The sequence below is a fragment of the Nicotiana tabacum genome, chromosome 20, assembly GCF_000715075.1.
Source record: "Nicotiana tabacum cultivar K326 chromosome 20, ASM71507v2, whole genome shotgun sequence".
NCBI classification, from domain to species: Eukaryota; Viridiplantae; Streptophyta; class Magnoliopsida; order Solanales; family Solanaceae; genus Nicotiana; species Nicotiana tabacum.
Genome location: NC_134099.1, coordinates 42,559,100 through 42,631,188, shown reverse-complemented (window position 1 = coordinate 42,631,188; position 72,089 = coordinate 42,559,100). Strand labels below are relative to the sequence as shown.

Below are 72,089 nucleotides of genomic sequence, written 5' to 3'. Positions count from 1 at the left end.
AAGGCACATAAGACAATTGTTACTCTAACTTTAGAATGTAGACAAATGATTAGAAATTATACAAAAAATGATAATAGAAAATCTCAATTGATGATTATTTCGTTTTACTATAATAATAATAATAAGCAAAAAATATTTTGACCTTCTTTATGATTAAAATAGAGAGACTAATTGTTGGATATTTGGGTATGGATCATGGGTCGCCCACGTGGACGGACCCGACCCATTTAAACGAGGTAAGTTGCGAAGTAGGATAGTTATCAAGGAAGTTACTACACAATGTTATAACTTCATCTAACACTATTATATACACGTGAAGGTGTATGGAATTAGCAAAAATAACTTGCTGAAACTACTTCTAAAAGAGCGTTCCTCTTTCTTCCTCCTTGAATTAGAGAATAACTTTCTCTAATTCTTCCAAAAACACACGAGTGAAATGATATGTAGTTCGTGAACATAATTTCTTTTTTAAGAGACACGAAGTCGACTTGGGGCAATTTCTGGTGGTAAGTTCAACAATCTCTGCTGCATTTTAAAAGGTACACAATTCGTTGTTCTCACTTCTCATTTTATTTTTACATTGACATCAAAGCTTGTAGCGTGTAATTTAGTTTGAATACATGGTTGAATTATATATTCTTCTGAAGGTATTTCCCTGTTTCTGTTTTTATGGTATATTAGTTCCTGTCTATGGGTTATTATCTCTTTTCAATATTGTGGTGTCTAAGCCATGTTCTAAAATACAGTAGAAATTTTTGTCTACTTTTGGTGTAAATAGATCACATTTTTATGGAAATTGGGGCCTAAAACAGGGGGAAAACTGATATTTTCTACTTTTTCAAGTGTTGGAGAAGAAAAGAAAGAAGAAATAGTAAGAGACATTTATCTATTAATAATACCGATTTGTATACGTCTGATGGTTACTTTTGTCTCATATCTTCTTGATCCCTTCTAGTATGCGGCGTAAAATTCAAAGACTACACTTTAATATATAAAAGGATTTCCAGCTCCAATGTAAATGGTGCTTTTTAGAAAACATACTAGTCTACTATAATATATTGAGAATTGGCTAGTATTTAAATGATTAAGCTAAGTCTTAGTAATTTCTTTACTGATCTATTAGTGGTCCTATAAGGGTTGATATTTATAAAATGTGACCCGTGATCCTAATTTCTCTTCTATGAGTTATTGTGCTTTAAGTTGTCACATAGAATGGTTATGACAAATCGATCTAATTGGTTCCTTGTAACGACCTAGCTGGTCGTTTTGAGAGTTAGAGACCCGATTCCCTATTAACTGTTTTTCCCGTATCTATTTTTGATATTATGACTTACTGAGAGGTTTCATTTTGGTTTGTGGAACTGTTTGGGTCACTTAGTCCCTAAATGGAGGTTTAAGTCTTAAGATTTGAACCGTAGTAAGAACTGTGTGAAGACGATTCCAGAATGAAATTTTGTCGATTCCATTAGCTCTGTTGGGTGATTTTGGGCGTAGGAGCATGTCAGGATTGTGTTTTGGAGGTCCGTAGCTCGTTTAGGCTTGAAATGTATTTTGGATATCAGGGTCAGATTTTGATTCCGGAAGTTGGAGTAGGTCCGTAGTATGGATTATGACTTCTGCACAAAATTTGAGGTCAATCGGGCGTAGTTTGGTTGGTTTCAGCATCGGTTGTCGAATTTGGAAGTTTCAAGTTCATTAAGTTTTGATTGGAGGGTGATTTGTGTTTTTAGCATTGTTTGATGTGGTTTGAGGGCTCGACTAATTTCATATGGTGTTTTAGGACTTGTTGGTTTTTTTGGTTGAGGTCCCGGGGGCCACGGGTTTATTTAGGGAGGTCGAGGGACCTTTGGACTTAAGAAGAAGATCACAAAAATTGCTAAAGTCTCCAGCTCAGGTTTCCTTCTCCGCGTTCGCGAAAAGGAGCTGGGATAGGAAGGAGAATTGTTCTTCGCTTTCGGGATTATGGGGACGTGTTCACGAAGGTTTGGCCATCAGTGTATAGCGAACGCGTGAAGGACATCACGTTCGCGTAGAGGAAGTGATGTAGCTGGGGCCCCCAAGGAGTTGTTCTACGCGTTCGTGTAGAGGAGACCACGTTCGCAAAGGGTCTGGCAAGTGAAGCTATGCGTTCACAAGAGGATACTCACATTCGCGAAAGGGGAATTTTTGATCAGTGAAATTTTTTTCTATGCGAACGCGAGGAGTTGGCTGCCTTCGCGAAGAAGGGCGTGCCTGGGCAGAATTTTAAGTTCAAAAATGAGGGTTTGGAGTTCATATAAAAAAATTTGATTGAGAGCTCGGTAGAAGGCGAAATTTGAAAAGATCTTCAGAGGAAGTTATTGGGTACTGATTCCTAACTTCTTTATGATTATATCCCACTATTCTATGCTTGATTTCATCATTTAATTTCGGATTTGGGGTAAAATTTGAGAAAAGTTCTTAGGCAGAATATTGGGGTTTAATCGACATTATGGTATCAGTTTTGAGTGAATTTGGTATGGTTAGACTCGTGAGTGAATGAGTGTTCATAATTTGTGAGTTTTATCTGATTCCGATATGTGGGTCCGGGGAGGCTTTATGGGTGTTTTTGTATTTTCTTGCCTTAGCTTTGATTTCATTAGCTAGATTAGTTGCTTGTAGCAATATTTATGTTATATAATTGATTTGGACCATCCGGAGACAGATATTCGTGGAAGGAGCATTCTTTCAGATTAAATTGAGCTTGGTTCGAGGTAAGTGGCTTGCCTAACCTTATGTGGAGGAACTCCCCTTAGGATCTAGTATTGTTTTGATATGTAGGCGTCGTGTACGTGAGGTGGCGAGTACATACACAGGCTATTTGTTGTAAAACTCAATTTTCACTAGGTCCTAACTTGTTTTCGTCGTATTTGAACTACACTAGTATATGTAACTATCCTCCTTAGTTAGAATAGAATGCCTACGTATTTTAACTGCCTATTTGAACTATGTGCGGCATGTTCAGTGAAATTACCTGTTTTCTTTTACTTGAACTTAGTCTAAACCGTAGGGTTCCTTGATGTAACTATTATTTCTATTGGTTGAGCTGCATATTTACTTTGGGACTAGGGAACAGTATTCCAGAAGATCCCCCTGCACCGTATATTTACTTTGGGACTATGGAATGGTATTTCGGGAACTCCCCCTATTCTGCATGTTTACTTGGACTACAGAACGGTATTCCGAGAGATTCCCCTGCACATTTATGTTTGGGACTACGAGACAGTATCTCAGGAGATACCTTGTTGTTGCCACTATGTTATGAGCTGTTTTCTTTCAATTATTCTATCTCTGTTAGATTCCAGTATCTATCTTTTCTGCGATATTTCGGTCTGTCTTATTTCATTATATTTATACCAGTAAGGCTCGGACCTGACCTCGTCACTACTCGACCAAGGTTAGTCTTGGAACTTGGTACCATTGTGGAGTACTTACGCCCTTTCCTGCATCTGTTTTTCGTGTGCAGATTGATCAAGGCTAAAAATACACTACTACAAAGTAGCAAGAGTGATCGAAGCAGCTTTTACCCGAGAAGGTCGGGATCGATTTTCACAGGGATCTAGATAATAGAATTGAGTGTCTATCTAAATTGGAGTTGCACAGTTGTTCCTAATTGCACTTCTAACATTGTTGGTTTTGATATTACTTCTAAATTTATACTACTAAGATGCTAAATTAGGCTAAGTGAAGCTAAGAGTAAACTATTGAAGGTTGTCTAAATGGTTAAAAGGCACTATGGAAATGACTTTCTCCTAGGTGGATACTTGATGGGTTCTCGAGTCTAAGGCTAGGTTGTCATGTTTGGGGATTACGATATAACCATTGCACGATACTTCTCACTTTATACCTCTCGGTAGTTTGAGTGATTTTGCCCTAATTTACTTCCTCAAGACCAATTGGGTATGATAATTTGTGCAAGCAATAGAGGTTCAAGTCGTGGTATTACTATCTCTAGGTTTAACCATTTAATTGGGGCTATCAATCTCTTGAATATGCCCCAATTCCTTGTTGGACCAATTGCATAGACTTAGGCTCTCTTCCTCAAGAAGAGCCATATTCAACTAGGCATAAACTAGTGTTTGCAACTACTAATTCAACATTTAAATCATAAATTAGTCCAAATATCAAACATCCATAGACATTCAAGCCTTAAAACACAAGACCCATCAATTACCCACACTAGGGTTGAGCCACAACCCTAGCCAATGGGTCTAGCTACTCATGATTATAGAAGAAAACAAAGAAATAGATGAAGAAAAACCCATAATATTTAATTACTAGATAAAACTTGAAGATTCAATGATGAAACTATTGTAAAATTACTCAAAATGGTAAAAGAAAAATATTCACGAGCACAACTGCTGTCCAGAATACAACTGATGACCTAAAAATAGGAAAAGAAACTATTTATACTAAGCCAAAAATTCTGGACAAAACTACCCCGGCGAAACTAGTGCGGACCGCACAAAATTGAGTGCGGCCTCACTAAGGCTCTTGGCTGAAACATCTGCTCTCTGAACTTGGCCACTGCGGGCCACACAAAATGTACTGCAGCCGCGGTGGCTTCTATTGCGGTCCGCACAAAATGGACCGCGGACCGCATTGGAAATATTCCTCCAGCTTGGCAACTCTCTGAACTTGGGCTTTACGGACCGCACAAAGTCAAGGGTTGACGCAATTAAGTCAATGGGGTTTGCGTGAAATGCTTTGCAGCCACATTGCTTGGCTGCCTGAAATGAGCACTCTTCGAACCTCCTTTTTGCGGAACGCACAGAATGAAGTGCGGCCACAGTGGTCCTGTTATACTGAGCTTGGACTTGTTCTTGGTACTTGTGCATGTTTCACTCCTTTTTGATCTGGTTTTGACGAATTGTCACCTTGTTGACCAAACCCTGCAATCAAGTACAACATGTGAGCCTTTGGGACTATTTTGTACACATTTCCATTCAAAACTTAAGTAAGAAGGAGTGTAAAATGCATCATAATCCATAGTTATCAACTCCCCCAAACTTAAGCTTTTGCTTGTCCTCAAGATAACAAATAAGACCCACCCCTTAAGAGTAAATCCAAGAAAATTCAGCTGACCTAAAGTGACCTCATTTAGTATCAATTGGGACTAACAATTGCCCTCAATTCAAATAAATCATTAATAACATTCACTCTTTTCAACACCATGGATTAGTGCGACACACGAGCATCAAGAGTTGATTCAACACATCAAATAAACTCTTTCTATTACTTTGGTCATTGTGGAACACAAACTCACACACCCTTGACTCTCTCTAAGCTAACCTCACCTTTAGGATAGTAGCACTCAGAACGAGGTTAATGGAAATACGCTCATCTCTCTCAAGGAAAAGTCACAAGTCCGGCTCTAAGTACCATATGCTTGCCCCTTATGTGAGTCACCACTAATGTAAGCTTCATTCAACTCAAGATCATATAGGGCTTTTGTGGAAACATAGTAAGGCTTTTGGTTAGGGTAGGACTGTTTGGTCTAAGTCGGTTCCATCTTCCCTTTAGAACTTCTTTTTCTTTATTTTGGCACACATTCACTTGACTTTTTAAGTCATTTCACTTCTTTCTAAGGGGTTAGAGAGACACAATGTCACTCTTTCTTGTTCATTTCAAATCTTTTCTCCTTTCTCAACTTTCCACACCTTTCATTCTTTGCTTTATTGAATCCCATCATTACCCTTTTTTTATATTGAATATTCTTTTTGTCTTTTTCATTTTCTTTCTTTTTCATTGCCTTTCCTTTTCTTCATTTTGTACCTTTTACCACTTTGTTTCAATCCTCGTCTCTCCCCCCAAACTTATACTTTTGTCATATGCTAAGGAAAGATCGGCTGCCAAGAGAGGGTATCTTTAGAACGGGTAAAGGCTTGTACCATGGTTCTTGAAAGAAAAAGGTCTAAGGCTTAAAAGGGCTGACTAGGGATTTTATCATTGGTAGGATATGGAAGTGTTCAAGATATCATTCGGATCAAGGAGAGCCTATAATCACGTCTCAAGTCAAATTACACTTAGGATTTCGCCTAGACAAACATTCAGGGCAAGTTCTAGACCAATGACTCGGGACTTGGACTTGCAATTCAAATTCTCACCACACAAGCCATGGGATTTCTAAAGATATAGAGTTAGGGGCCCACAATAACCTTAGATAAGATTTGAGCACACAATGGTCCCGAAAAACCACTTGATGATTATCGGCCAACACAAGAGTCTCAAGATCACAACTTTCACCAACCTATACACAACGATTTGTTTTTTACCATAGGATCAAAGGCAAATATGTTAGGCCCAAGTGAAGCTTTGCATGAGGAACCCTTACCAACTAACTACTAAAAAGCAAAAAGAGAACAGACTCAAACCCTTAAGAAGGTTCTCATGTCATGCATCATTAGGAAGAGCCACCCGGTTCACACATATTTTACCTTTCGAAAGAACCGTGGCATTAAGAAAACCAAAGACTTATTGCAAAAACTCAAAACAAGAAGCTACGAACATAAAATAAGAAGCTAAGAAAGGAAAAATGCGGAAATTAAAATGAATATCTACAAGAGGAGATTTAATCGAATATACAATAGGGGGAATGAATATATACATAAAAACGTAACTTTTATATACATACCCAAAGTAAAAAGTACGAAAAGTGCAATGAAATGCTAAAATTATATACATACCAAAGTTATAAAGGAAATAAAGCATAAAATATTGTCATATGTACAGTCATCCAAATATCCAAATAGGGCTAACCCCTTAAATGAAAGTGGGCATTGTCCTCAATGCCAACCAACCAAAATAAGCAGAAAAATCGAGAAGAGAGGAAAAAGAAACTCCCTATGGGCCCTCCATCTGCATGGGATCCTGAGTCTGGGTCCCTGGGTCCTCTGTTTGCTCGGGAACCTGTGACTGGCTCCCTGTGATCTGTGGCTCTGTTGGGACTTGGGCCAGGACCTGGATTGAGTCTTGGGCTGAATCCTGGGGCTAGCTAGAGGAACCTCATTATGGGTCCTCCAACTGTATAACTGCATCATCAGACTAGGGAATCACCCTCTTCCTCTTGGGTGGCCTCTCGGACTCCTGCTCTGGCTGGGGTTGGGTTGTTGGTGTTGGGTCATGCAATATCAAATCTAAAGGCAGGTGATCCGCCTTCAACCTCTCAACCTCGACCCGTAGCTCCTTTACCTACTCTTTTGAAGCCCGAGTCTTCCTCAATTTCTTGTCCTCCCTAGCAAGCTCCTTAAGTGCCTTTCCATATGAATCAACAGTGTACGTAAGTAATTCTGGTTCACTAGGATCTTCTTTTAGTTTTCCAGAAGATCCTTAAGAGTGTCCTCAATAGACTGTGGGACCTATGGAGGAGGAGGTGTTGACTGAGAAACCATAATGGTAGATAGTACAGAGAGCTTAGAAGTAGTTGTCTGCATCCAATTGTTGATGCTGGCGAGGGCTTGGCTCAATCGGTGGGCGGTCAATAGGTATGCAGTGGAGGAAGGTATCTCTAGAACTGTAAAAATGAAAGGACCAAGGGCCATGTCTGCTAAGGTAGAAGGAGGCTGAGTAGGAGCCACTACCACTACTGGCTCTTTAGACTGGCCAGTCGAAATAGTGGCTTTGCCTTTGAAGTGCTTTCCCTTAGGGTTATCATCACCCTATAGGCTATACCATGAGAAAGGTGCCTTCGCCTTCACTTTATATCAAACTTCCGCTTTTCCACATCTAAGTCCTCTAGGTACATGGTCAGGAAGTTGGGGAAGGGATAAGATCTGTCACCTTCATTCACTACCCGTGTAATAATCCGGGACATCAAATTCTCGACGTTAATCGGGTACCCCGCCATGATAGATGGTACCAAAATCGCCCAGTGAATATGGAGTGAGTTGTCGTGGGTGGTGGGGTCTAGCCTGCTGCACACAAATGTCTTCCACCCCTTAGCCTCAAAGTTCAAAGTTCTCGTCAAGATATTCACTCACGCAGTCAACCAATATGGGGTGGTACCTGAGATTGCCATGTACTCCGCCAACCAAGGACGAGCTTCCTCACCCAATGCCATCTTCTCCAAGTATAAGGATTAATCCTCCTCCAAGAAGCCCAGGTAATCATTTATGGTCTTGCTATGAAATTTCACCTTCAGGTTCCGCACTTTGGTGATTGTGGTGCCCTTTTTGATGTGGGCCACATTTGTGTAGAACTCCTTCACTAAATGCTCATTGGCGTCCTCCATATGGCCTATGAAGTAGTCCCAGCTAGCTCTCTCTCTCTGAATTGTCTCAACACATTGGAGTTGTAAGGCAAAAGATCCCGAGTGATAAATTTACGCTCAGGTATCAATTTCCTCTCGGGCCACCACTCTTGGAAATTGTGGTAGGCAACCTCACTTACAAACTGGTCCTGGCATGCCTTCGGATTTTTAGTCCTCTATACCCAACTTACTTGCGCTCACCCGCTTCTACTTTCCCATTTCTTCTGCTACGAGTCCCTCTCCGGATAATGAAATTGTAGGAGAGGTGGAATATCCATTTCCATTGCCGGCAGCTGAGCCCTCAAATGACTCAGAAGATATACGCAGTGATGCTTGGGCAGTGGGAGAGCCTGGAGGTGTATCCCTCAACCTGTTCCTCTCCGGCCAGTCAGAAACATACTCTGGCACAGAGCCTGAAGATGCCTCCCGGGAAGGCTCATACTCACTCCCCGACTAGTCAATAGCTCTGTCTGCAGCTCTTATGATCCTCTTTGTGTTCTTTATGTTTTGTCGGACTTGTAGGGTCAATCTTAAAATTCCTTGTCCCCTACTCCAGCAAGACTCTCCTCTTCCTGATTGTTTACCACCTTTGCCTCGTGATTTCACTATTGTCTGCAATCAACATTTAGTTTTGCTTTGTTAGTATCAGTAGAAACAATGAAACCCACAATTGCAGGAAAAATAGTGCATACAGTTAAAAGTTGCAGACTGCGGACCGCACAAAATGAGGTGCGACCGCAGAGATGCTACCGCGGACCGCACAAAATCCATTGTGGGCCGCACAGAGGTAGGGTTCATGCTACCTACTCTCTGAATCTATGCACCGCGGACCGCACAAAATAGCATTACGGTCCGCATTGTGGCACCGCGGTCCACACAAAATTTGTTGTGGACGCGGTCCACAAATGTCTGTATTCAGAACCTAGTCCACTGCAGTCCACACAAAATGGCATTGCGGACTGCGTAGGGGCACCGCGGACCACACAAATTACACTGCGGTCCGCACTGAGTGCCCAGCATCAGCACAAACATAGGGTTCAAGCTTAGTCCATTTTTATTCCAAATTTTTACCTATTGATGATACCCTAGGTGTTGCCTCGGTGTTTTAACTAATTAGTCCTAAGTAAAACGGAAATTAACTAACGTATGCTACAAGACTGAAAGAAAAACAGGATGGGAAGGAAGAAGAACTGAGAAAAACAAAAATTCATAGAAAACAACAAAATTAATTGTTGATAAGGGATTAATGTTACCAGAAATGAGATTTACTTAAGATTGATGAGTTTTAGTAGTTAATTTCGTGCAATGAGAGTGATGAACGATACTTTTTTAGGCTTTGAGAGTAAAAAAATCGAAAAGTTTGTAATGAGGGCCTCAAGTCCTATTTATAGAAAAAGGTCCTGGGCCCAGCTCACCTACCCACCGTGGACCGCACAAAAATGGCACCGCGGTCCGCAGTGCTCAGAAACATGAAGCAATAAGAGATTGGCCAATGTGGATCACAAGAAATCCAGTGCGCCTCAATGGACCACCGCGGACCACACAAAATGCAATACAGCCGCGGTGGAAAACTTCAGAGACTCCCTAATTTTGTCAAATCACTTTTGCGGTCCACATTGATTTCTTGCCCCCGCACAAAATGAGTGTTGTCCGCACTACAAACTTCAGAGAGTGATCATTTTTCAACTTGTTCCTGCACTGCATCAACACAATCTTACAGCATCTCACAACCAGTTAGTCCAAAAATAAATCCTACACTACAATGAAAACCAAAGAAAAAAAGGAAGAAATACACATGGGTTGCCTCCTAAGAAGCGCCTGATTTAACGTCGCGGCATGACGCAGGTTACCATCAAATCACTTGAGATGAAGAAGTGCCACCACGTGGCTATCATCAATCTTGCCCAGGTAGTGCTTGACCCTATGCCCATTCACTCTAAAAACCTCACCATTTTTTTCAAATCAAGTGCACCAAACGGAGTCACAAACACCACTTCAAAAGGTCCACTCCATTTTGACTTAAGCTTTCCCGGAAACAGATTTCACCGAGAATTGAACAAGAGAACCAAAACACCCACTTTGAACTCCTTGCCACGAGCATATTTATCATGAAGGTACTCCATCTTGTCCTGGTACAAGGACGATTTAGAGTAGGCATGGAATCAGAATTCATCAAGTTTATTAAGCTGCTCCACACGAAGATTTGCTGCCACGTCCCATTCAAGATTTAGTTTCCTCAAAGCCCACATGGCCTTGTGCTCTAACTCAACCGATATAGAGACGTACCAATCGGAGTTTTGGAAGCATTCCTATAAGCGCATAGAGCATCATCCAACTTCTTTGACCAATCGATCCTATTTGCATTAACCGTCTATGATAATATATTTTATTGATTTCCATGTTTGAGACTTCAACTTGGCCACTCGCTTGAGGATGATAATGAGAGAAACTTTGTGGTTAACGCCATACTTTGCAAGCAAAGTGTCAAAAGCTCTATTACAAAAATGAGACCCCCCCCCCCCCACTTATGATTGCACGAGGAGTGCCAAACCTTGTAAAAATGTTCTTCTTGAGAAATGCAACAACACTTAGGGCCTCATTGTTGGGTAAATCTACGGCTTCAACCCACTATGAAACATAGTCAACAGTCACAAGAATGTATGTGTTCCCACACGAGCTAACAAATAGGCCAATAAAATCAATGCCACATACATCAAAAATGTCAACTTCATGAATGGCATTGAGAGGCATCTCATCTTTCTTTGAAATTCCCCCCAATCTTTGACATTCGTCACACCTCTTAAAAAGTTCACTTGTATCTTTCTACAAAGTTGACCAATAAAACCCACAACTAAGAACTTTGGAAGCCGTCCTCGCTCCGCCATGATGGCCACCATAGGGAGAGGAATGACAAGCCTCCAGTATACTCAATTGCTCTTCCTCCGGGACATACCTTCGAATCACACCATCCATGCAAATCTTGAACAAGTACAGCTCATCCCAATGGAAATCCAAACTATCCCATTTGAGCTTTTTCCTTTGGTTAGAACAGAGCTCACACGGGATTATACCAGTCACAAGGAAATTAGAAACGTCTGCAAACCATGGCATACCATTCATCGACACCGAAAGGAGTTGTTCATCGAGAAATGAATCATAGATCTCTATGCCATCACATGGCCTCCTCACCTTCTCCAAGCAGGACAAGTGGTCCGCCACTTGGTTTTCACTACCCTTCCGGTCCACAATCTCCAAATCAAACTCTTGAAGTAACAAAACCCATCGCATTAGTCTAGCTTTGGAGTCCATCTTCGTCATCAAGTACCGGAGTGCGGCACGATCAGTATGGACTATGACCTTGGTACCCATATTATACGGCTGAAATTTGTCCATTGCAATCACAATAGCCAAAAGTTCTTTCTCGGTCACCGTGTAGTTCACTTAAGCATCATTCATTGTCTTTCTCAGATAGTACACCGAATAAAACATTTTGTTCACTCTTTGACCCAAAACCGCCCCAACCGCAACATCATTAACATCACATATGAGCTCAAAGGGTAAGATCCAATTAGGTGCGGTAATGATAGGAGTGTTGGTCAACTTGTGCTTGAGAAATTCAAAGGCTTGCATACATCTCTCATAGAACACAAACTTGACATCTTTTTCCAATAGCTTGCATAAGGGGTTCACAACCTTCGAAAAGTATTTGATGAATCTCCGATAGAACCCCGCATGCCCAAGAAAACTACTCACTCCCTTGACAGAGGTAGGGGTAGGGAGCCTTGAAATCACATCAATTTTTATTTTTTCTACCTCAATACCATGCTTTGAAATTTTATGCCCAAGAACTATGCCCTCTTCCACCATGAAGTCGCATTTCTCCCAATTAAGAACAAGATTGGTTTCTTCACAACGGGCCAACACTCTATCAAGATTTTTCAACACTTATCAATTGAATCACCCACAACACTAATGTATCCCATGAACACCTCGAAAATATCTTCCACCATATCGGTGAAAAAGGCCATCATACACCGCTGAAATATAGCCGGTGCATTACACAACCCAAAAGGCATCCTAGAAAAGGCAAAGGTGCCATATGGACAAGTGAATATGGTCTTCTCCTGATCTTCCGAAGCAATTAAGATTTGGTTGTATCTAGAATACCCATCCAAGAAACAGTAGAAGGAACGCCCAGCAAGTCGGTCTAACATCTGATCAAGAAAAGGCAATGGAAAGTGATCCTTGCAGATCACATTATTCAACTTGCGGTAGTCCATGCATACCCTCCAAGCGGTGACGGTTCTGGTAGGAATCAACTCATTTTATGAATTTGCAACCACGGTCATGCCACCCTTCTTCGGTACATATTTTACCAGCGAAGTCCAAGAGCTATCAGAAATAGGGTACACAACCCTGGCATCCAACCACTTGATCACCTCCTTTTTCATAACTTATTGCATTGCCTCGTTGAACCTCCTTTGATGTTCCAAGAGGCTTTGCATTATCTTCCAAAATAATCTTGTGCTTACAGAATGCGGGGCTTATCCCCCGAATATCAGCTAAAGTCCATCCATTTGCCTTTTCCGCTTTTGGAGCACCGCCAATATGGCATCAACCTGCATGTTAGTAAGACAAGAGGAAAGAATAACTGGCAAAGTAGAACTAGGACCTAAGAACTCATACCTAAGGTGTGGAGGTAGCAGATTCAACTCCAACACTGGAGGTTCCTCAATTGAAGGTTTTGTTGGTGGAGTCTTCCTATTCTCAAGGTCCAAAGATAGTTTCCTAGGCTCATAAGAGTAAGAGTTCATCCCATGTAAAGCATTCACACACTTCACTCAGCCTTCATCATCATTGACATCAAGATTTAACAATACGGCCTCTAGAGGGCCTTCACATTGATCATTGCACTAGTACCATCAACTATCACTGCCGTGACAAGGTCCACAAAATAGCACACCTCAGAACTATTGTGGTGCTTCATTGACTTGCACACATAAAAGACCACTTTTTCATCACCCACCCGGAAAGTTAGTTCCCCTGCTTCCACAACAATTAAGGCCTTCCTAGTAGCAAGGAAAGGTCTCCCCAATATGATTGGAACTTCATAATCCACCTCACAATTCAAGATCACAAAATTAGCTGGCAAGATAAATTTGTCCACCCGGACAAGCACATCATCAATAATACCCAATGGTCTCTTCATCGTTCTATCCGCCATTTGCAATATCATGGAAGTCGGTCTTGGTTGCCCAATACCCAAAGTTTTGAAAACTAAGTAGGCATCAAGTTGATACTTTCCCCCAAATCACATAGGGCCTTGGCAAATTTTGCACTCCCAATGGTGCAAGGAATGGTGAAAGAACCAGGATCTTCAAGCTTCGGGGCCATTGAATGCACTACTGCACTAACTTGGTGGGTAATCTTTATAGTTTCACAATCCATCGATCATTTCATTGTCACCAAGTCCTTCATAAATTTAGCATAGCCCAGTATTTGTTCAAGAGCCTCCACCAAAGGCACATTGATGGATAAGCTCTTCATCATATCAATAAACGTTTTAAACTGATTCTCATTTTCCTGCTTCGCGAGCCTTTGAGGATAAGGTGGAGGTGGCCTTGGCAAAGTAGCCTTGACTTTAGGCACAACCAGCTCTGGCTTGTCTATTACATGTTCTCTAGATGGGTTCACATCATTCTGAGTTTTCACCTCGGCATCTTGAATATCAATCCTCACTTCTTTATTTACATTGTCATCAATCACATTTTCAACTATCAAAGGAACTTCATCTTCTAGCAACTCAACTTCATCACTCAAAATTTGCTTTTGTTTGGAGGCATTCACATCACCGCCTCGTTCACTCCTTATAGTTACTGCCATAACATAATTTTTCCCACCGTTCGAGTTTACTACCGTATCACTTGGTAGAGCACTTTTATGGCGAGTATTCAAGGACTGTGAGATTTGGCCTAATTGAACCTCCAAACTTCTGATTGAGGTATTCTGGGAAGCCAACTGAGCATCAGAGTCCACATTCTCTTTCATCATCTGTTCAAACATCATCTCAATTATCCCTATTTCATTGTTAGAGGAACTCAGACCTTGGGATGGAAATGGGGGCGGATTGTTCGGTTGTTGGTACATTGGGGACCTTTGAAAGCCTTGCCCCTGATTTTCTTGATTGCCCTTATTCTAACCACCCTGATTGTTGTTACCACCAAGTTGTTGTTGTTGTTGCCATTCTAATTACCCTGATTGTTATGATTATTGTTCTGATTGCCCCAACTGGAATTTTGGTTGTTGTTCCCCCAATTACCATTGCCTTGTTATTGTTGATTGCCCTAATTGCCTTGGGGTCTCCATTGTTGTTGGTTGGAAGAATTGCCCCTTTGGCCTTGATAGTTGTTCACATACTGTACCTCTTTATTATGTCTATCATAACCATCATCTTGGACTCCACCACAATTATTGTCAAATGGCTCCGAATTCCCTTGGTTCTGTTGACCTCTTTGTCTTCTTTTGTTCACGAGTATGTTGACACCCTCCATAGCATTCACTTGGCATGGATTTTGAACTTGTTGCAACTGTGCCTTTGCTAGTTGATTCATTGTAGTTGTCAGCTCAGCTATAGCCAATCGATGGTCATGTAGCTCTTTGTGCAAATGAGTGACCGTGTGGTCACCCTGGGGCTCATTGGCTCAACATTGCCAAGCGGAGGAAGTGTCAGCCATCTCATCAAGAATGTCACAAGACTTATCATAAGTCAGCTTCATGAAGTTTCCCCCAGCAAATTGGTTCACTATGCACCGGTTTGTTGTGTTAATGTCCCGGTAGAAAGTCTGTTGGATCATCGCCTCAATCATATCATTGTTGGGGCATTCCTTTACCATTGTTCTATAGTGCCCCCAAATCTCATGTAATGGTTCGGTGGGCTCCTGCTTGAAATCCAAGATCTCATCTATCAATGCTTCCATATGCCCTGGTGAGAAAAATATTGCAATGAACTTGTCCGCCAACTCATCCCAAGTAGTGACTTAATGGTTGGGAAGTCGCTCAAGCCAATCCAATGCCTTTCCTCTAAGTAAAAATGGGAAGAGTCTCAACCGAAGTGCATCCTCGGACACACTAATTTGCTTGCTCCCCCAACAGCTATCCACAAAACCCTTGAGATGTTTGTAAGCATTTTGATTGGAAGCGCCCGTGAAATATCCACGCTTCTCCAGCAATGTCAGCATCACATTGGTATTTTGAAAATTACCCGCCCGGATCAAGGGTGGGACAATTGCATTTGCATATCCTTGGTTTGGAAGCACTCGAGGAGCCACTCTTAGAGGTAGTGGAGGAGGGTATAGAATATTATCATTAGCCTTTCGGCCTCTCCTTTGGGCTTGAGGTACTACCAGAACCTCATCATCGATATTGTCATCTACCTCCTCCCCTACAGGAATATCTTTAAGAGGTGTATTGTTTGCTGCCATTTAGTACCTGAAGTTGTGACACACGCAAATTAGTAACACGGAAGGAAAGAAGAACAATACACAAAACTATTTAGATAGATAGCCAAAATTGTTAGCTCCCCGGCAACGGCGCCAAAAAGTGATCGAGGCCAACCCTACACTACTACAAAGTAGCAAGAGTGATCGAAGCAGCTTTTACTCGAGAAAGTCGGGATTGATTTCCACATAGAGATAGATATTGGAATTGAGTGTCTATGTAAATTGGAGTATCCTAATTACACTTCTAACATTGTTGGTTTTGATATTACTACTAAGGTGCTAAATTAGGCCAAGTGAAGCTAAGAGTAAACTATTGAAGGTTGTCTAAATGGTTAAAAGGCACTAGGGAAATGACTTTCTCCTAGGTGGATACTTGATGGGTTCTCGAGTCTAAGGCTAGGTTGTCATGTTTGGGGATTACGATATAAACATTGTACGATACTTCTCACTTTATACCTCTCGGTAGTTTGAGTGATTTTGCCCTAATTGACTTCCTCAAGACCAATTGGGTATGATAATTTGTGCAAGCAATTGAGGTTCAAGTCGGGGTATTACTATCTCTAGATTCCTTGTTGGACCAATTACATAAACTTAGGCTCTCTTCCTCAAGAAGAGCCATATTCAACTAGGCATAAACTAGTGTTTGCAAGCACTAATTTAAAATTTAAACCATAAATTAGTCCAAATATCAAACACCCATAGACATTCAAGACTTAAAACACAAGACCCATCAATTACCCACACTAGGGTTGAGCCACAACCCTAGCTAATGGGTCTAGCTACTCATGATTATAGAGAAAAACAAAGAAATAGATGAAAAAAATCCATAATATTTAATTACTAGATAAAACTTGAAGATTCAATGATGAAACTATTGTAAAATTACTCAAAATGGTAAAAGAACACTATTCACGGTCACAACTGCTGTCTAGAATACAATTAATGACCTAAAAATGGGAAATGAAATTATTTATACTAGGCCATAAATTTTGGACAAAAATACCCCTGCGGGACTAGTGCGGACCGCACAAAATCGAGTGTGGCTTCACTAATACTCTTGGCTAAAACATCTGTTCTCTGATCTTGGCCACCGTGGGCCGCACAAAATGCACCGCGGTCGCGGTGGCTTCTGTTGCGGTCTGCACAAAATGGATCGTGGACCGCATTGGAAATATTCCTCCAGCTTGGCAACTCTCTGAACTTGGGCTTTGTGGAACGCACAAAGTCGAGTGCGGCCATAATGAAGTCAATGCGGTCTGCATGAAATGCTTTGCGGCCGCATTGCTTGGCTGCCTGAAATGAGCTCTCTCTGAACCTCCTCTTTGCGGACTACACATAATGGAGTGCGGCCGTAGTGGTTCTGTTATACTGAGCTTGGACTTGTTCTTGGTACTTGTACATGTTTCACTCCTTTTTGAACTGGTTTTGATGAATTTTCATATTGTTGATCAAACCATTCAATCAAGTAAAACATTTGAGCCTTTGGGACTATTTTGTATGCATTTCTAATCAAAACTTAAGTAAAAACGAGTGTGAAATGCATCATCATCCCTAGTTATCACAGATCCAGGTCCATCGTACTAGCCTCGTCACTAGTTATAGTCGCTGCCGCTTATCAGAAACTTCAAGGTATATCTGCCCGCGTCCGTAGATCCTCGGAGCCCCCCTCTATCCCCCCAGGTTCATTTTTCCATCTTTCTGTAGAAATGATGTATATATAGAACAGTTAAGACTTCTTTGTAGCTTGTGACTGGCGGGTTTCCGGGTTTTGGGAATTGTTTTATACGTGTCTGAAGTGAAAATTGTATATGCCGAGTGGCACTCAATTTCTTATTAATTATTATTGCTATTGGTAGTTAATGTTCATGCTTTGTTTCTTTTTTCGCAAAGTGTTATGCTTACCTAGTCGTAGAGACTAAGTGCCATCAGGACAACTCACGGAGGGAGAAATTGGGTCGTGACATTCCTTTTTCCTACTTTAAAAATGATTGAACGAGAAGAGGATTGAAATACACCAAGAAAGTCAAGAAAGGAGACAACGTAGAAGAGTGTGTCATCGAAGGACGTATTTCAGTAATGATTCAGATTTAGATTCTGAAGTCGCCAAGAATGACTTTTCAAGTTTGATACAAAACATCTTTAGGGATGATAGAGCTCGGTATATGTAACAACCTGACCTGTCGTTTTGATAATTTGTACTTTGCTCGCCAGTACTCGGGCATGACTAGCCCCGCATGATGTATTATGACTTATGTAAATCATCGGTTTTGGTTTTCAGGATAATCAGAATAGATTTGGCATAATAATTCTCTGCTTGAAGCTTTAAATTTGAAAGGTTTGACGAAGTTTTGACTTTTTATTATTTGATCTCGGATTTGGATTTTTATGATTTGGTTAGCTCCGGTAGGTGATTTTGGACTTGGGAGCACATCCGGAATGTATTTTGGAGGTCCACGGTAGATTTAAGCTGGAATTGGCAAAATTGGAAATTTGGCATTTTCCGGTCGGTAATGGAAATCTTGATATAAAGGTCGGAATAGAATTCCAAAAATTTGAGTAGGTCTGTTGTGTCATTTGGGATGTGTGTACAAAATTTCAGGTCTTTTAGAGGTGATTTGATAGGTTTCGACGTCATTTGTGGAATTTGAAATTTATAAGTTCTTAGGCTTGAATCCGAGTTTTACTCGGTGTTTTGGTGTTTTCTTGAGTGGTTCTAAGGCTCAACTAAGTTTGAATGATGTTATGTGACTTTTTGGTATGTTTGTTTGAGGTCCCGAGGGCCTCGGGTCGCTTTGAGTAGTTGACGAGAAGTTTGAAATTTTAGATTTTCTGTAGATTTTGTTGTTCCTATTATTTCTGCACCTGCGGATTGGTGACCGCAGGCACGAGGTCCACAGAAGTGGTTATGTAGTGCAGCAGAGGTCGAAGGTGCGGTTTGGTCCCCACATCTACGATGACCACAGGGGTGGTCAGGCAACCGCAGAAACAGAAATGCCTTTTAATAAAATTCGAAAGAAGCGGAGGATTTTGCGCAGATGCGGCCCCGCAGATGTGTAATGGGGACGGCAGATGTGGAAGTGCTGGGAAGAGTGTATATAAAGGCTCCTTCACAAATTATTGGTCATTCTTCACCATTTTTGGCCGGGATTTGAGATTTGGGCAGTGATTTTCAAGAGGAATCAAGGATTTTCAATGGGTTAAGTTACTTGGGCAGTGATTTTTGGTCAGTGATTTGGGCAGTGATTTTTGGTCATTCTTCACCATGTTTGTGACCATTTTTCCATGGTTTAATCATGATATTAGGGTAAATTAGGGAAGAAAGTTGGGAGATTAGGGCTTGAAATTGGAGAGTTTAGATTGGGGATTTGAGGGACCATTTGAGGTCCGATTTTGATGATTTTGGTATGTATGGACTCGGGAGTGAGAGGAGTTTCTAGTTTCGCGACTTTTGTTGGATTCCAAGACATGGACCCAGGGGCTAGGCTTCAACAAATTCATGATTTTTTATCTAATTTGATAATTTTCGTATGGGTTTCATTCCTTTAGCGTATATTGATGATGATATATTGATTTTGGTTAGAGTCGGAGCATTTGGAGGCCGAATCAAGGGGCAAGGACATCGTGGGCTAGAGTTTGGCTGTGCTTGAGGCATGTAACGCTTCCAAACCTGGTTTTGAGGGTTCGAAACCCCGAACTATGGGTTGTATGATTACTATTGATGTGATGCAAATTCCAAGTAACGGGCATGTGGGCGTGCACCGTGAGAATCGTGGCCTGGATCATTCCATGGCACTGCTAAGTGACTTTTTCTTGCTGATATATTTGTTGTAATTATGTGATTAAGTAATGAGTTGTAAATCATGCTAATTATCATGTTAAGGCTTCACGCCAATACTGTTGAGACCCAAGAGGTCGTTTCTTGTGGCAATATCATTAGCTTCATTGATATTCTCTACTCAGTCCTGTTCATGCATATTATATCATGCCTCAGACTCGATTATTGTTATTTGACACATCGTCTCATTGTTCGGGCTAGTATTATGACATTTTGAGCCCGTGTGTGTAAGATTGGAGAGTGATGTCTAAGTGAGGCCGAGAGCTTGATATTTAGTGACACTATGCGATCGTGCTGCTGATCGAGGCCAACCCTACCTACTATTGAGTAGCGAGAGAGGTCGAAGCAGCTTCTACCCGATTAAGGTCGGGATCAATTTCCACAGGGAGCAAGATATTGGAGTTGAGTGTCTATCAAAATGAGAGTTGCCTATTTACTCTTAATTGCACTTCTACACATTTTTTGTTTTGATTATGATTCAAATTTTATAATGCTACAATGCTAAATTAAGCTAAATAAGACTAAGGTTAAACTATTGCGAGTTGTTCAAATTATTAAAAGGCACTAGGGTAGTGACTTTCACCTAGTTGGTCAATTGACGGATTCTTGAGTCTAAAGCTAGATTGTCACATTTGGGGAGTATGATATAACCATTGCACGATTCTACTCACTCTACATCTCTCAGTAGTTCGAGTGATTTTGCCTGAATTGACTTTCTCAAGATCAATTGGGTATGCAAATTTGTGCAAACAATCAAGGTTCAAGTCGGGTATTACTATCTCTAGGTTTAACCCTTTAATTGGGCTGTCAATCTCTTAAGTACGCCCCAATTCCTTGTTGGACTAATTTCATGGACTTAGGATCTCTTTCTCAAGAAGAGCCAAAGTTTACTAGGCATAAACTAGTGTTTGCAACCACTAATTCACAATTAAAACCCTAAATTAGCACAAATAGCAAACACCCATAAACAATCGAGCATCAAAATACAAGACTCATCGATTACCCACACTAGGGTTGAGCCACAACCCTAGCTTATGGTCTAGCTACTCATAATTAGAGAAGAAAACAAAGCAATAGATGAGGAGAAACTCATAATAATTAATTGCTAAATTAAACTTGAAGATTCAATGTTGAAATCACACTAAAATTACTCGAAATAGCTAAAAAGAACGAAGTCACGAGCGCAGCTCTTAGTACAAAACTATCTGATAACCTAAAAATGGGAAAAGAATCTATTTATACTAGGCAAAAAATCTTGGACAAAAATATCCCTGCGGGGCTAGTGAGGACCACATAAAATCGAGTGCGGCCGCACTAAGGCTCTAGGCTTGAATAATCATCTCTCTGAACTCAGGCAATGCGGACCGCACAAAGTCGAGTTCGGCCGTGGTGGCTACTATTGTGGTCCACACAAAAAGGAATGCGGACCGCATTGACCTTCATCCTCCAAAACACCACCTCTCTGAACCTTGGTTTTGTGGACCGCGTGAAATCGAGTGCAGCCGCGGTGAACTCAATGCGGACCGCACAAAACCCTTTGCGGCCGCATTGCCTTTCGGCCTGAAGAACAACGTCTCTGAACTTCACTTTTGCGGACCAAACAGAATGGTGTGCAACCGCACTGGCCTTGTTTGACTGAACTTTGTCTTGTCTAGGTACTTGTGCAAGTTTCACTCCTTTTTGAGCTAGTTTTTGACACTTTGTCACCTTGTTGATCAAACCTGCAATCAAGCACAACTTGTGAGCCTTTTGGGACTATTTTGTACACATTTCTAATCAAAACTTAAGCAAGAAGGAGTGTAAAATGCATCATATTCCCTAGTTATCAACTCCTTCAAACTTAAGCTTTTGTTTGTCCTCAAGTAAACAAAATAAGACCCACCCCTTCTTCAGTTGTCCTAAGGTGACCTTATCTAGCATCAATTGGGACTAACAATTGCCATCAATACAAATGAATCATTAACAATATTTACTCTTTTAAACACCATGGATTAAGTGCGACACAAGAGTATCAAGAATTGACTCAACACATCAAAGAACTCTTTCTATTACTTTGGTCATTGTGGATCCCAAACTTATACATCTTCGACTCTCCCTAAGCAAACCTCACTTTTAGGATAGTGGCACTCAGAACAAGGTTAATGGAAACACACTCATCTCTCTCAAGGAAAAGTCACAAGTCCGGCTCTAAGTACCATATGCTTGTCCCTTATGTGAGTCACCACTAATGTAAGCTTCATTCAACTCAAGATCATATAGGGCTTTTGTGGAGACATAGTGAAAGCTTTTGGTTCAGGGTAGGAAATGTTTGGTCTAAATAGGTTTCATCTTCCCTTTAGCACTTCGTTTGCTTGATTTTGGCATACATTCACTTGATTTTTTGAGTGATTTCACTTCTTTCTAAGGGGTTAGAGAGACACATTGTCACTCTTTCTTGTTCATTTCAAATCTTTTCTCCTTTTTCAACTTTGCACAACTTTTATTCTTTGCTTTTCTTGAATCCCTTTATTCATTTCTATATTGATCATTCTTTTTGTCTTTTTGCTTTTCTTTATTTTTAATTGCCTTTCCTTTTCTTCATTTTGTGCCTTTTTACAACTTTGTTGCAATCCTCATCTCTACCCCCAAACTTATACTTTTGCCATGTGCTAAGGAAAGATCGGGTGCCGAGAGAGGGTGTCTATTAGAACGGGTAAGGGCTTGTATTATGGTTCTTGAAGGAAAAAGGTCTAAGGCTCAAAAGGGTTGTTTATCATTGTTAGGATATGGAAGTGTTGAGGCTATCATTTGGATCAAGGAGAGACTATAATCATGTCTCAAGTCAAATTTCACTTAGGATTTCGCCTCAACAAACATTCAGGGCAAGTTCTAGACCAATGGCTCGGGACTTGGACATGCAATGTAATTTCTCACCACACAAGCTATAGGATCGCAAAAGGCATAGAGTCGGGGGTCCACAACAACCTTAGATAAGATTTGAGCACACAATAGTCTTGAAAAACCACTTGACGATTATCGGCCAACACCAGAGTCTCAGGGTCACAACTTTCACCATCATATACACAATGATTTGTTTTTGACCATAAGATCAAAGGCAAATGTGCAAGGCCCAAGTGAATCTTTGCTTGAGGCACCCTTACCACTAACTACTAGAAAGCAAACAAAAAGGAAAAACAGACTCAAACTCTTAAGAAGGTAGTCATGCCATCCATCATCGGGAAGAGCCACCCGGTTCATACAAAATCCACATTTGAAAAGAACCGTGACATTAAGAAAACCAAAGGCTTATTGCAAAAATCCAAAACAAGAAGCTATGAACACAAATAAGAAGCTAAGAAAGAAAAATTGCGGAAAGTAAAATAAATATTTACAAGAGGGGGGTTTAATCGAATATACAATAAGGAAGATGAATATGTACAATGTAACATAACTTTTACATACAGACCCAAAGTAAAAAGTACGAAAAATGTACTGAATTGCTAAAATTATATACATAGCAAAGATGAAAAATAAATAAAGAAATACTAAAAGCTATCATATATATACAGTCATCCATATCAAATCAAAGTAGGGCCTACCTCCTCAAATGAAAGCTGGCATTATCCTCAATGTCAACTAAACAGAATAAGCACCAAAAATAGAGGAAAGAGGATACAGAAACTCCCTATGGGCCGTCTGTCTGCATGGGGCCCTGAGTGGTCCCTGGGTCCTTAATATGCTCGGGAACCTAAGACTGGCTCCCTGTGACTTGTGGCTCTACTGCTGGGACCTGGGCCTGGACTTGGATAGGCTCCTGGGTAACATCCTGTGGCTGACTGGAGGAAGTCTTAGGTGGGTCTGCCAATTGGATAACTGCATCATCTGAACTGGGAATCATCCTCTCCCTCTTGGGAGGCCTCTCTGACTGCACTGACTGGGGATGGGCTACTGGCACCGGGTCATGTAGAAATAAATCCAAAGGTAGGTGATCTGCCTTCAACCTGTCAACCTCAACCCGCAACTCTTTCACAGACTCCTTGGAAGCCCGAGTCTTCCTCATCTTCTTGGCCTCCCTAGCAAGCTCCTTGAGAGCCTTCCCATGGGAATCTACAGCGTCCGTAAGCAATTTCTGAGTGTGAAGGATTTTATTCTGGTTGTCCAGAATATCCTTGAGAGCGTCCTCAATATACTTTGGGACCTGTGGAGGCAGAGGTGTCGACTGAGCTGCCATGGTAGAAGATAACACAGACGGCTTGGAAGTAGTTGTTTGCATCCAATTGTTGATACTAGTAAGGGCCTGGCTCAGACAGTGGGCTGTCAATGGATAGGAAGTGGTAGAGGGAAAGCCAAGATCTACGGAGGTGGATGGACCTGGGGGCAAGTCTGCTGAAGTAAAGGGAGGTTGCTGAGTAGTCACTACCACTATTGGCTGTTGATACCCAATTTTTCCTGTATATTTTTCATATGTACAAAATACTTTCAAAATAACATATGTACACATATATAAGCATGATCAAGTGATTTAGTATTTTTCTCAATTTTTAAAAGATTTTTAAAACCAATTTATTATCCATTTTAGCAGTACAAAATCAATAATTACTCCCAAAATCATCAATTTTGGTGAATAATTTATTTTATTCTCATATTTATACCAAAATATAGTTAGGTAATTTTTATATATTTTTATAAATTTATTTGGTATTTTTAAAGCTAAATTGCATATAATTGCAATTTTAACCTCTTTAAGATTTAATAGCATTTTTATAATCATAAAATTGGTTCCAGTATTTTTAAATTAATATTTATGTGTTATTAACTAATCCAGTGCTTTTAGTTTGTTTTCAAAATCAATTTTACTATTTTTTGTAAAATAAAAGGGAAAACCTGGCTATTTAATATATAACCCCAATTTGTTTCAATTATAGCCAAAATTGACCTTCCAATTGATCCAATCTTGACCCCCAATTGGACCGGTCAAATTTCAATTTTAACCTGATCCCCGACCCAACCAATTAACCCGCCCGATCCTTCTTTCAATCCAGGCCGTTGAACATTTTGATCAACGACCACGATCGTCCCTTGCCTTTTTAATTCCCCAACCCTAACCTAATCCCCTCATTTCAATCAGTTTGCCGCCTTTGAATACTCTCCCTCTCTCAAACTCTCTCGAAGGTTCTTGGAACCCTAGCCTCTCTCTCCGACCACAACCTCACTGGAATCCATGGCTTCTCAGGCCATGGATGGCCTGTACTCACATCCCTCCACTCTCAAACGTTCGGGGTTCGAAGTTTTGAGGTCTGACCTCAATGGTGTCCATTCAGATCCTCTCAGATCCATGATTTTGAGACCATTTCGGCCTTGCTCCGGCACATCCAAAGCATTTTGAGCCTGGTTCTAACCTCTCCGACTCAAGATCGGACTTTTCCAAGCCTTTCTCATTCTAGGGTTTCTCTGAAACCTCAGCTGATCGAGGTTCTCTCTAATTATTTTTTAAAAATCTATGCTATGTCTGTGCTCTACTTAAGTTCTTAAACGTTTTCCCTAATTTTCTTTCAAAAATTACTTCACTTCGATTTAGGGTTTCTGAAAAAGTTTCAAAATGTCTTTCTGATTCTTCCTTTTCTTTTCTTTATGTGTATTTGTCTATACTATGTTCGTATGTTTCTTTTCTATCACGCATGTGTTTTTCTTCTACTTTCTTTCTACTATACATGATTCTTCCGTGCTTTGTGTTCTACTGTGCTTCTATACCATGCTCGCATGTTCATCTCGCTGTGTTTTCCTATATGTTCTTTTGCTATCCTTTTCCAGTATTTTGTGTTCTTCTACTATATGCATTTCCTACTAAGTCCTTATGTTTTTGTTTGTTTTTACTGAACCTTGTTTGAGTTCTCTCTACACACGTTCTCTCAAACTGTTTTCCTATGTTTATACTACCTCTTTTATCTTTTGAACTTGTTTAGGTCCCAAGCCTTTCTTAAAATTTGTTCTCTATGCTTCAAATCAGTTATTCATTCTATTTGCCTTGAACCTGCTATTTTATCTGTTTGTTTTCACATGAATCCCTGAAATAAGACCTCTGGACCTGTTTTCGTTATTTGTCTTCTTTTCTCTGTATCTGACTCGAGTTGAAAAACCGTAGGGTTTGGGGTTTTTGGCGAGTTTGGATCTTGTATTTGAGACTACGATTCTATTTTGGAACTCTAGGTTTCTCATACTCATTTTGAGTCTTTGTACTGAACTCGAACTTCTTTGACTCTAAACTTTTCTATGCTAGGATTTTCTAATTAGCATGACAACTCTTTCTTGATTCAAATGTCTGTGCACTTTATATATGACGAATTCTTCCTTCAAAAAGGGTTTTGCCAATTTGTGATTGATTCAGAATTCCTTTTAATAAAGATCGATTGATTACTACTGATTTTTCTTTAATTAAACCTTTTTTCACCTTTTCTGGTTGGATTCATTCATGCCAAAACTCAATTTCTGATTTTTTTACTGGCTGTTGATTGATTGCCTTTCTTTGTTTGCACAAACCGTGTTGCTATCAAACTCTTTCCTTAAATAACTTCTGTGTATTTACCCTTCTTGTGCTACTTTGGAAAAGATCTTGATCAAACGTTTTCTTAATTATCCTTTAACCGTTTAAAATCAGAATCCCTCAATTGAATAGAGACCTTATGTGATTGATTTCGAAACTATTTTCTTACATTTTCTTACTTGTTTTCTGCACTATAAAGGGCACGACCCTTCTGCACTTTTGAGGACTTCCAATTCGATACTCTTTAAGACCTTGAGTTCAACACTTATTGAACACTTTCAATTTCGATACTCCTACACTCTCAATTCAACACTCTACTCTCTTTTGAAATCTTCTGGCTGTGTGTTTGCAATTTGGCTTTACTACTACTCTTCTCTTTTTATTCCCTGAAATTGGTATGCTCTAATTTAACTTTCGGCTTTATCCCTATGTGTTTGCTTTACAGTTTCAATACTTCACTGTTTATGTTCTGTATTGAATATGCTGTTCACTTTGCATCTGTTGCTGTGTGAATTCCCCATACCCTTATTCTCTTCTATGTTTTGAGTTAAGGTTCAGGTATGGCAGTATCCAAATTGTTGCTCATGTCTGGGCCTGATCCTTTAATGGATCCTAACTCCCAAACAATGTGGCTAACAGGCTGGTTAGGGGTGTGCCAGCACTCCTAATTGCTAGGTATGTCACTAGCCTGTCTTGGCCTTCCCCAAAATCTCCTCTATGCACTTGCACTCTCTCTTAGATTCTATGTTCTGCCCCTTCCTATGAGCCTTGCTTTGGGATCTTGAGCTCCCTCTGAACTTGGACATTTGAGGGCCGGCCCTTCCACACTGCACTATAATCCAATTCTGCAATATATTTGGGTGTAAACACTGCCCGAAATTCACTTGAGATTCTTAGGAAACTCTGACACATCCCATATAGGAGAAAGGCTTTGGAATTTGATCTTTGGAGTTGGTTTACTTCATGCTTCAGAGAGAAGTCTGAATCAGGCTCTCCTTGGTTGGGATTTTAGCTTTTTGATGTAATTTTTACTTTCTTTTCTTCATTCTAGGCTGTAATAATTTGTAATAACTCATGGGGGCTTATAGTGAAAAGGGGAGGGGTACTCATGTATGCATAAGGGTAGATATCATGCTCGTTAGGTCTTTATTTCTACAAATCATGGCAAGTTCTGCATTTCGGCATCTTTGAAATCCTGTTTTAGGTTCTGCACTTCTACATTTTCATATAGAAATCCTGTTTTAGGTTCTACACTTCTGCATTTTCATATAGAAATCTTGTCTATAAACTTTTGCACTTTTGCATCTTAGAAATCCTGACTATAAGTTCTGCATATATATCTTATCAATAGCTTTTGCATTTCTGCATCTCATATAGAGAACATGACTATAGGATTCTGCGTTTTGCCTATCATATAGAAAGCATGTCTATAGGGTTTCTGAATACTGCATACGTATCCATCACTAGGAAAACGATATATTGGCTTAAATAATAAAAATCAGCGTTTTAGATGCCATGCCTATAGGACTTCTGCATTTTCGTAAAGGTTAAAATCAGCCATACTTAGAAAGCATGCCTATAGGAACAAGCAACTAATCTGAATCCTTCAACTTGCTTATAAGTTTAAAATCAGTAATAACATTGCTTAAACGCTTGCAGAACATATATTCCTACTGTTAATAAATCTGCTTCTGAAATCAATATCTTTCTCTCGTATTTAGATATCATGCCTATAGGTTTCACCTAAGCAAGCTATAAGGTAAATTAGCTAATTGAATCAGACTCTGTTAATTCCAACCAGCAGGTAGGTCTGATTCTGGTTTCTTATCTGAAATGTGTAATAGAGCAGTCTGCCTCCTTAACGTTTAAGTTTAATTCAGACCATAACCAGTATCTACAAGACATGTTAAACAATCTATCTTTAAGTGAGGAGGCTTATCTAAGCCTTTTAAATTGTTATGTATTTCCCATATCTGCCTTATGTGTTTTTGTTTGTCGCTTTAGAATTTTATCCTTTTAAACCATACAAAGCCAAAATCTCCCTTCCCTTTTGGACTAGTAGTCCCAAATGCCTCCGGGACTGATAGGATTATGGCGAGTACTAGCATGCTATAATTAAACCAAACCATTCAGCGTTTAATACCTCAACGGGGTGGGAAAGGATAGATATGGATATGATGACCGGTGCACTAATACCACATGTAACCCCTCTTCTGAGGAGTGATTACCGGGTAATGCACTTAATCATTAGGTGATGACTCTTCAAATCAAAAACCCAATTCCCAAAAGGGAACGAGTTGTCCTCCCAAATGTCATAAACCCGATTTTGCGAGAAAAAGGGGGTGCGACACTGGTTCTTCAGACTGGCCAGCTGAAGTAGTGGATTTTTCTTTGGAGCCCTTGCCCTTGGGGTTGTCATCACCCTGCAGGCAATACCATGAGAAGGGTGCCTTTGCCTTTACCTTCGCATCAAATCCACACTTCTCCACATTGAGGTCCTCGAAGTATATTATCAAGAAGTTGGGGAATGGGTAGGACATGCTACCCTCACTCACCACCCGTGAAATAACCTGGGACATAACACTACCGACATTGATAGGGTACCCTGCCATGATTGATGCAACTGAGATCACCCAGTGAAGTGGGAGTGAGTTGTCATGGGTGGTAGGATCTAGCCTGCTGCACACGAATGTCTCCCACCCCTTTGCCTCAAAATTCAGTGTCATCTTCAATATTTTTACCCCCGCAGTCAGCCAATCGGGAGTGGTACCTGGGATTGCCAGGTACTCCGCCAACCACGGACGAGCTTCTTCACCCAATTTCATCTTGTCTAGGTACAGGGACTCATCCTCCTCTATGAAGCCCAAATAGTCATTGATGGTCTTGCTATCAAACTTCACTTTCAAGTTCTAGACTTTGGTGACCGTGGTCCCCTTTTTAATATTGGCCACGTTGGTGTAGAATTCTTTCACCAATTGCTCATTTGCGTCATCCACTTGACCGGTAAAGTAGTCCCCAGCTCTATCATTGAATTACCTCAACACATTTGGATTGTGAGGTAAAAGATCCCGGGTAATGATTTTTTTCTTCGGAATCAACCTCTTCTCTGGCCGCCACTCTCTGAACTTGTGGTAGGCAATCTCACTGATGAACCGGTCCTCCCATGCCTTCCGGTTCCTAGTCCGCTCAACCCCGCCAACTTGGGGCTCACCCCATTGTGCTTCTTCTCCCTCCTCCGGTACTGCATCCTCTCCGGATAATGATGTTGTGGGAGAGGTGGAGTACTCATCTCTACTACCGTCAGTTGAGCCCTTAAATGACTCAGAAGATACATGAACTAAAGCTTGGGAAGTGGGTGATGTTGGGGGTGTATCTCTCAATCTGTTTCTCTCCGGCCAGTTAGCAATGTACTCTGACACGGAGTCTGATGATGCTTCCCGGAAGTGCTCGTACTCACTCCCCGACTGATCAATTACCCTATTAGCTGCTTTAATAATTTTCCTTGTATTTTTTATGTTTTGTCAGGCTTGGGGGGTCAACTTTATCATCTTTTATTTCCCACCACGGGAGGACTCTCCCCTGCCTAGTTGTTTACCATCTTTGCCTTGTGATTTCACCATTGTCTACAAACAACATTCATTAGACTTGGTAATACCCAGAAAAGCATTGTGATTCACATTTGTAGAGAAAATGTTGTAGACAGTTCACTTGTTGTAGAGTGCGGACCACACAAAATGCAGTGCGTCCGCAAAGAGGCCAATGCGGACCGCACAAAATGGCATCACGGTCCGTACAGAGGTGGGGTTCAGACTACCCACTCTCTGAATAAATGCACCACGGACTGTACAAAATGCCATTGCGGTCTGCATTGAGGCACCGCGGACCGCACAAAATGCAATGCGGCTGCGGTCCTCAATGATCAGGTTTCAAAACTTTTAGCAATGCGGTCCGCATAAAATACCATTGTGGACCGCACAAGGGCACCGCGGACTGCACAATTTCCACCGTGGTCTGCACAGAGTACTAAGTAGCAGCACCAACCTAGGGTGCATGATATTATGAATTTAAGTCCAACTTTACACATAATAAAAAGCCCCTAAGTGTTTGACCAATGTTATAACTACCTAATCTAACTTTAAATAAGAATTAACTAACATAAGCTACATTACTGAAAGAGATACGGAAGCTACGAAAAAGAACTAAGGAAAACAAAAAAAAAGTAAAAGCAAATAACAAAATTAAGTAATTAAGAAGAAGTTAAAGTTACCAGATGTGAGAAGTACTGAAGATAGATGATTCCTAGCATTTAATTACGAACAAGAATGAAGATGAATAATGAAATTTTGAGTTCTAAGAGTGAAAGGTTCGAAAAGTTGAAAAGGAGGGTCTTAGATCCTATTTATAGAAAAAGGTCCTAGGGCCCATCTCACCTACCCACCGCGGACCACAGAAAATGGCATCGCAGTCCGCATTGCTCAAAGTCATAGGACTCAGACAAGGCAACCACTGTGGTCCGCACAAAATGCAATGCGGCCGTAAGTTGATCACCGCGGACCGCACAAAATGCAATGCGGTCGTGGTAGTAAACTTCAGAGAACCTCCACTTTTGCTCATTCATCAGTGCAGCCTGCATTGATTTCTTGCCCCCGCACTGAGGTCTTTGTGGCCACACAAAATGGCAGTGCAGTCCGCATTGACAATCTTTATAGAGTAGTCAGTTTTTAACTTTTTCCTGCACTGCGTCTGCACAATCCTACATCATCTCACAACTAGTCAGTGCAAAAATAAATCCTACACTACAATAAAAATCAAAGAAAAATAAGGAGAAAAACACATGGGTTGCCTCCCAAGAAGCAACTGATTTAACGTTGCGGCACGACACAGGTTAACATCAAATCATTTGAGATGAAGAAGTGTCACCATGTAGTTGTCATCAGTTTTTCCCAAGTAGTGCTTGACCCTATGCCCATTCACTCTGAAAACTTCCCCATTTTTTTTCTTTAAATCAATTTCACCAAACGGGGTCACACATACCACTTCAAAAATTCCACTCTATTTTGACTTAAGCTTACTCGGAAACATACGTAACCGAGAGTTGAACAACAGAACCAAATCACCCACTTTGAAATCCTTGCTACGAGCATATTTATCATGAAGGTACATAATCTTGTCCTTATACAAGGATGAAGTGCAGTAGGCATGGAATCAGAATTCATCAAGCTCATTGAGCTGCTCCACACGAAGATTGGCTACAACATCCCATTCAAGATTTAGCTTCCTCAAAGCCCACATGGCCTTGTGCTCTAACTCAAACGGTAAATGGAAACTTTCCCAAACAGTAACCGATACGGAGACATACCAATCAGAGTCTTATAAGCAGTCTTGTAAGCCCATAGGGCATCATCCATCTTCTTTGACCAATCGGTCCTATTTGCATTGACCGTCTTTGACAATATACTCTTGATTTCCCTGTTTGAGACTTCCACTTGGCCACTCTCTTGAGGATGATAGGGAGTAGAAACTTTGTGATTGACACCATACTTTGCAAGCAAAGTGTCAAAAGCTCGATTGCAAAAATGAGACCCCCCATCACTTATGATTGCACGAGGAGTACCAAACCTTGTAAAAATGCTCTTCTTGAGAAATGCAACAACACTCTTGGCCGTTGGGCAAAGCCACGGCTTTAACCCACTTTGAAACATAGTCAACCACCACAAGAATGTATGTGTACCCACACGAGCTAACAAATGGGCCCATAAAATCAATGTACCATACATCAAAAATATCAACCTCAAGAATGGTATTGAGAGGCATCTCATCTTTCTTCGAAATTCCACCCGCTCTTTGACATTCGTCATACCTCTTCACAAGTTCACTTGCATCTTTGTACAAAGTTGGCCAATAAAACCGATAACTAAGAACTTTGGAAGCCGTCCTCGCCCCGCCATAATGGCCACCATAGGGAGAGGAATACAAGCCTCCAAGATACTCAATTGCTCTTCCTCCAGGACACACCTACGGATCACGCCATCCTTTCAAATCTTGAACAAGTACGGCTCATACCAATAGACAACCAAACTATCCCATTTGAGCTTCTTCCTTTTGTTAGAAGAGAGCTCATACAGGATTATACCATTCACGAGGAAATTAGCAACGTTCGCAAATCATGGAATACCATTCACCGACACCGAAAGGAGTTGTTCGTCGGGAAATGAATCATTGATATCTAGGCCATCATGTGGCCTCCCCACCTCCTCCAAGCGGGACAAGTGGTTCACCACTTGGTTTTCACTACCCTTCCTGTCCACAATCTCCAAATCAAATTATTGAAGTAACACGGCCCATCGCATTAATCTATCTTTGGAATCCATCTTCGTCATCAAGTACCGGAGTGTGGCATGATCGATATGAACTATGACCTTGGTACCTATAAGATACGGCCGAAATTTCTCCATTGCGATCACAATAGCTAAAAGTTCTTTCTCGGTCACCGTGTAGTTCACTTAAGCATCATTCATTATCTTGCTCGCATAGTACACCAGATGAAACATTTTGTTCACTTTTTGACCCAAAACTACTGCAACCGCAACATCGCTAACATCACACATGATCTCAAAGGGAAAACTTCAAATGTGGTAATGATAGGAGTGCTGGTCAACTTGTGCTTGAGAATTTCAAAGGCTTGCATATATCTCTCATCGAACACAAACTTGGCATATTTTTCCAATAGCTTTCATAAGGGGTTCACTACCTTCGAAAAGTCTTTGATGAATCTCCAGTAGAACCCTGCATGCCCAAGAAAACTTCTAACTCACTTGACAGAGGTAGGGGGAGGGAGCCTTGAAATCACATCAATTTTTACTTTGTCCACCTTGATACCATGCTTTGAAATTTTATGCCCAAGAATTATGTCATCTTCCACCATGAAGTGGCATTTCTCCCAATTAAGAAGAAGATTGGTTTTTTCACAATGGTCCAACACTCTATCAAGATTTTTCAAACACTCATAAAATGAATCACCCACAACACTAATGTTGTCCATGAACACCTCCAAATATCTTCCACCATATCGGTGAAAAAGGCCATCATACACTGCTGAAATATAGCCAGTGCATTACACAACCCAAAAGGCATCCTAGAAAAGGCAAAGGTTCCATATGGACAAGTGAATGTGGTTTTCTCCTGATCTTCCGGAGCAATTAAGATTTGGTTGTATACAAAATACCCATCCAAGAAATAGTAGAAGGCACGCCCAGCAAGTCGGTCTAACATCTGATCAAGAAAAGGCAATGGAAAGTGATCCTTGTGGGTCACTTTTTTCAATTTGCGGTAGTCCATGCGTACCCTCCAACTGGTGACGGTTCTGGTAGGAATCAACTCATTTTGTGAATTTTCAACCACAGTCATGCCACCCTTCTTCGGTACATATTGCACCAGCAAAGTCCAAGAGCTATCAGATATCCAAGCAATTGATCACCTCCATTCGATACAACCCCGACATCCAGCCACTTGATCACCTCCTTTTTTCACAAATTCTTGCATTGCCTCGTTCAACCTCCTTTGATGTTCCAAGGAGGGCTTTGCATCATCTTCAAAAATAATCTTATGCATACAGAATGCGGGGCTTATCCCCGAATATCAGCTAAAGTCCATCCAATTGCCTTTTTCCACTTTTGAAGCACTACCAATGTGGCATCAACCCGCATGTTAGTAAGACAAGAGGAAAGAATAACTGGCAAAGTAGAACGTTGGTCTAAGAACTCATACCTGAGGTGTGGAGGCAACGGCTTCAACTCCAACACCGGAGGTTCCTCAATTGAAGGCTTTGTTGGTGGAGTCTTCCTATTCTCGATATCCAAAGAAAGTTTTCTAGTCTCATAAGAGTACGAGCCCATTCCATGTAACACATTCACACACTCCACCCGCCTTGCATCCTCATTGACATCAAGATTCAACAAAATGGCCTCAAGAGGGTCCTCCACATTGATCATTGCACTGGTATCATCAACTATCACTGCCGTGACAAGGTCCACAAAAGAGCACACCTCGAAACAGTTGGGTTGCTTCATTGACATGCACACATAAAAGACCACTTTTTCATCACCCACCCGGAAGGTGAGTTCCCCTACTTCCACGTTAACTAAGGCCTTCCCAGTAGCAAGGAAAAGTCTCCCTAAAATGATAGGAACTTCATAATTTACCTCACAATCCAAGATCACAAAGTCAGCTGGCAAGATAAATTTGTCCACTCGGACAAGCACATCATCGATATACCCAATGGTCTCCTCATCATTATATCTTCCATTTGCAATCTCATGGAAGTCAGCTTTGGTTGCCCAATACCCAAAGTCTTAAAAACTGAGTAGGGCATCAGGTTGATACTAGACCCCAAATCACACAAAGCCTTAGCAAAGTCCGCACTCCCAAAGGTGCAAGGAATGGTGAAAGCATCGGGATCTTCAAGCTTCGGAGCCATTGAATGCACTATTGCACTAACTTGGTGAGTCATCTTTGTAGTTTCACAATCCATAGACTGCTTCTTTGTTACCAAGTCCTTCATGAATTTAGCATAGCCCGACATTTGTTCAAGAGCCTCCCCCAAAGGCACATTAATGGATAAGCTCTTTATCATGACAATGAACTTTTTAAACTGATTCTCATTTTTCTGCTTCGCGAGCCTTTGAGGATAAGGCAGAGGTGGCATTGGCAAAGGTACCTTGGCTTTAGGCACAACCGGCTCCGGCATGTCTATTACAAGTTCCCTAGACGGGTTCACGTCATTTTGAGTTTCCACCTCGGCAACTTGAATATCAATCCTCACTTTTTGTTCACATTGTCATCAATCACATTTCCAATCACCAAAGGAACTTCATCTTCCTGCAAACCAACTTCATCACTCAAAATTTCTTTTGTTTGGAGGCATTCACATCACCGCCTCTCCCACTTCTTGTAGTTACCTCTATAACATGATTGTTTCCAGCCTTCAGGTTAACTACTGTATCACTAGGTAGAGCCCCCTTAGGATGAGTATTCAAAGACTGTAAGATTTGGCCTAACTGCACCTCCAAATGTCTGATTGAGGTATTGTGGGAAGCCAACTGTATATCAGAATCTGCATTCTTTTTCATCATTTGTTTGAACATCATTTCTATTCTACCTATATCATTGCTATATGAACTAGGACCTTGGGATGGAAACGGGGGTGGATTGTGCGGTTGTTGGTAAATTGGGGGCCTTTGAAAGCCTTGCCCCTGGTTTCCTTGGTTTCCATTGTTCCATCCACCTTGATTGTTGTTACCACCCCAATTGTTGTTGTTACTATTCCAATTTCCTTGATTATTGTTCTGATTACCCCAGTTGTTGTTTTGATTGTTGTTCCCCAATTACCATTGCCTTGTTGTTGTTGATTGCCCTAATTGCCTTGGGTCTCCATTGTTGTTGTTTGGAAGAATTGCCTCTTTGGCCTTGATAATTGTTCGTGTATTGCACCTTTTCATTCTGCCCATCATAACTATCATCTTAAGATCCACCACAGTCATTGTCAAATTGTTCCGAATTCCCTCGGTTCTGTTGACCTCTTTGTCTTCTTTTGTTGACAAGCAAGTTGACACCCTCCATGGAATTCACTTGGCGAGGATTTTGAACTTGTTGCAACTATGCCTTTGCTAGTTGATTCATTGTAGTTGTCAACTCAGCTATAGCCTACCCATGATCATGTAACTCCTTGTGCAAATGAGTAACCATGGGGTCACCCTGGGGCACATTGGCTCTACTTTGCCAAGCAGAAGAAGTGGTAGTCATCTCTTCAAGAATGTCACAAGCCTCATCATAAGACAGCTTCATGAAGTTGCCCCCAGCAAGTTGGTTTACTATGCGTTGGTTTGTTGTATTAATGCCCCAGTAGAAAGTCTGTTGGATCATCGCCTCAGTCATATCATTGTTGGGGCATTCATTCACCATTGTTCTATAACGCTCCCAAATCTCATGCAAAGGTTCGTGGGTTCCTACTTGAAGGCCAATATCTCATCTCGCAATGCTGCCATATGCCCCGGTGAGAAAAATTTTGCAATGAACTTGTCCGCCAACTCATCCCAAGTAGTGATGGCATGGTTGGGAAGTCGCTCAAGCCAATCCAATGCCTTCCCTCTAAGTGAAAATGGGAAGAGTCTCAACCGCAGTGCATCCTCTGACACATTAGTTTGCTTTCTCCCCTAACAGTTATCCACGAACCCCTTTAGATATTTGTAAGCATTTTTATTGGCAGCGCCCGTGAAATAGCCACGCTGCTCCAGCAATGTCAGCATCACATTGGTTATTTGAAAATTGCTCACTCGGATTCGGGGTGGGACAATAGCACTTGCATAATCGTGGTTCGAAAGCACTCTAGGAGCCACTCTTGGAGGTGGCAGAGGAGGGTCTGGAATATTTTCATTGGCATTAGCATTGGCCTGGCGGCCTCTACATTGTACTTTAGGTACAATAAACACCTCATCATCTCCAACATCATCTACCTCCTCCACAACAATCACATTTTCAAGAGGGTCATTAGCGTTCTTTGCTGCCATTTGGTACCTGAAGTTGTGACACACACAAATTAGTAACAAAGAAGAAAAGAAGAACAACACACAAAACTATTTATATAGATAGTCAAAACCGTTAGCTCCCCGACAACGGCGCCAAAAAGATGATCAAGGCCAACAATGCACTACTATTGAGTAGCGAGAGAGGTCGAAGCAGCTTTTAACCGATTAATGTCGGGATCGATTTCCATAGGGAGCAAGATATTGGAGTTGAGTGTCTATCTAAATGAGAGTTGCTTATTTTCTCTTAATTGCACTTCTACACATTTTTTTTTTGATTATGATTATAATTTTATAATGCTAAAATAAGCTAAATAAGACTAAGGTTAAATTATTGCGAGTTGTTCAAATGATTAAAAGGCACTAGGGTAGTGACTTTCACCTAGGTGGTCAATTGACGGCTTCTTGAGTATAAAGTTGATTGTCACATTTGGGGAGTATGATATAACCATTGCACGATTCCACTCACTCTACACCTCTCGGTAGTTCGAGTAATTTTACACGAATTGACTTTCTCAAGATCAATTGGGTATGCAAATTTGTGCAAAAAATCAAGGTTCAAGTCGCTTATTACTATCTCTAGGTTTAACCCTTTAATTGGGGTTGTTTATCTCTTGACTACACCCCAATTCCTTGTTGGACTAATTTCATGGATTTAGGCTCTCTTTCTCAAGAAGAGCCAAAGTCTACTAGGCATAAACTAGTGTTTGCAACCACTAATTCAAAATTAAAATCCTAAATTAGCCCAAATATCAAACATCCATAGACAATCAAGCATCAAAACACAAGACCCATCAATTACCCACACTAGGGTTGAGCCATAACCCTAGCTTATGGGTCTAGCTACTCCTAATTAGAGAAGAAAACAAAGCAATAGATGAAGAGAAACTCATAATAATTAATTGCTAAATTAAACTTGAAGATTCAATGTTGAAATCACGCTAAAATTACTCAAAATAGCTAAAAGGAACGAAGTCATGAGCGCAGCTCTTAGTACAAAACTATTTGATAACCTAAAAATGGGAAAAGAATCTATTTATACTAGGCTGAAAATCATGGACAAAAATACCCCTTCGGGGCTAGTGCAGACCACACAAAATCGAGTGCGGCCACACTAAGACTCTAGGCTTAATAATTAGCTCTTTGAACTCAGGCAATGCGGAACGAACAAAGTCAAGTGCGGCCGTGGTGGCTACTATTATGGTCCGCACAAAAAGGAATGCGGACCGCATTGACCTTCATACTCCAAAACACCACCACTCTGAACCTTGGCTTTGCGGAGTGCACGAAATCGAATGCGGCCGCGGTAAACATAATGCAGACCACACAAAACCCTTTGCGGCCACATTTCTTTTTTGAACTTCACTTGTGTGGACTGCACAGAATGGTGTGCGACCACACTGGCCCTGTTTGACTAAGCTTTGTCTTGTCTAGGTATTTATGCAAGTTTCACTCCTTTTTGAGCTGGTTTTTGATATTTTGTCACCTTGTTGATCAAACCTGCAATCAAGCACAACTTGTGAGCCTTTTGGGACTAATTTGTACACATTTCTAATCAAAACTTAAGCAAGAAGGAGTGTAAAATGCATCATATTACCTAGTTATCAGCTGCATGCCGCAGCGAGTTATTGAACATGCCTTCGTTGGCTTGTCATAGCGCTTGAGCTAAGAGAAACCCCTCCAGAGTCATTACACCCCTAGTGAGCACAGATGATATTATTGAGGGATGGATCTTCAATGGACATGGATCTTGCCCAAAGCACTTATTATCTGGAGATGGATCTTCTCCATAGGCGGAATGGCCTTCCTTGGTACTAGATGACTGTTGTCAGTGATGTCTATATATGTATGTATATTCCAGGATGGATCTTCCATAGGCCTTGTGAGCCATATACATTACCGAGTGGTTGGGAGGTTGTTATTGTTATTATCTGGAGATGGATCTTCTCCATAGGTTGGAATGGCCTTCCTCAGTACTGAGTGACAGTTGTCAGAGATGTATATATTCCGGGACGGATCTTCCCTGGGCCGTACGAGCCATATATAGTATTGAGTGGACGAGCATTTGAGAGTAGGCACATGAGGCACTCAGCATGGTACATTCTATATAGCATGTGCATTGACATGTAGATGTAGAAGAGTTACACTTCTTTACCTTCTTTATACTTGCTCTGTTTTATTGTTCGAGCTGTTTATTTAACTGAAAGCATGCCTATGTTTCTGTATATTTTATTATTGTTATCCTTGAGGAGGTTGAATTTGTCACTACCTATCAGTCCAAAGGTTGGACTTGTTACTTACTGAGTTGGTGTACTCACGTTACCCCCTGCACCTCGTGTGAAGATTCAGGCACTTTGGATCCAATGGTGGATGGTTGATCGAGGCTGCTGACTTAGGAGATTATTGAGGTATCTGCACGACGTTGACAGGACTTAGCTCTCCACCTTACTTTCTAGTTGAATTTCAGTTGTTCCCTTAGACATTATATTATACTATGTATTTTTCCTTAGACGCTCATGCACTCAGTAACACCCCAGTTTTGGGCTAGTTAGTAATTATTCTTGGAATTTTCTTATGTTTCAAATAGTTCTTTAACTGTTAAAAGCTTCCGTAAATGTTTTCAAACATATTGTTATCGTGTTGATTGTTGAGTTGTGGCTGACCTAGTTTCACTATAGGCACCATCACGACGGGTCGGGTTTTGGGTCGTGATAAGTTGGTATCAGAACCTAGGTTACATAGGTCTCACGAGTCATGAGCGGGTTTAGTAGAGTCTCGCAGATCAGTACGAAGATGTCTATACTTATCTTCGATATAATGTAGAATCTTTAGGAAATAAACTTCACATTCTTGAATTCCTATCGTGCGAAATTGATTCAGCTTGAAGCTTAACTCTTTGAATTCCTTCCACACATTCGTGTGCATGCAAGAGCACTCAGTATCAGCTGTGCATCGATGGCTCATGATTCCCTAATCTAAGGGCAAGATATGATTTCTGTGTGTTGATGTTGGGGCCAGTCTGGAGGACTTGAGGCTGAGTTTTGCCTATAGTTTGAGCGCTGAGGCGTTGATTATGTGGGCATGTGTTTTTGGAATTATATGTTCTTTAGTGTCCTTATTAGTGGAAGTGATGATTGGATGGCTATCTGATGAGTATGATGTGACTGCGAGATGTGTTCATATGATTTGACTATAGTGAGAAGGGTCTGCTTAAGGGTACAAAGAACTATTTGGTGCTTGAATTCCATCGCGGTTTGACGTATAGCCACGAGTTATGGGTGTGTGAAGGATCTTTCCATGTGGTCTAGTTGGGGAATGGAGTAGATTTAATGTTAAGATATGAGTTCAGACTCAGGAAGATTTGATGATTGCGGGATGTTTATGGATGTGGAATGGTATATAGAGAAGTTAGTTTGAGGCGAAGCAGGTGGGTTATCTCCTACAGAGTATTTTGAAGTTGTGTAATACCTATGTTGTTTGTTGAAAATCCTCTTTTACTAGTGAATTATATGTGCTACAGTTCAAGTGTGGATCGCGTATGCAAGTTGTCTTGACTGTTACGAGGGTGAATGCAAGATTTGCAGATGATTTGAAGTACTAGATGTTTTGTGATGCACGAGCTTATAAAGGATTTAGTTAAACCTCGCTATGGTATTATGGCAGAAATAGAGTATGGGCATTATGGATTTTTGGGTGTTTTGGTCTATGGCTTTGAGCCAAGTAGGGGAGTCTGCTATTGATTAGTTGATTGCACAGTTACGTGTTTTATTGGTTTCAGTTTTAGGTATATTAGTGAATTAGTTTTGGCTTTCAAGGGTTGAGATCGAAGAATACTCAAGTAAAGGAAAATTTGGATAAGGGTTGTGTTATTCTTTGTGGGTATATGAGAAACGTTAGATGAATTAGTTGTCATTATAAGGGATGTAATGGTATGGAGTAGGATATCACTCAGTTGCTCAGAAGGATAGGTTATTTATTTGGGTGTTGCGGATGGGGCACAGGTCGTGTGATTTGTTTGATTAGTGTTATTGAGGCCTGAGTTGAGTGGATGACTCCCAAAAATGGTTTTAATGGATTCGAGACTTATATGTAATAATTAAAGATCTTCAGGGGGTGTATTTGGCCAGAAACTGAGGTTTACATTGGAGAGTGTTAAGACTTGTGGCATTTCTATATCATTATGGATTCTACACATCAGTATCAGGAAGGTGAAAGTAATGGCTTTAGATTCGCAGGAAGTCTCTTCAGGGTAAGTATTTTGAATGTGGTGCTTTTGGAATATTTAAGAGAGTATTCAGTGGCTTAGGAGCCTTAAACGGTGTGGTTTCTTGCTTGAGTCTTGTGTGGTGAGTATGGGTTGAGGATTGCGGTATTATGGCAAGGGGAAATATCAATTTGAAAGAAATTTAGAAGTAACTTGGATAAATAGGACAGCTTGGTAATAGGTCGGATCGGCATGGTAAGGGATATGATTAGTTCTTTGGGTGCTTTTGAGGTAATGAGTTTCTATAGGTGTTTCGTGGCAATGCTCTTGGGTTTTTGGTGGCTTGCATGGCTTGGTTGAGTTAGAAGGATTCAGTTCTAATGGTTTGGTTTTGTGCAAATTTTATTCGGGAAATTCTTGATGGTTTCTACCACAGTTAGAGATGTATAATTTCTACTGGCTTGAGGAGCATGTGATGTATAGTAGTTTTCTTCTAGATTGGATCAAATGGAAAGTTCTTCGCTAGTGGAGTACGTAGTTGCTTGTGGCTCATAATGGATTATAATGTTCTCATATTTGTCATAGGATGGCATGGTATATGCGGTATGTTGTGTAGGGTTGAGATTGGCATGTGAAAGGTCACAGTTCAGTTATGAAAGGAAGGTCATAAATTCTAAGGCAGCACGGGTAGTTTCAGATGATTAGGCAAATGATATTGCTAATTGGTATGGCTTTATGAGGGCATGCTTTTCAGATAGGCAATGTGATTGCATAATGATACATCGTTGGTATTACGGCACTCTCTTGGTTGATCGACTGCTGATATTCTAGTTTGCTTGGTGGCATAGAAGAATTTTAGGAGTATCCTTCGTGGAATGATTGGGTATTAGAGGTGTGTTATATATTCGGGCGGTGTAATTGGGATCAGATATGGTGATTCGTGTGCTATATGGATATAGAGAATGGGAGTTCTTATAACAGGTAATGTTGTAGTTGTGGGTCGCGTGTATCGGCCTTGTATGGTGACTATCGGGGGTTTGGAGACCCCGGTGGATCCTTTGTTACTTAGTATGTTAGATTTTGATGTGATATTGGGTATGGACTATTTGTCTCTACGTCGTGTTTTTCTAGACTGTTGCGCTAAGACGGCGACGTTGGCTATGCCGGGAATACCACTGATTGAGTGGCGAGATTTGATGGATTATGTTCCCAGTAGGGTGGGTTTTTTTTCGTTGTTGAAGACCTAGCAGATGGTTGGGAAGGGTTGTCTTTATTATTTGGTCTTTGTGAGGGATGTTAGTGCAAAGATTTTTACCATTGATTTGGTTCCGGTGGTGAGGGATTTTTCCGGATGTGTTCCTACTACCAGGCATGCAGCCGGACAGGGTTGTTGATTTCGGCATTGATTTGGTGCCGGGCACCGTATTGTATGGCACCGGTAGAGTTAAAGGAGTTGGAGGAGCAGCTTCAGGAACTCCTTAATAAGGGGCTCATTGGTAGACCAATATGGATGTGTGTTCTGCATCTAATCGACTTTGTTGACTCTGGGTTGCTATTGTTGAGGGATGTGTTGATTCGATTGTAATTAAGCTTATCAGTATTCTGGGGTGGTCTATGAGTTACCTTCCATGTTGCAAGGCATTATTATTTATTGGTTATAGGCACATATGATGCGATTCTATTGGGATCCTATAGTGGAATTCGAGCGGGAAGAGTATTGGGTATTGCTCGATAGATGGCGTATCGGTTGTGTCCTTTTGGGTTTGTGTGGTGTTATGTCATTTGCTTCGCCGTGGTTATAATGATTTGTTTTTGGTTCTAGACAACAAATTGCATGTGGTTGTTGATTTTAGGCATAGCGACTTGAGGTGTTTCATGTGGACTAGTGTTGGGATGGGGTCGCGCATTGGAGCGAAGTTATGCAGAGGTATGATCCTTCGGGTTAGATTCATGTGTTCTGGTTCTACTATGTGTGATGGGTTCTCAGCATTGTGTTGTGGTGGTACCGGTGATCTTGCGACACAGCTCTCTCATTTGAGTCATCTTTCCATGATTTGAGTACATTTGGACTGTTGCTTATTAGCGCACGGGTCACACGACTTGAGGATTTAGATTGTGTCAATGTGTCATGTCACTAGAGTAGTCATGTTGGATGAGATGAGGTCATTGGGATCTAGAATGGATACTATCGGATTCGATTTCAGCATGTTGGAAGGATAATATCGGGATTCGACTTAGAAATTACTATGGTCCTTGTCGAAAGAGAGGGAGATCCACGACTAGTCGGTCTGAGGGATGGTTATGACTTTATGCGTGTTTTAATTCATCGTTGGCAGTAAGAAAGTGTTGGAATGAGGCTTTATTTGATAAGAGATTTATTATCGGTATTCGGTTGTTCTGAGCAGTGTTGTCATTTGAAGTTTTCGCTATGAGTGTTCGAGTAGTATGGTATATCCTGTAATTTCCATCTTGAATTGTGGTTATGGCTTGGTACAGCGTGTTCAGTTTTATTCGGTGCTTAGATGTGAGATTATGATATAATAGATGATTTCGAAAGTGGAAATTTGGTTCTAATGTTTATGGACTAGGTTGGATTATGAAATTTCAGTTACGCTGTGCTATCAGACCTATATGAGATAGGGTGACGTGGGATCACCCGCGGGTATGTGCATGGTAAGGTTACACAGCGATTTAATGGTTTTTGGAACAACTCGAGGCACGTTCGAGGACGAACGTATGTTTAAGTGGGGGAGGATGTAACGACCCGACTAGTTGTTTTGAGCATTTGCACTACGCTCGCTAGTTCTCGGGCATGACTAGTCCCGTACGATGTATTATGACTTATATAAATTGTCGGTTTTGGTTTTCAAGATAAGCGGAATAGATTTGGAAGAACAATTCTCAGCTTGAAGCTTTAAATTTGAAAGGTTTGACCAAGTTTTGACTTTTTAGTATTCAATCTCGGTTTTGGAATTTTATGATTTGGTTAGCTCTGGTAGGTGATTTTGGACTTGGGAGCGCGTCCGGAATGTATTTTTGAGGTCCGTGGTAGATTTAAGCTTGAATTGGAAAAATTTAAAATTTGGCGTTTTCCGGTCGGCACTGGAAATCTTGATATAGAGGTCGGAAAGGAATTCCAAAAATTTCAGTAGGTCCGTTGTGTCATTTGGGACGTGTGTGCAAAATTTCAGGTCCTTCGGAGGTGATTTGATAGGTTTCGGCATCGTTTGTGGAATTTGAAAGTTTATAAGTTCTTGCTTGAATCCAAGGCTGATTCGGTGTTTTGGTGTTGTCTTGAGTGATTCGAAGACTCGACTAAGTTTGAATGATGTTATGTGACTTGTCAGTATGTTTGGTTGAGGTCCCGAGGGCCTCGGGGTGGTTTTGAGTGGTTGACAGGAAGTTTGGTATTTGAGTTGTGCTGCAGATTTTGTTTTTCCTATTATTTACGCACCTGCGGATTGGGGACAGCAGGTGCGAGGTCCAAAGAAGCGGTTATGTAGCGCAAGTGCACAGCAGGGGTCGCAGGTATAGTTTGGTCCCCGCATCTGCGATGACCACAGGTGCGGTCAGGCAACCGCAGAAGCGAAAATGCCTTTTAATGAAATTCCACAGAAGCAGAGGATTTTGTGCAGATGCGGCCCCGTAGATGCATAATGGGGACCGCAGATGCGGAAGTGCTGGGCAGTGATTTTGGCCGGGATTTGACCTTTGGGTAGTGATCTTCAAGAGGAATCAAGGATTTTCAATGGGGTAAGTTACTTGGGCTTTATTATCTGTGTTTGACCAGTTTTTCATTGTTTACTCATGATATTAGTGAAAATTAGGGAAGAAAGTTGGGAGATTAGGGCTTGAAATAGGAGAGTTTAGATTGGGGATTTGAGAGACCATTTGAGGTCCGATTTTGATGATTTTGGTATGTATAGACTCGGGAGTGAGAGGAGTTTCTAGTTTGGCGACTTTTGTTAGGTTCCAAGACGTGGGCCCGGGGTCGAGTTTGCGCAAATTCGGGATTTTTGAACTAATTTGATAATTTTCATATGGGTTTCATACCTTTAGCGTATATTGATGATAATATACTGATTTTGGTTAGAGTCGAACCATTTGGAGGCCGAATTGAAGGGCAAGAGCATCGCGGGCTAGAGTTTGTCTTGGCTTGAGGTAAGTAACGCTTTCAAACTTGGTTTTGAGGGGCCGAAACCCCGAACTATGTATTGTATGATTACTATTGAGGTGACACAAATGACAAGTGATGGGCGTGTGGGCATGCACCGTGAGAATCGCGGCATGGATAATTACATGGCACTGCTTAGTGACTCTTTCTTGCTGATATCTGTGTTGTAATTAAGTGATTAAGTTAATAAGCTATAAATCATGCTAATTATCATGTTAAGGCTTCACGCCAATACTGTTGAGACCCGAGAGGTCGTTTCTTGCTGTCATATCATTAGCTTCATTGATATTCTGTACTCAGTCATGTTCATGCGTATTATATCATGCCTCAGTCTTGATTATTGTTATTCTACACATCATATCATTATTGGGCTTGTATCATGACATTTTGAGCCCCCGTGTGTGAGATTGGAGAGTGATGACTGAGTGAGGCCGAGAGCCCGATATTGAGTAACAGTATGGGATCGGGCTGCACGCCGCAGCAAGATATTGAACATGCCTTCATTGGCTTGTTATAGCGCTTGGACTAAGAGAAGCCCCTCCGGAGATCTTTACACCTCCAGTAAGCGCAGATGATATTATTGACGGATGGATCTTCCCTGGACATGGATCTTTTCCGAAGCACTTATTATCTGGAGATGGATCTTCTCCATAGGCTGGAATGGCCTTCCTCAGTACTGGATGACTATTGTCAGTGATGTGTGTATATATATATATTCCGGGATGTATCTTCCCTGGGCCTTGCCATATACAGTACCGAGTGGTTGTGAGGTTGTTATTGTTATTATCTGGAGATGGATCTTCTCCACAGGCTGGAATGGCCTTCCTCAGTATTGAGTGACTGTTGTCAAAGATGTATATATTCCGAGATGGATCTTCCCTGGGCCGTACAAGCCATATACAGTACTGAGTGGACGAGCATTTGAGATTGTGGGCAAATGAGGCACTTAGCATGGTGCATTTCATATAGCATGTGCATTAACATGTAGATGTAGCAGAGTTACACTTCTTTACCTTGTTTATACTTGCTTTATTTTACGGTTCGAGCAGTTTATTTAACTGAAAGCATGCCTACGTTTCTGTATATTATTTCTGCTATCCTTGAGGAGGTTGAGTTCATCACTACCTATCAGTCCAAAGGTTGTACTTGTTACTTACTGAGTTGGTGTACTCACATTACCCCCTGCACCTCGTGTGCAGATTCAGGCACTTTGGATCCAATGCCAAATGGTTGATCGAGGCTGCTGACTTAGGAGATTATTGAGGTATCTGCACGACGTTCGCAGGCCTTAGCTCTCCACCTTACTTTCCAGTTGTATTTCAGTTGTTCCTTTAGATATTAATATGACTATGTATTTTCCTTAGACGCTCATGCACTTAGTGACACTCCGGTTTTGGGCTGGTTTGCAATTATTCTTGGAATTTTCTTATGTTTCAAATAGTTCTTTAACTATTAAAAGCTTCCGTAAATACTTTCAAATTATTGTTATCATGTTGATTGTTGAGTTGAGGCTGGCCTAGTTGCATGATAGGCTCCATCACGACGGGTTGGGTTTTGTGTTGTGAAAGTTTATGAATGGGAAAATATGAGAAATTTAAAAATTTTGAGATGGACCCATCTGTTACTATACCAAGACATCTTCACCTTTTTTGTTCAAATTGGTCGAACTATTCTCTTATCACATATTAGTCAATAAATGGGGAGTTTTAACTATATTAATGGGTTCTCTCTCAAGTCATTGGGGCGACGTATTAACTAGTATTGAGCACGTAATTTTTGCTCCATGGATAATTACTCGTAAAAATAGTCCAAAAACAGTTTTATTTGCTTTTATAGAATTTTGGAATTTTTCACTCTTTCTATCTGATTTGCTTTTCATTTATTTGTATTTTTCCATGTATATTTAGAAATTTTTTAAATAATAAAAATCATCAAAAACATATTTTCGTTCACTTAGCTTATTTTACGATCTTAGTTGCATCTTAGGATTTAATCATATTTTAATGCACTGGTTGAAACATAAAAATCACCAAAAAATGTGTTTATTAGTTTTGAGGTTTAATTAAATAATTAAGTTGGTTGATATACTTTAATTAGTTTAATACTAGGTTAGAAAAATAGGCTAGTTGTAGAAAATCTGGATTTAATTTAGGATTTTAACTAACATGGCTAGAGTTTAAAATTAAAGAAAGAAAAGAAAAGAGGACCTTTATTGTGTTCAGACCCAAGATTGGGCCAATGTATTTGCCTAGATCCTTTTGAACCCAAGCCCCTATCCAAATCCCTGTGCTGCCTGACCAGCCTGGCTCCAGCTCCGAAACGATGTCGTTCATCCCCAAAAGGGCGTCGTCTCCTTTTCTTCACTCAATAAAATGACCAAATCCCCATGTTTGTCTCATAATCCAAACAACCCCCTACATCTAAGAACCCTAGATTCCCTAATTTATAAAATGCTCTCAAATCTTCCTCTCTACCCCGCCGTCTTTCGTCGCCCGTAAATCGGCATCTGGCAGGGACTACCACCAAATGACCCCAAATTTTCACCAAATACTCCTCACCACCTCCTCAACCCTAATCCAGCATCATACTCCCTAAAACCCCTCTCAACCTCGCCGATTAGAAGATCTAGGAATATATTTTGGCCCATTTTCCTAATTACCATCAACCCAGTGTCATCTTTATCTAACTCTTACAACAAATGATATGTCTTTGAGAGACCGTTCATTTGGGGTCATTAGTTCACTTCAATTCTGGTGGCCAATTCCCCCCAAAACTTTCACCTTTCATTTTTAATTGGCGTGCTAAAGTTATTGTTATATGTAGCACTGTCCGAAATGAAGAAATCACGGCCAGTACTCGTGTAGCAATAATCTTTTCACGTCGGAGTTCATTTTTGTCATCTTGATTCAATTAGAACAGGTATATCTTTCTCTTACTATTCTTAATTGTTTAATTATGTGTTTAACTTTTATTGGTCTGAATTCGTTTTAATTAAGTTAAGTTTAGTTGTACAAACTTATGCTCTAATTGCAACTTGTCACAACCCCAATATCCCACCTTAAGGTGTCGTGATGGCACCTAGTCTCTAAGACTAGTAAGCCTAACATACATGAAAAAATAACAAAAATAATAATAGAAACTATACATCCCTAATACATCAATATCAATAATAAGAGTATGCAACAAAAATCAAGGACAGAAGGTGACTTCGAGACATCCGAACGCCGGCAGATATACCTTGAAGTCTCCAATCTGGAAGTTCTACTCACTGGTGCCTAGCTTGGTATGAGGCACTTGAATATTCACAAAAAGATGTGCGGAAGCGTAGTATGAGTACACCACAATATACCCAGCAAGTATCAAGCCTAACATCGGTAAGCAGTGATGAGGTCAGGTCAAAACACCTACTAGGATAAGAAAAAGAAATTGAACAAGTATAATATAGTCTAAGAATGTAAACAAGGAAAATGAGGCAATAAGGAAATACAACAAGATTAACTGTGTCACGATCCAAACCGATGGGCCGCGACAGGCGCCCCGTAATCTACTCAACCAAGTACCAACATAATGTATCTTTCTTATTACATCATTATATACACGTGACATACGGGCCTAATAGGCCAAAATGATCCTTTATAAACTCAAAACATAGGCCGACAAGGCCGTAAAATCTTTCATCTACACCACATATGTCTACAAGCCTTTAAGAGTACATAAATGTCATAAATGTCAGGATAGAGTCCCGCTATACCAAACAATACATGTCTAAATCATACCAATCAAACATGCAACTCTGAAGCGAATGGAGAGCACCAACATCCTCCGCTGAGCTGATAGCCTACTTGGGGGTCTCTCGACCTATCTATCTGGACCTGCGGGCATGAAACGCAGCATCCCCAGGCAAAAAGGGACGTTAGCACGAATAACGTATTGAGTATGTAAGGCACATAAATAAGTACATAACAGACGTGGAGGAAATATAGAGTAAATGACTCCACCTGTAAGTCTGAATAACTTTGTAAATCATGAAACAATTATAGTATCATGCATATGCATATGAATGTCATGTCGTGCATAGGTGTATGCGTTCATAACATCATCAAGCCTCTGAGGGCATCCCATCATATCATCTCGGCCACTGTGGGAAAAATCATCAACGTATACCAGTTGATCAGGTGGTGGTGCGTATATAACGCCATAACCTTTCCCATATTCTATATGCATATATATACATACATATATACACATATATAATGCCATCTGGTCATGGGTCAACGTACATGAATGCAATGCATGAAAATTACGTTAATAAAATCTTTCGGAATGTCATAAGACCATTTTGTCGTTGAGTAATATCCATGAAATAAACCTTATCAATTTACGTATTTTCTGAGACCCATGAACAGATGAAAGAATAATAGGACACATGGAGAATCAAGTACATAGGCACTTCTAACACTTCATGAATAGAGTCATTTATGAAAGTTGGTCATTTTCTCGTTTCGTTCATATCGTATAGATCGTGCCAAAAGAAAGAAAGGATAGCCTTAACATACCTGAGCCTATTCTCTTGACAATCCTTCTAATATATGTTGATTGCGACAAAACGCATAACGGCGGATCGAAGTAGGGGAAAATTCGTATGGTATTCTTGAGAAAGATTGCACCGTGATCTCTTAGAATCGGATTTACGCTATTGTAGCAATCCATCCGTTAGCAAGCCTAGATCTCTTGTAAGAGTTCATAAGTATTATTTTGAATTACATGCTTTAGTTGCTGCCCATAATTTCCTCTTAAATGACTAGCTCTTGTTTGATGTGTGCATGGAATGATGCAGCAAATGGAGGTTTAAATAATCTTGTAAGTTTGTAATTTGAGTATATCCAAATACAAAAATGGAATGAAAGTAGGAACAAATATCACCCACTCACTTGGTATATGAAAACACTTTTTCGTATGAACCATACCAATATGTAACAATCTCTCATCTTTTAAGATTTGCGGCCCCCACTTTTGGGATGACTTAGTCACAAATATATCTTAAAATATGACACCTTGCAATTCTTTTTAAGAGTCATTGATTTGAATTGTGGGCTGCCACATTACAATATTATCCAAATATATCCCCAATAAATAGGTAATGTCTTGTTACCCCGTAAAATTGAGAATTATTTTGACTTACTTAAAATATTACTCACTTTTCACATACCTTATACACCTTACTATTATGATCATGTGGTACCTTGTATGGTACTAGTCCATAAATACCGAGTATTTTAGCTTGAGCTAGATTTTATCCCAATATGCCAAACTTGGACGAAAATTCGTTTTCTTTGACTTGCTTCCCTTTCACCTTTACGAATTTACTTATTACTTATTTGAAATGGCATAATCTTTATAATCTCCAAATAATCTTTTCCATGGACTAATGTCAGTTACCTTATGACAAATTCAACGTACAACACTATAGGGTGCAACATCGTTGTAATGTAGTACTGTGGGATGTGACATCTCACTTTCGGGTTCTCATTAGTTTATTTATGGTGTGTTTTCATGTACAAAAATATGGGGTGTAACATCATTCCCCTTTTGGAACATTCATCCTTGAATGTTGAATGATGCGCTTATTGTTATCATATCCCAAAGCTCTTGCGAATACTTTAGTAGTCCTTTTGTCACCTAGGCAACTATTCTGTGAATAAGTCCAAAGGCCAGGACATTCCCTCCTTTAGGCCTCTTTCCCACGCCATGACATGTGATCGAATTCCTTCCACTCTCGTAACTGTTGCTGCCTTCCATTATGTTGCTTATACGATATGAACCTTGTAAGTATGCCTATGCGACTCTCCTCTCCTTTTTCCTCCAGATTTTAGCCAATCCTGAAGTTCTTCGCTTGGTATTTGTCGAACTTACGAATATTGCTATATCTTATTTTATAGACCTGGTTATCCATTCGTATGGCTTTACTACACCTACATAGGTCATACTATACCATAATTTTTACCTCGATTTCTCATTATTGAAGTCTGCTACCAAATCTCAGATTACTTTCATTGCTTATCTCATACATATAAATCTATATCCTCTAATGCCTCCATATTACTGTTCATCTTTAATAATGACGGCATAATCTCCTCTCATACTTTATAACTTTTAACCATCCATTGTCGATTCACCTCAATTTCGATCCATAATCTACCCCTAATAACTCAACCTTTTCTGTAATATTGCTACTAGGAATCACATTTTATCGGGGAACATCTGAAATGGTTAGAATGATCCACCAGAGGAGATACCCTGCTTTCATAACCATATCTCATGGCATCCCAATGTGATTCATCGTGCGTGGGTATTTTAATCCTGTCCAATTCATGAGATCCCTTTCTTTTATTCGTCAGATCATTACTCAATCTAAGGCCTAAACATCATTTTTTTTGTCTATAATAACTACACCCTCATTTTATTAACAGGGCAGCATTCCATCTCTTCTGAATGTTATTAGTCTTAGACTCCTTTGAGTTCATTCAGGTTATACTGAACTTTCTATAACTTAGAGAAAGCAATAGCTTTCTTGTTTTCATGGCTCTTAATCCCGATGACTTATCCGTTCTCGTCACCATCTTACTCGCCCTTTCTCGTTCTTACTCCTGTCATAAAACTTTGTCGCTTTACTATATTTTAGCATGGGACCCATACATATCTATTTATATTATTCACATCTTTCCTTCAACTTGCTTGCACCATAGATTTCCTTATGTTGTTCTGGAACATCAAGTAAGACATCACATTGTCTCTAACTATTCTTTACTCTCACAATCAAGCTTTTCGATACCTAGACCATAGGTTAGAAGATATGCTATTGACGTTGTTGCTATCATTCCTGGATATTCCCCGCGCTTCTAGCCTTCTATCCCAAGTATGGAATATTCTCAACCTTTTGCTTCTGAGTATCTCGTTCATTATTCACATTTACCTTACTTTCCTTAAAGCCTCACATCACATCTTATATCTCTTTCATGACCTTCCCTCCACATAGATATAATGCACATCCACGTCTTGAACTTCTATTATAATACATGCACCTTTTTACAAAATCTCATGAGAGCTTCATACTAACCTCTTATGAGGTTGAGACACCTCTAAGTGGCTTTATCGTAGTGCCGTTATAGAATATAGCTACTGCATTATCTCTCTCGTACCTTTGATAGTAAGGGTGATTCTGCAATGTTTTCAATCACGATTTCTATAATTTTCAGGGTCCAATAATCAGATTCCTGATTTACTTCGTTGATGTATATCTTTAGTTTCCTCTTTCTTATCAGCCTTTATGTAGGCTTAAGCCACCTACCGATATGAGGTTCGTGGTATTAGTCATTACTTTAGCCCTCCATGGACGTTATGGAATATCCATGATACAATCTTTTAATAATTCATTCCTTTATCTATGACCTGGGCTCAATTCTTTCTTTTAAACTATACCGAAATCTTCTACGGCTATATGATTGTCAACATACATGCTGCATGGATAATACCCTGAACTCTCAAGTGCATTCATAAAGTAACCAAACTTTGGATCATTGATCGAATGATTCTTTCATTCCTTCTTAGTTTTCTTTAAACGTAAGCCATTACCTTTCCTATTATTTCTTCCCCCTTGTTGCATGCATACTTAGCTTATCTTAGCTCTCACGCATACCGGAATTTTCGTACAACTCATATGATCTTCGAATATTGCTTTTGATTTTACTTCCCATTCATTAGCCACGGTAGGTTCCTCTTTCTTATGGAGAACGTACAATGTCGTTGTGAAACTGTTGTTACAAGACCATTTCCTCTTTAGGTTGCTGAGTTCAGGTTGCAGCCTTTTTCCTTATTGTCCTTAACTTGTCTTTCATTATAGTACTTAGGGAGGACTCTCTGACTCTTGTAAATCTGTGAGCTTATTATATTGTACACTCGACGGACCATCTAATGTCTTTCGTTGCCTATACTTATCTGTAGTTACTTATCTCCATGCCCTTGTGCTTGTGGGGTTGATTCTGGACTGATATTTTGACCGTCTTCCTAGTGGAACTCTTTTTTATTTCCGTAACACTCATACAGTACCTTTTTCACTTCGCCGCGGTAGGTTCCTCTTTCTTATGGAGAACGTACAATGTTGTTGTGAAACTGTTGTTACAAGACCATTTCCTCTTTAAGTCGCTGAGTTCAGGTTGCAGCCTTCTTCCTTATTGTCCTTAACTTGTCTTTCATTGTAGTACTTAGGGAGGACTCTCTGACTCTTGTAAAGCTATGAGCTTATTACATTGTACACTTGACGGACCATCTAATGTCCTTCCTTGCCTATACTTGTCTGTAGTTACTTATCTCCATGCCCTTGTGCTTGTGGGGTTGATTCTGGACTGATATTTTGACCATCTTCCTAGTGGAACTCTTTTTTATTTCCTTAACACTCATACAGTACCTTTTCACTTCTCCAACTCTTATATGAATATATCTCAACTATTACAATGTCATAACTGCGGGGCTGAATTCACTATATTGGGTTTTACTATTTTTATCTTGCACAACCTATTGTTATGTCTGTTTCCTCTTGACTGGCCATAATTAGGCTCTTCCTGAATCAACTACTAACTACTCGTTGGCCCATTCTCATGTCAATATTCCACAAAATCTTTCTTGGGTTATTTTCTTTGTCTTAACTTACGTCTCACACTAACTCCTTATCTATCAATAACATCTCGGGCAGGGACCTGTACTTCCTCTCATTGACGTCATAATTGCATAATGTTCTGGAATTGTAGCATATACGTAGGAGCTGAATAAGTGTAATCTCATTCCTTTTTTGTGTTTACCGCATTCTTCATTTACCATTCCATGATTACTAGAACCATTTAATTCTGACTTTATGTCACATCACTTCATATTCCTCCCTTTAGGGGAGTACTAAGATTTAGCATTATGATGATCTACTTGTAGATGTTTTACCTCTTTAGCCTTGGCGTTTTCTCACATCATCGATGACCCTTACTCGCCTTGTGGTAATCCTTTTGTACCAAGAAAATGAAATTTCTCACTCGCGAAAGTGGCACTTAGTGTAACTGGCACACATAGTCCCTTAAGCTTAAACTTTGCTCACATTGCTTGCTTTAGGGAAGCGTCTTCCTGAATGACCATTTTTTGAATTTCTTCTGAATCTTTGTCTGTTGTCCATTCTACTATCGCTAGAACAAAATCTAAAATTCTCATGATGCCGACTATTATCAAATCATTCAGTCCTTAATTTATGTTTAGTTTATCTTGTTCACCAGCCCATACTGATTCCTATTACTCCGGGGTCTAACTTTTCCTCTTGGTAATCGCTCTAGAGTTGCGATCTTATTTCTCAAAATAAGGACATGACTGTATGGCATATACTCTTTTGTTGTCTTAAGGCTTATCACCTCTTGTCTCTTCCTTTACTTGAATATAGATTTTGTAATATTATCATCTTTTGATCTACCGTTGTCATCCATGTACCACATCTTACTCAGAATGCTTCATTAACTCTTTTCTTATTTCCTGCTAACATTTATGCCTATCACTTTATTCTGAAAACTCGAACAAGAAATTCTTTTGCTTTTAGCTTCCCTTTGTTCCATCTAGTGGCTCATCAAGTTGCTTAACGTTCTCTATTTACTAGGGACACGAGCCACACTAAGGTAATATGTATCCCTTCAAGGCTTATAGTGCATGTCTTTGTAGTACTCATATCTGGTTGCACTATTTTAGAGTGTACCATCTGGGTGTCTCACAAGGAGATCTACTAGCACACTTGCAATATCCTTCAAAAATGTCAACTAACACAAACAATTCATTCATCATTTTGGTTTACTCTAACCCCAGCCAAATCCTGATGTTCTGTCCTTTTCTTACACTACACATGCTAGCCCTCATAGGGCATAACTGAGATGGGTACGTCCAATTGTACATACCTCTGTTACTGTTGAGGTAACTCTTAATACTTATATTTTTCTGCCGGAACTGTAATACTGATAATCTTCATTAATTGGGCGCCTCATACCCTTCTTGACCCTGCTTCTTTTACTTCTTGAAAGCATTGTCTTTCACCATAAAGGTGGATAAATATTCTTGCCTTAAGGTTCCTTATCAAGAGGCTTACACCTTTCAGTACGCACATGATCTGCTGAACACCTCACAGTTACTTATCGTAGGCATCATACAAAAATCCAATTCCTCTTACTCAGCTTTTCCACAACTATCTCTCTTTCGAACCTTCTTTCCGGGTGTAGGTATTGTCTTATTTCAAATAAAATAGAATTTTGGAATTTGAATTCTTATAAGTGAGCTCTACCACATGAGCTAGAGTAAGAAGAAAGAGTGATAGTCTTAAATGCCCTGTAGCCTCCTGCTTATAAGTGTGGTGCACGACACACCCATAAACAAGACTCTACTAGACACGGCTTGTAGACTCCCTAGGACATAACTGCTCTGATACCACTTTTGTCACGACCCAAACCGATGGGCTGCGACGGGCGCCCGGTATCCTACTCAACCGAGTACCAATGTAACGTATCTTTCTTATTATATTATCATATACATGTGACATACGGGCCTAATAGGCCCAAACTATCCTTTATAAACTCAAATCATAGGTTGACAAGGCCGTACAATCTTTCATGTACACGACAAATGTCTACAAGCCTCTAAGAGTATATAAATGTCATAAATGTTGGGACAGAGTCCCGCTATACCAAATAATACACGTCTAAATCATACTAACCAAACAAGCAACTCTGAAGCAAATGGAGCGCACCAACATCTTCTGCTGAGTTGATAGCCTACTTGGAGGGCTCTCGACCTGTCTATCGGGACCTGCGGGCATGAAACGCAGCATCCCCAGGCAAAAGGGATGTCAGTACAAATAATGTACCGAGTATGTAAGGCACATAAGTAAGTACATAACAGACATGGAGGAAATATAGAATAAATGACTCCACCTGTAAGTCCGAATAACTTTGTAAATCATGAAACAATTATAGTATCATGCATATGCGTATGAATGTCATGGCGTGCATAGGTACATGTTTCATAACATCACCAGCCTCTGAGGACATCCCATCATATCATCTTGTCCACTGTGGGCAAAATCATCAACATATACTAGATGATCAGGTGGTGGTGCGTATATAACGTCATAACCTTTCCCATATCCTATATACATATATATACATACATATATACGCGTATATAACACCATCCGGTCATGGATCAATGTACATGAATGCAATGCATGAAAATTACGTTAATAAAATCTTTCGGAATGTCATAAGACCATTTTGCTGTTGAGTAATATCATGAAATAAACCTTATCAACTTACGTATTTTTTGAGACCCATGAACAGATGAAAGAATAATAGGACACATGGAGAATCAAGAACATTGGCACTTCTAATACTTCTATGAATAGAGTCATTTATGGAAGTTGGTCATTTTCGCGTTTCGTTCATATCGTATAGATCATGCCAAAAGAAAGAAGGGATAGCCGTAACATACCTGAGTCGATTCTCTTGACAATCCCTCTAATATACATTGATTACGACAAAACGCGTAACGGCGGATCAAAGTAGGGGAAAATTCGTATGGTATTCTTGAGAAAGATTGCACCGTGCTCTCTTAGAATCAGATTTTACGCTATTGTAGCAATCCATCCATTAGCAATCCTAGATCTCTTGTAAGAGTTCATAAGTATTATTTTGAAAATGACATGCTTTAGTTGTTGCCCATAATTTCCTCTTAAATGACTAGCTCTCGTTTGATGTGTGCATGGAATGATGCAGCAAATGGAGGTTCAAATAATCTTGTAAGTTTGTAATTTGTGTATATCCAAATACAAAAATAGAGTGAAAGTAGGAACAAATATAACCCATTCACTTGGTATATGGAAACACTTTTTCGTATGAACAATACCAATATGTAACAATCTCTCATAGTTTAAAGATTTGTGGCCCCACTTTTGGGATGACTTAGTCACAAATATATCTTAAAATATGACACCTTGCAATTCTTTTTAAAAGTCATTGATTTGAATTGTGGGCTGCCACGGTACAATCTTATCCAAATATATCCCCAATTAATTAGGTAATGTCCTATAACCCCGTAAAATTGAGAATTATTCTCACTTACTTAAAATATTACTCACTTTTCACATACCTTATATACCTTATTATTATGGTCATGTGGTACCTTGTATGATATTAGTCCATAAATACCGAGTATTTTAGCTTGAGCCGTATTTTATCCCAACATGCCAAACTTGGACGAAAATTCGTTTTCTTTGACTTGCTTCCCCGTTCACCTTTATGAATTTACTTATTACTTGTTTGAAATAGCATAATCCTTATAATCTCCAAATAATCTTTTCCTTGGACCGATGTCAGTTACCTTATGACAAATTCAACGTACAACACTACAGGGTGTAACATCGTCGTAATGTAGTACTGCAGGATGTAATATCTCACTTTCGGGTTCTCATTAATTTATTTATGGCGTGTTTTCATGTACGAAAATATGGGGTGTAATAGACTGCAACTGGATCTAAAGCAATAAATGTAACTAGGAAGGAACACATAATAAGAACATCAAGAAAACAATATGAAAAAATACAAGTAAGATAAGTGAGAAAACAACGAGAATCACTACCAAGGTACCGCCGCGTAGTCTCATTTCACAATCAAAATCATAATCTTTCCTTATATCACCGCGGGAGCCTTACATATAGTTTTGAAAATCATTTTTTTCTGAAATAGCTACCCCCGTTTTAGCACACCTTATCACACTGTATGGCTTCAATTAGTTCCCCTACTAGCAACACGTGTATCAAGCTCATCTTATCTCATTGCATGCGTATCAACCCCTATTCTTATACCACATCATGCGTATCAATATCACAATATATCACAACTCGCACCTCAAGATCTCAACTACCATAACTTCCAAAAAGAATCAATAGTATCGATGTTTCCACCACAAACAGCCCATAGCTCAACCACAATGTGTACAAGAGTCTAAAATTTAATAGATCAACAAGAATAGTATTTCACCAATTAACAACTTTGCCTCAATGTGATAATAGATTTTACTACTTCAACACCAAAGCTCAACATGAAGATATTCCAAGAAATAGCAACTTTGAGTAAGGTAGCTCAACAGTTAATTAATTAACAAGGCACTAAGGAAACAATAACTTCAACTAAACATGTAAGGGTAATTAACAAGTAAAAGATCGAACAAGTATTTAACAATGTCAAACAAGGCACGTAAGGATCAATTAATGATGAAAGATATAACATGTTATGACAATACGATTAAAGGCATGAAAAGAAGCTAAATAGCCTAAACCGGTCAATTACCATATATAGCCTGTGTACCCGCTTATCACCTTGCGTACATGACTTTCACGTACCACAATTTACACAAAACAACTCCAATCCTAAGGGGTAATTCCCTCACACAATGTTAGACAAGATACTTACCTCAAACAAGATAACTTAATCTACTAGTAAGCCTTTTCCGTGAATATCCAACTCCAAACAGCTCGAATCTAGTCAAAATAAATTTATACAATAAATATAAACATAGGAAACTATTTCGGATAATAAAGGTGCAGTCTTTAAAGAAAATCTAAAAGTCCACTCAAAAAGTCAACCCCGGGACCGTGTCTCGAAACCCGACCAAACTTACAAAATACGAACACTCATTCAATAATGAATCCAACCATATTTAAACTATTTAATTCCGACCTCAAATCGACCTTAAAATTCTCAAAATATAGCCTATGAAGTTTTCACAAATTTCCCCAGTTTTTCCAACCCAAGCTCTAATTAAAAGGTAAAAACAATGATGGATTCATGTATGATAATCATATCCGAATCAAAATCACTTACCCTAATCAACTCCTTAAAGACCGCTTCAAAAATCACCCAAAACGGAGGTCTTAAGCTCAAAAGATGAAAAATAGAACAAAACCCTCGATTTGGAAATTAAATATTTGCTGCCCAGTTATTGTGAACCGCGATCGCTGAAAGTCCCTCGCGATCACGAAGAACAAAATGAGCATTGCCCTCAAACACCCAACGTGAATGCAGAGCAAGGGACGCGAACGCGATGGTTAAGAGAAATGCCCCTACGTGAACGCGATCTCACCTACGCGATTGTGTAGGCCTGATGCCCGAGGCCCCCAGCTGACCTCTCCTCTATGCAAATGCGTGGGCTATCTTGTGTCTACGAAGAACTGAGACCCATAAGCTACGCAATTGCAACCAATAATAGCGAACACGATGCACAAAAATTCGCCAGTCCTCAAAGTCCCTTTTGCGATCGCGGACCTTTCCTCTTGATCACAGTGAAGGAAACCAGAAAGCAGAAGACCAACACTCTCAATACAAGAACAAATGGTCCGAACTCAATCCGAAACACACCCGGGGCGCACTGAACCCCATCTAAATATACCAACAAGTCCTAAAACATGATACGAACTCGCTCGAAGCCTCAAATCACATCAAACAATACAAAAACCATGAATCGCATATCGATTCAAGCCTAATGAACTTCGAACTTCTAAAACTAATTCCGAAACATACTAAACCAACTCCAAGTCGCCTCAAATTTTGCACACAAGTCATAATTGTCACAACGGGCCTATTCCAACTTGTGGAACCAAATTCGTGACCCGATATCAATAAAGTCAACTCTCAGTCAAACTTCTCAATCTTCCAAACCTTCAACTTTCCAACTTTCGCCAATTCAAGCCAAAACGACCTGCGGCCTCCAAATCAATATTCTAACATGCGCCTAAATCCAAAATCACCATACAAAGCTATCGGACCATCAAAACTCCATTCTGGAGTCGTCTACATGAAAGTCAAATTTCGGTCAACTCTTTCAACTTAAGCTTCCAACTTTGGGACTAAGTGTCCCAATTCACTTCGAACCTCACCCGAAACCAAACTAACCACCCCGGTAAGCCAAATAACCACAATATAACATAGAGGAGACAATAAATAGGGGAACGAGGCTAAAATACTCAAAACGGCCGACTGGGTCATTACATCCTCCCCTCTTAAAAGAAACATTCATTCTCAAACGAGTATAGAGACATACCTGAAGTTGTCAAAACAACCACTACAAAAGAAATAGCGTTTAGCGACGGATTTTAGCGACAAGCCATATTCTGTAGCTAAATGATGACAGATTAGCAATGAATTTTATTGTTTGTCGCCAAATAAGCTACAAAAAATTAGTATCAAATACAACGATGGATTAGCGACAAAAATTTACATCCGTCGCTAAAAATGGGCGCTTAAAATTGGCGCCTTTATTTACCTACAAAAATAGCGATGAAAGTGGGGCGACAAAAATTATTAAAAAATAGCGACGAATTTAACAACCAAAAACTTTGTCGCTGCATTTATTTTACTTATCAAAACATTCCAAATTTAATTGCGACGAAAATTCCGTTGCTAGATTGGTAAAAATAATTTTGTCCAAGTTATTATTATTCTGTCGCTATTTTCGTCGCTGTGTCTTTTTAAAGTTAAAGTTTATCTAGGGCACAAATCTGCTTACAGACTCATATTCTCTCTCTCTATCAAACTCTCCCACTTTCTCTCATCTTCAATAATGTGAGATTCTTTATTCGAATACAACAAACTGGGCGTGAATCTAAAGCTCATATTCAATGGGAACATAGATATCCATATTTTGTTTTTCTAATTTTGCTGGTTCATAGCTATTCCTGGGTTTTTTGAACACGCTATCAAATGAGTTTGGCTGGTTTCTTCAAATGAGTCTTTTGGTGAGTTCAAGATTACTTTTTTTCACTGTCTTTTGGTTTTATATACATTTTTTAGTTCTACCACATGTACAGAATTTGATGGCTGCTTTGAATACTGCTTTAACCCTCTAGATCTAGTATTCTCTTTGTTAATCTTTTCATTTTAGAGAGGGGTAGTTTCAAGTACCTTGGATCGGTTATTTAGGGGATCGGGGAGATTGACGAGGATGTCACACACCATATAGGGGTGGGGTGGATGAAGTGGAGGTTAGCGTCGGGAGTCTTGTGTGACAAGAAAGTGCCACCGTTACTAAAAGGTAAGTTTTATAGAGCAGTGGTTAGGCCTGCCATGTTATATGGAACTGAATGTTGGCCGGTAAAGAACTCACACATCCAGAAGATGAAAGTAGCAGAGATGAGGATGTTGAGGTGGATGTACGGGCATACAAGGATGGATAAGATTAGGAATGAAGATATTCGAGAGAAGGTGGGCGTGGCGCCCATGGAGGACAAGATGCGGGAAGTAAGACTCAGATGGTTCGGGCACATTCAGAAGAGGAGCACTGATGCACCGGTGAGGAGGTGTGAGCGACTGGCTGTAGTGGGCATGCGGAGAGGTAGAGGGCGACCTAATAAGTATTGGGGAGAGGTGATCAGACAGGACATGGCGCGACTTAGGATTACTGAGGACATGGACCTTGACAGGGAATTATGGAGGTCGAGCATTAAGGTTGTAGGTTAGGGAAAGTTGTGAATATTTCTACAGCACTATAGAGTGAGACTAGCCAGTTAGGAGTTAGACTAAGAATGTTATTGGTCGTCTATTGATGCAGGGCGTTACCTGCTAGTTTTACTATACCAACCATCTATTTCGTATTTTATATTTTGTATTTCATATCTCTTATACTGCTGTTATTTTATTATGCATTTTTATGGTACTAATATATCGGCTCCTGTTGCTTTTTTGAGCCGAGGGTCTCCTGGAAACAGCCTCTCTACCCTTTGGGGTAGGGGTAAAGTCTGCGTACATATTACCCTCCCCAGACCCCACTTGTGGGATTATACTGGGTCGTTGTTGTTGTTGTTGTTGTTGTTGTTGTTGTAATCTTTTCATTTGGAGGATTATATAGTGGACCCCAGCTATTTTAGAATTGAGCTGTAGTTGTATGATTGTGTTGAAATACTTTTTGGTTCTAGCAATTTTGTTGAATTTGACAACAACTTATTTGGTTCTAGGAATATATTGTTATTGAAGGCATACCTTGAAACACTGTATACTTTTTGGTTCTAGCTTATTTGGTGCAGGCATGTCATATTTATGAGTTTTAAAATACTGTGGAATTCTTAAGAGATTTAAAAATTTCTCCCTCCTAGACATTAACAACTAGAACCAGCTAACAGAGGCGGACCTACGTTGCATGTAGAGGGGTCACGGGACCCCGTTAGTCTCGGACAAAAATAAAAAACCTTATATATATATATATATATATATATATATATATATATATATATATATATATATATATAGGACCCCTTAAATATTTTAGTTGTGCCCCTAGACACAATAAGACGGACGAAAGAAGTGGTTTTGTTGGGCGGCTTAAAGTCCCTTGTTTGCTGAATGATCCGGGTTCGAGTTCCTCCTTCAGTGTTATTGAATGAATACAACGTAACTTTATGTACTTAATAACAAATTGTTTTAATTTATTCTTTATTCTTTTTCTTTTGAATTCAATTATAGTTTAGTTCTAACTTCTAATACATAATAGTTAATTATTATTTTTTTCAAATTCATGCCTTAAAATTAAAAGCTTCAAATTAAAATTTATCACTCCACAAATAGAAAAATAAAAATCCTTATGCCACAACTTTCTCATTAATCACTTTGACTCCGACTTAGCAATGAAAACTACGAGTTTAAGACTCTTTTTTAGTTTTTTTTACTATTAACATACCCTTAATCTTGATTTCTTTGAAGTTTGAATGCCCTTTTGATTATTAAAAATAAATTATAAATTTTAAAGTGCGAACCATGCTTAATCAAACATTTTTCCTTTCCATAACACCCACTAGTGATTAGCATACAGTGGTGCCCCACCATGCTCAAATTCTGGCTCCGCCTCTACCAGCTAATATTAACTTTCAATAATTCACAATCTTAGTCTTTCGAAATTGTGGGCATTGGAGGGTGGAGAAGGGCAGAAATAATGATAAAACAAAATTTTCGTGTATTTTTTTATGCTTGTTGATTTGTTAGCTTACAAGAGGCTGGAAACAATGAGAACGGGCGAGCACCTCATTCTGCTTGGAGAAACTATGATAATTTTAATGAGTATTTCTGGTAAGCTTTACTCCCAAGGTTGTAGGACTCCCACTTCTGCAATCTTCTCACTGACCCTTCCACTACTCTGCAGGTCCCGTCATTGCTTCAAGCTTGGCTGGCCATGGCGGAAGATTCTTCCTTCTTCCTGCATCCAACACCCTCAAAGGTTTGGGATTTTCTTTTGGTATCGTTATGTATGTTACATTGTGATATTCCATCTTTATAAAATCTCGCTAGAGGTATATTTGTATCATTATGCAGGTTAAAACACGAAAATGAAGAGCTTCATGTTCACAATTTAAAAGTGTTGTATCCCTTCTGCTGCAAAGTAATATAGTTCATGTTTCTTGGAAGGAAGAAATTGGCATTGCTCCACGGAAAAATAATTGTATTAAGGATGGTAGTTTAAATTGAAAGCCCTACAATGTGGTGAATTAAATTACCCATTATCAGAGCTCATGCAACCTTCACTTAAAGAATTCTTGAAACACATTGACCCTTTTTTATAAATCAGGATATAACCCTTTTTTGAAAAGAGAAATTGCATACATTTGATTCTGTTTCGGTAGCTCTCTTGACTCTTTCTGTAAGGCAGCATTTCTGCTTTCATATGTAGTATCTTTGACTGCAATCTTCAATTGAGTAAAAATTTGAATCATTTTTCATTATCTTTTTACAGTTACCGGTGCTCAGCATTAGTCGGTCTTAGATCTAGGTGGCTGTGGATAATTTAGTATCAATCTGGTTACCATGAATTTTTTATAATACACTTATCGGTGGACATAAAGCATGTGTTACTGATTTTCATGTGTATTTCCAATCTCTAGTTTGGAACATTGTCCTCTTGTTTCTTGCTAAATTCTGCTTTATAATTTTTTAGGTTTCAATTTTTTTAGCTTGTAACTTTCGTTTCCTATCTGCTACAGAATATTCTTAAATCTGGAGATGGCAAGTGCAGGGGAAAAACTTCTTTTGTTGAGTACCGGACATTTCTCCATCTTTAACACAGTTTTCATCGTCTTTGGATGTTTCTTTTCATGTTTTTTCCAGGTCTGCTACTCGTCACTGATAGCCGTGATATTTCCTCTTTTCTTTAATCTAATGTTATCACTTTACAAAATTAGCTAGCTATGTCACTAATGAGGTTTGGAGAGTCTTTAATTTACATGGAAGTTCAAGAAACAAATTAAAATATTCTTTCTAGGTGCTTCCTTAAACTAACAAGATTTTGAAGGTGAGAACTTGTTTAGTTTTTAGTTTCTCTGTTCTACTTAAGTTGCTTCCTTTTCTTTATTTTATTTTTCAATATCATAGTCAAATTCGCAGTTGCGAACTCTGTAAAATCGTGTAATTAAGATCCCTCATCTGTTCAATTTTTCGATGCTCTCCTCTATTTCAGCATTTCATGCTCTAAAGGTCCCACTTTTCCTCTTTAATTTGAGTATGCTAAGTTCTTGGTCTTTAGACTATTCTTTTGTAGCCTTCAGTTTTGATTTGAAATATGGAGATATTTTTAATTATCCTAAAATATGTGATAGAACTTTGTTGGGTTCATGTGTATTTGAGTGCTTCCATTTGTCTACTGTAGAAACATGTATTTAGGGATTTAGATGCATGCTACCTTATATATATGCATCATTCAGTTGCACGATTTTGTGGAGTCCCTTTTGTTGTATGACCATGTTGTAGTTGTTGTGTATTGATCTATGTGTCCAATTCATTTGTTCGCAACATGAAGTTTCATCATAATTGTCCAGAAAAGGTCATCATTATGATTTTTAATTCTATAGTTAATTTTTGGTTTCTGTGGGTACTTTATTAGTAAGTTATTCTGAGGTTTTGAAATGATAGATTTAGGCTTTGTGAGAATTATGTGATCTGTTTAGCTACTACTTAATATGATTTGTAGGAACCAATATTGTTAGGCTCTTTTTATGTTTGTCTTGTTATAATTTGGCGTAAGATTTTGGGTTCTACATAACCGATACTAAAAGAATCTTTGTAATCCAGTTAGATACCTCTAGAACTCCATACAAGTAGCTACAAACTTGCATTGTAACAAAACTAGAGAATACCAAATTGTTCCTTGCTTCGTTGTATTTCAGGTGAAATCCTATCAAGAAATATTATAATGGATATAAATTTGATTTACTTTTGGTAGTTAATTTGTTAAGTCATAAATATTTTGGAAGTTTCTTTGAGTTAAGATCTTAGCAAACGCAAGTGATGCTCTTCGTTGCCTCAAATGAATGTGTGTTAGACAATTGAATTATCTTACTAGGCTACTAGCTGAGAAATCTCACTACAATATCACGGATGTATGTCAAATGACAATGAACTTCAAATTATTGCAACAATGCCATGAACTTCTATGCTCTGTGTGTATTAAGCTCTAACTTTTGTCCCTATGCTTTTGGATTTGCTCAAGTATACTAATTATTAACTCTTCTACGGATGTAGCACCTACAGTTCCTACCTCTTCTGCTGCTGCTAACATTGATGAGGTTCATGCATTGGGTTCTGACGATGATCATGACTCTCCAGCCTCGCATAGTTAGCCTATTTTGTTTAGACTTTATTGTTGGTGCTTGTGGATGTTTTTTACTTAACGATACAATTACATGCATTATATTATATATCATGGACCTTGTCGAATGTTAATTATATTAATATTAGTCACTTTTAATTAAGTGTATTTAATAGCGTTTATGTAATATGCTTGAACAGGGTACATTTAAAATAATAAATAAATAAAAACATTAAAAAAATTAGCGATAGATATTTTTCGTAGCTAAAGTTAACGAATTATTAACGAATTAAATTAAATATTGCGACGGATTGGCGACAAAAGATTTTTATCGCTGAAACAACGAAGAACTAGCGACGGATTGTTTCGTTGCTAATAAGAACAAACGACGAATTTTTTTATGAAGTGTGGCGACAAAATTAGTCAAAATAGCGACGACACAAAGCAAAATAGCGACATATATTTTGGTCGCAAAACTTGGCTACAGATATATTTCGTCGCTACTCCGTCGATAGATCTGCGATGGTTTTGTATTTTTCGTCGCTATGAGCTTAGATACAAGCATCTTAGAGACCAACTTGAATCCGTCGCGAATTCGTCGCTAAACTCTTTTAGCGACAGAAATAACATCTACAGCGACGGAATATGTCGGTCGCTAAACGCTGTTTTTTTTTTTGTAGTGAACCGATCTGGTCATTACATTTCTCTTATCTTGAAACTGGCAGAGCCACTGAAAAAGTTGTCATCATCCCGTCCCTTGAAAGGTACATCTCATTTTGGATTTCTAAATTTAGGCCACCTTAAGAAAAGGAATAGTATTTGTTCCTCAAATCTTGTAGTAGATAACAGTAATATGTATTTTTATCGTGTTGGACATAGAGAAATAATTAAATCGTTGTGGAGGATTTTTGGATTGTATGCACTCTCTCCGAAACATGTTTTTCCTATTTTGTGTTTAGCAACCTTTGAATTCTTAGCGAAATGATGAAAAATAAAAAGTAACAGTAAAATATTTAACCTATTGTTGCATAAGTCCTAGACAATCTTTGGAGAAAAAACCCAAAGCCCGAAGAGCCAGAAAGCTCAGAATGCACTGATAGTTCCATTAATAAAAGAAACATATCTGATTTACACAAATAGCCACTTTCTGATTATTTAGAAATTCACCACTTTTACTAAATTAGTCTAATGATATGAAGTTTGTAAGTGGCTACTTAGTTTGAAATTTAATATTCAAAACTAATATTCAGATTTCAGACCGCAAGTCTAATTTTGAATTCTAAATGCAAGGCCAAAAAAGTAGCTTGCTAGTGTAAATAACCCAATAAAATGACTAGACAAAGTTCATATAGCAAAAAATATGAATTACAAGTCAAAGAAAAATCTAAAGATAAACCCAAATACCATTGCCCAAAGGGGCAAGAAAATTTTATTTTTGGGTGACAAACATGGTTCCACAGTACAAATACATCAAAATACAAAGCGAAGAGAAACTTGAAAGAAATGTTGGAAAGCAACATCAAAGTTTGCAACAGCTAGAGGGAAACAGAACTGCTAATGTTGAATTCAAGATCCTAGAGCTCAAATGATCCATTCAAAAAATCGTAGTGTCCACCTTTTGGAGCAAGGCTTTCGTTCACTACAGCTTCCCTCACAAATGGATATGTTAACAAGTTGGCTAGTGATTCATTTACTGCCTCCTGCTCAATGTCACACAAATATTTAACTTAATATAAGTATTCAAAGTTGCAAAGTTTCAATAATTGAACTAAAAATATAGCATAGCTTGTTGAATAGTATACTACTTTAATTACCTTCTCCAATATTGTACATTGTTCAGTGAAATTCTTGTTGCCATGTTCTCTCTTTACCTTTGCCTTTGATATCAAACCGATTTTGATCAATTCTTCTATAAAATGACTGCGACCAACATAATCAAAGTTTAAAACGTGGCAGCAGTGAAATGACTATGAAATTTTAGCTTATGAGGAAGAGCCGGTGGTTATTCTAGACCGGCAAATTTGTAAGTTGAGATCCAAGAGTTTTCCTTCTATGAAAGTGCAGTGGAGAGGTCAACTAATCGAGGAGGCTATGCGGGAGTCCGATTTCGATATGAGGAGTAGATACCCCCACCTTTTTATCAGTCTAGGTATTTTTCAATGTCCTTCGAGAAACGAACGTTTCTTTTATAGGTAGAGAATGTGATGATCCGATAGGTCGTTTTGAGTAATATCCTTAATTTTCGTGTTCCGAGATCTCCCATAGTTTCATTAAATATTTCTTGATTTGCGTTCGTGGTCCTTGTCACTTTTTAGACAGCATTATGTGAAAAATTGAAGAAAATGAAAATTTTGACTTAAAATGAGGCTAGTGTTGACCACGGTTAATATTTTAGGTAAACAATCCCGGATCGGTATTTTGACAATACCGCTAGGTTCATATAATATTGTTTTGACTTCTACGCATATTTGGTTGGGGTCCGGGGTGACCCGAATGCGTTTTGACGCATTATGTGTGAAATTATGAAAATTGAGTTTAAGTTGAGAATTCTTGAGTATTGAGGAATGATTCTTGTTATTTGATGTTATATTTATGACTGGAGGTAGTGAGTAAGTTTTTATAATGTTATTACACTTGTGTGTATGTTCGGTTTGGAATCCAAAGGGCTTGAGTGAGTTTCGGGTAAGTATCGTATGAGTTTGGTTGGTTTGGGATTGCTGGTGCAAAACTACTGGTGTTTCAGGTCTGCAGATCTTGCATTTGCGAGCTCGTGTTGCGTACAGTGATTGCACTTGTGATATGGGACTGGTGGGCTTGTACTTTGATTTTGCGAATATTTGATCGCATTTGCGGACTCTGGAAGTTTGCATTTGCGACTTTTGAGTCGCTTTTGTGACTTGGAGCTAGTGGCTGGAAGCTTCGCAAATGTGAAGCTTAACTCGCATTTGAGGTTGAGGGGTGTATTGCATTTACGAGAACTTTGTCGCATTTGCAACATCTGTGCACCTGATGACTGTTTGCATTTGCGATCAGTGTCTCACATTTGCAAATAAGTGTTTGCAAATGCAACACTTGCAGCTGGGTAAAAGAGGAAAAAACGGGACTTAGCTCATTTTATGCCATTTCTCAACCTCAAACACTCTAGAGACAATTCTTGAAGAACGTTTTCTTCCCAAATTCATTGGTAAGCAACTCTAAATCATTTTCTATCAATTTTCCATTATAGTTCATGATTTTTTAACATCAAATCTTGAATTTCATTGTAGAAATTAGGAATTTTGGGTAGAATGTAGGAATTTTATAAAATTGAGATTTAGACATCAAATTGAGGTCGGATTTCGAAACAAGTCACATAATCGAGCTCGGGGATAAATGGATAATTGGATTTTGGTTCGAATCTCAGATTTCTACCGAGAGAATCAGGGGTTGACTTTTTTAATATGTTCAAAATTTAACCTTTTCATTCGTGGATAGTTTCTAATGCTTATTTTGAATTGTTCGATCGATTAGTGACTAGATTCAGTTGGTTTGGAGGCTTGTTCGAAAGGCAAGGCCGTATTTGATTGATTGGTTTTTTTTACAGATTGAGGTAAGTATCGTGTTTAACTTTGACTTGAAAGATTTAGGACTAGTTGGTCTATTTGCTATGTGACTAGTATATATGCACCTTAATGAGTTAAAGCATGCGGATGGAAATTGATATATTATATAATGTTGCTTCTTTTACCATGCATTTTATATTTTAATTAGATTGTTATTCTTAGATAGTTCTCTTCGTGTTTATTTATTAATTTGAAGTTGTTGGGATATCGGAAGTTGAATTTGTGTATCATAACAACACGATAGAAGTTAAAATTGGTTTCCCATTACTTGATACTTTGGATTATTGTTTTTGCTTAGTGAGGAAGAGTGAAAAGCACGAAGGGTGTTGCCATTTCATATTTACTTATTGTTATCATTGAATGCACGAATGAAAAGATTACGGCACAAAGGGTGATGTCGTACACTTATTGCTTTATTATAATTTATTTTATCATGTAAGAATGAGAGTAAAGCATGAAGGGTGATGTCGTGCCATTTCTTTTATCATATCATTATCATATGGTGAGAATGAGAGTAAAAGCACGAAGGGTGATGTTGTGCCATCACATTTATTATATTACATGGTTAAGATGACAGTAAAAGTATGAAGGGTGATGCCGTGCCATTTGATGATTTTATTATTTTACTTGATTTTCGGATTTATGAATTGTTTGTCTACATTGTTGTTCATTTCGGAAAGAGGCTACTTGGTGAATTTGTGCTTACCGTTCTTATCTTACTCCCTTTTTACATGTTTCCTCCCTATTATTATTTTAAATGCTCTACTAGTTATTTATATTGTCTTATGTATATATCTGCACATGTTTTTAAGTAGGTGTCTTGTCATAGCCTTGTTACTGTCTCGTTAGTGTTAGGCTCGACATTTACAGAGTATATTAGGTCAGTTGTACTTATGTTACACTTCTACACTTCTTGTGCATATTTTGGTATTGGTCCCAGCGGTGTCTACGGAGCTTCTGCTCGGATCATATCTATCAGGAGACTTGAGGAGGACTTGCACAGTGATCGTAGTCTCTGGAGTCCCCTTCTTTATCTATCTTTACTGTTTATTTTATTTCGAACAGTTGTACTTTCATTCAGACTTTAGTTGTAGTACTTTTTGCATGCTCGTGTACTTGTGACACCAGATTCAGAGTTTAGGCTAGTCAGTGTTGGAGTTATTATATCTACTTTGAAATTTTATAGCTATAATTCTTATTACATTGCTTTCAATTATCTAAAAATTATTAGTTGTGTACTAATGTTGGATTACCTAGGAAGTGGACGTTAGGCACCATCACGGTCATGCGGTTGGGATTTCAGGTCATGACAGGTTTAGGTTGGAATTTTAGATTGAAACTCAAAAAAACAAGACAAAAATAAACTATATATTTTTTGTATATTGGGTGCACAAACGATATATAAAATATATACAACTAACATAATTATATATAAGTTGTATATAAGTTTATGAAAATTATAGCTTTTTACCGGATTCCATAGAAAAACTATATACAAGTTGTATGATATTGTAGCATGTCACGACCCCAAACCGGACCTGGTCGTGATGGCGCCTCTCGTGAAGACAAGGTCAGCCAACACAAATTACTAAATCATTTTTAACAATTTTAATATGTCAATTTAAGTCATTGATACGAAATAAATCCCAAAATTAAGCGAAATAGAACAAGTGCGGAAATAGATATAGCATGACATCAGGGTGTCACCAGTCACGAGCATCTACGAAGGTCTCAATACAACGAAATGTCTGAAAATGTACTAAATATGGTCTAATGAAAAACAAGAGGGAGAAAAGCAGTGCTACGAACGTCGGACAGCTACCTTGCTAAACTCCGATGACTCTGCCTCTGAGCAATCAACACCCAATACCGGGTTCAGAAATACCTGAATCTGCACACAAGGTGCAGGGAGTAATGTGAGTACTCTGACTCAGTGAGTAATAATAATAAATGAAGACTGAGCAAGATAAGAAATCATCTAAAGCACAACAACATGATATAAAGAAACAGTGTAAAACCAAGAAAAGACAATAAAATAGTGAAATCTTATAATAACACCTTAGTTTAGAATAAGCTTCTTTAAAACACCTTTCTAATAGTTAAACCAGTAAATGAGAAGCAGCTAGAAAAGATAAACATATAAAATCCGCCCCTCGGGCACAGTGTCAATAGAATCAGCCCATCGGGCAATAACATGGAACAACACCAGCACCTCGGACTATATCTCATATCACAATGGGTACCCACACTCACTAGGGGTGTACAGACTCAGGGAGGGGGCCCTTACAGCCGAAGCGCAATATCAAGCCATCTCGTGGCATAATCAATATTCTCTCGGCCTCATATCAAGCCACCTCGTAGTGTACAACTCAGGCCCTCGGCCTCATAATCATAATCAGTACAACACTGCTGCAACGTGTAGCTCGATCCCATAATAATCCTCACAACACAGGCCCTCAGCCCTACTTAGTCAGAAATCTCTAAAAGCCACTCGGGCACAGTAAAATATGGTGCTCAGCCCAAAATATCATTTAATGTGTTAAAATAGAGTAAACATGGTTGAGTTACGAACTCAGTATAATATAGCATGACTGAGTACAGATATAAAATCAAAATAGTGAGGAAATAGCAGTAAAAATTTCCCTAAGGGTCAAAATAGTTGGCACGAGGCCCAAATACGGCATTTAGCCTAAAACATGATGATAGCAAACAGTTTTCAATCAA

At 39.4% G+C, this 72,089-nt stretch overlaps 1 long non-coding RNA gene across 2 annotated transcripts; it reads left to right on the top strand.

Moving 5' to 3' along the window:
* The first annotated feature begins 47,477 nt into the window (after positions 1–47,477).
* LOC107792784 (uncharacterized) lies at positions 47,478–65,931 on the top strand. Of its 2 annotated transcripts, XR_001649609.2 has the most exons (5): positions 47,478–47,997; positions 63,171–63,254; positions 63,328–63,402; positions 64,163–64,286; positions 65,697–65,931. It is a non-coding gene; the product is annotated as an uncharacterized LOC107792784 (long non-coding RNA). The 2 variants fall into 2 exon arrangements; XR_001649608.2 differs by lacking the exon at positions 47,478–47,997 and having other exon boundaries at positions 63,076–63,254.
* The last annotated feature ends 6,158 nt before the right edge of the window (positions 65,932–72,089 follow it).